The sequence below is a fragment of the Triturus cristatus genome, chromosome 8, assembly GCF_964204655.1.
Source record: "Triturus cristatus chromosome 8, aTriCri1.1, whole genome shotgun sequence".
NCBI classification, from domain to species: Eukaryota; Metazoa; Chordata; class Amphibia; order Caudata; family Salamandridae; genus Triturus; species Triturus cristatus.
This window is the reverse complement of record NC_140591.1, coordinates 1,107,653,935-1,107,726,023: the sequence shown is the minus strand read 5'-3', so window position 1 is coordinate 1,107,726,023 and position 72,089 is coordinate 1,107,653,935.

Sequence of the window (72,089 nt, the reverse complement as noted above, 5' to 3'; positions counted from 1 at the left end):
GGCTCGCGATGTAGAATGACATGTTCGAGATCTCAATCTTCTCATACTCGCGCGGTGCATGATCGCGAGAAGAAATACCTGATCGCGCGACAAATGACGTGATCGCGTGAAAAATGACTTGAATGCGGCCGCGAACTCTCGCGAGACAGCGCAAAATGGCTACCAAAATCCAACATCTCGTGGAGAACGCGACCGGGTCAAGAAAACTTGTCGGAGAACGCAGGGATTCAGGTAAGGCGATCGCGCGCGCGCGAGAATGTATTGTTTTACAGCGCGAGCAAGAAAAAAATTATCGCTAAGCTGCGGAATGCGGAAATTTTGACATTTTCGCGCTTTCCGCGGAACGCGAGAATGCCAAAATATCGCAACTTCCGCGAACGGAACGGAATTTTGGCCCAGGCCTAATCACGACCCCCTACACTAAACAAACACCAATGCACTACCCTAAACCCTAAGTCTACCCCCAGCACAACCCCCTACACTACCAAAAAACCACTGCACTACCCTAAACCCTAAAACACTACCCCCACCTGACCACCTACACTACCTAAAGCCCACTGCACTATCCTAAACCCTAAAACATGACCCCCTACACTACACAAACACCGCTGAACAACCCTAAACCCTAAAATACTAACCCCAGTATGACCCCCTACACTACCCAAACACCACTGCACTACCCTAAACCCTAAAACTCTACCCCCAGCACGACCCACTACACTACCCTAACACCAATGCACTACCCTAAACCCTAAAACACTACCCACAGCACGACCCGTACACTACCAAAACACCGCTGCACTACCCTAAACCCTAAAACACTACCCCCAGCACGACCCCCTACAATACCCAAACAAAACTGCTCTACCCTAAACCCTAAAACACAACCCCCAGCATTACCCTCTTCACTACACAAACACCACTGCACTGCCCTAAACCCTAAAACACTTCCTTAGCACGTCCCCCTACACTCAATAAACACCACTGCACTGCCCTAAACCATAAAACACTACCATCAGCACGACGCCCTACAATACCCAAACACCACTGCACTACCCTAAACCCTAAAACACTACCCCCAGCACGACCCCCTACACTACCCAAACACCATTGCACTATCCTAAACCCTAATACACTACCCCAGAACGACCCCCTAAACTAACCAAAGACCATTGTACTGAAACTAAACCCTTAAAACACTACCCTCCACACGACCACCTACACTACCCAAAGACCACTGCACTACCCAAAACCCTAAATCGTGAACCCCAACACTTCATATACACTGCAGCACTACCCTAAACCCTAAAATACTCCCCCAGCACTTCCCCCTACACTACACAAACAACACTGCACTACCCTAAACCCTAAACTCTAAAGCACTACGCCCAGTATGAACCCTACACTTCCCAAACACCACAGCACTATCCAAAACCCTAAAACACTACCCCCAGCAGTACCCTCTACACTACCCAAACACCACTGCACTACCCTAACCCCTAAAACACTACCCCCAGCACGATCCCGTAACCTACCCAAACACCACTGCACTACCCTAAACCCTAAAACACTACCCCCAGCACAACCCCTATACAACTTAAAGACCACTGCACTACCCTAAACAATAAAACACTACCCCCAGCACTACCCCTATACTACCCAAAGAACAGTGCCCTACCCTAAACCATAAAACACTACCCCGACACGACCCCCTACACTACACACATACCACTGCACTACCCTAAACTCTAAAACACTACCCCCTGCACGACCCCCTACACTACCCAAACACCACTGCTCTACCCTAAACCCTAAATCACTACTCCCAGCATGACCCCCTACACTACACAAACACCAATGCACTGCCCAAACCCTAAAACACTTCCCCAGCATGTCCCCTACACTAAATAAACACCACTGCACTACCCTAAACCCTAAAACACTACCCCCAGCAAGAACCCCTACACTACCCAAACACCACTGCACAACCCTAAACCCTAAAACACTCCCCCAGCACCACTCCCAACATTACCCAAACACCACTGCACTACCCTAAACCCTAAATCTACCCCCGCATGACCCCCTACACTACCCAAACACCACTGCACTACCCTAAAACACTACCCCATCACGACCCCCTACACTACCCAAACACCAATGCACTACGCTAAACCCTAAAACACTAACCCCAGCACGACCCCCTACACGACCCTAACACCACTGTACTACTGTAAAACCAAAAACACTACCCACAGCACGACCCCCTATACTACCAGAACACCACTGCACTACCCAAAACCCTAAAACACCACTCCCAGCATGACCCCCTACTCTACACAAACACCACTACACTGCCCTAAACCCTAAAACACGACCCCCTACACTACACAAACACCAGTGCACTACCCTAAACCCTAAAACACTACCCCCAGCACGACCCCATATGCTACCCATACATCACTGCACTACACTAAACCCTAGATCTACCCCCAGCACGAACCCCTATACTACCCAAACACCACTGCACTACCCTAAACCCTAAAACACTACCCCCAGCACGACCCCCTCCACTACCCTAACACCACTCTACCACCGTGAACCCTACAACAATACTCACAGCACGACCCCCTATACTACCAAAACACCACTACACTACCCGGCACCCTAAAACACTACCCCAAGCACAACCCCCCTACACTACCCAAAGACCACTGCACTATCCTAACCCCTAAAACACGACCCCCTACACTACACAAACACCAGTGCACTAACCTAAAACCCTAAAACACTATCCTCTACACTATACAAACAAAACTGCACTACCCTAAACCCTAAAACACTACTCCCAGCAAGACCCCCTACACTACCCAAACACCACTGCACTACCCTAAACCATAAAACACTCCCCCAGCACCACTCCCAACATTACCCAAACACCACTGCACTATCCTAAACCCTAAATCTGTCCCCAGCATGACCCCTACACTACCCAAGCACCTCTGTACTACCCTAAAACACTACCCCCAGCATGACCCCTACACTAGCCAAACACCACTGCACTACCGTAACCGTAAAACACTATCCTCTACACTACACAAACACCACTGCACTACCCTAAACCCTAAAACACTACCCCCAGCACGACTCCCTATACTACCCAAATACCACTGCACTACCCTAAACCCTAAAACACTCCCCCCTGCACCACTCCCAACATCACCCAAACACCACTGCACTACCCCAAACGCTAAATCTACCCCCGCATGACCCTCTACACTACCAAAACACCACTGCACTACCCTTAACCCAAAAAGACTGCCCCCAGCACAACCCCCATAACTTCCCAAACACCACTGCTCTACCCTAAACCCTAAAACACTACTCCCAGCATGACCCCCTACACTACACAAACACCACTGCACTGCCCTAAACCCTAAAACACTTCGCCAGCACGTCCCCTATACTAAATAAACACCACTGTACTGCCCTAAACAATAAACACTACCACCAGCACGACCCACTACACTACCCAAACACCACTGCACTACCCTAAACCCTAAAACACTACCCCCAGCACGACCCCCTATGCTACGCAAACACCACTGCACTACACTAAACCCTAGATCTACCCCCAGCACGAACCCCTATACTACCCAAACACCACTGCACTACCCTAAACCCTAAAACACTACCCCCAGCACAACCCCCTACACTACCCTAACACCACTCTACTACCGTGAACCCTAAAACAATACTCACAGCATGAACCCCTATACTACCAAAACACCACTGCACTACCCGAAACCGTAAAACACTATCCTCTACACTACCCAAACACCACTGCACTACCCTAAACCCTAAAACACTCCCCCAGCACCACTCCCAACATTACCCAAACACCACTGCACTATCCTAAACCCTAAATCTGTCCCCAGCATGACCCCTACACTACCCAAGCACCTCTGTACTACCCTAAAACACTACCCCCAGCATGACCCCTACACTACACAAACACCAGTGCACTAACCTAAACCCTAAAACACTATCCTCTACACTACACAAACAAAACTGCACTACCCTAAACCCTAAAACACTACCCCCAGCAAGACCCCCTATACTACCCAAACACTACTGCACTACCCTAAACCCTAAAACACTCCCCCAGCACCACTCCCAACATTACCCAAACACCACTGCACTATCCTAAACCCTAAACCTGTCCCCAGCATGACCCCCAACACTACTCAAAGACCACTACACTATGCTAACCCCTAAAACACGACCCCCTACACTACACAAACACCAGTGCACTAACCTAAACCCTAAAACACTATCCTCTACACTACACAAACACCGCTGCACAATCCTAAACCCTAAAACACTACCCCCAGCACGACCCACTACACTACCCAAAGACCACTGCACTACCCTAAACCCTAAATTGCGACCCACTACACAAACACTGCTGCACTACCCTAAACCCTAATACTCTCCTCCAGCACGAACCCTACACTACACAAACACCACTGCACTACCCTAAACCCTAAAACACTACGCCCAGTATGACCCCCTACACTATCCAAATACCACAGTGCTACCCGTTACCCTAAGACACTACCCCCAGCAGTACCCTCTACACTACCCAAACACCACTGCACTACCCTAAACCCTTTAACACTACCCCAAGCACGACCCCGTAACCTACTCAAACACCACTGCACTACCCTAAACCCTAAAACACTACCCCCACACGACCCACTACACTACCCAAAGACCACTGCACTACCCTAAACCCTAAATTGCGACCCCCTACACTACACAAACACTGCTGCACTACCCTAAACCCTAAAACACTCCCCCAGCACAACCCCCTACACTACCCAAACACCACTGCACTACCCTAAACCCTAAATCTACCCCCAGCACAACCCCCTACACTACCCAAACCCCAATGCACTACCCTAAACCCTAAAGCACTATCCTCTATACTACACAGACACCACTGCACTACCCTAAACCCTAAAACACTATCCCCAGCACCACTCCCGACATTACCCAAACAACACTGCAATACCCTAAACCTGAAATCTAACCCCAGCATGACCACCTACACTACCAAAACACCACTGCACTACTCTTAACCGTAAAACACTGCCCCCAGCATGACCCCCTACATTACCCAAACACTACTGCTCTAACCTAAACCCTAAAACACTACCGCCAGCATGACCCCTACACTACACAAACACCACTGCACTGCCCTAAATCCTAAAACACTTCCCCAGCACGTCCCCTACGCTAAATAAACACCACTGTACTGCCCTAAACCATGAAACACTACCACCAGCTTGACCCCCTACAATACCCAAACACCACTGCACTACCCTAAACCCTAAAACACTATCCCCATCACGACCTACTACTCTACCCAAACACCACTGCAGTACCCTAAACACTAAATCTACCTCCAGTATGATCCCCTACACTACCCAAACACAACTGCGCTACCCTAAACCCTAAAACACTACCCCCAGCAGTACCCTCTACACTACCCAAACACCACTGCACTACACTAAACCCTAAAACACTACCCCCAGCACTACCCCTACACTACCTAAAGACCACTGCACTACTCTAAACCATAAAACACTACCCCCAGCACTAACCCTACACTACCCAAAGACCACTGCACTAGCCTAAACCAAAAAACTCTACCCTCCACACGACCCCCTATACTACACAAACACCAATGCACTACCCTAAACCCTAAACAATTACCCCCAGCACGACCCCTACACTACCCAAACACCACTGCACTACCGTAAACCCTAAAACACTACCCCCAGCACAACACCCTACACTACCCAAAGACAACTGCACTACCCTAAACCCTAAAACACTACCCCCACACAACCCACTACACTACCCAAAGACCACTGCACTACCCTAAACACTAAATCTATCCCAGCACAACCCGATACACTACCAAAACACCACTGCACTACCCTAAACATTAAAATACTACCCCCAGCACGACACCCTACACTACCCTAACACCACTCTAGTACTGTAAAACCTAAAACACTACCCACAGCACGACCCCTATACTACCAAAACACCACTGCACTACCCTAAACTCTAAAACACTACCACCAGCACTACCCCGTGCACTACCCAACGACCACTGCACTACCCAAAACCCTAAAACACTACCCCCCACATGACAACCTACACTACCCAAAGACCACTGCACTATCCGAAACCCTAAAACATGACCCCCTGCACTTCACAAACACCGCTGCTCAACCCTAAACCCTAAAACACTACCCCCAGCATGACCCCGTACACTACTCAAACACAACTGCACTACCCTAAACCCTAAAATACTCCCCCCAGCAAGACCCCCTACACTACCCAAACACCACTGCACTACCCTAAACCCTAAAACACTCCCCCCAGCACCACTCCCAACATTACCCAAACACCACTGCACTACCCTGAACCCTAAATCTACCCCCAGCATGACACCCTACACTAACCAAGCACCTCTGTACTACCCTAAACCCTAAAACACTACCCCCAGCACGGCCCCCTACACTACCCAAACACCACTGCACTACCCTAAACCCTAAATCTAGCCCCTCCACGAACCCCTACACTACCCAAACACCAATGCACTACCCTAAATCCTAAAAGACTATCCTCTATACTACACAGACACCACTGCACTACCCTAAACCCTAACAAACTACCCCAGCACGACCCCCTACATTACCCAAATAACACTGCACTACCCTAAACCCTAAATCTAACCCCAGCATGACCCCTACACTATCAAAAACACCACTGCACTACCCTTAACCCTAAAACACTGCCCCCAGCACGACCCCCCTACACTACCCAAACACCACTGCTCTACCCTAAACCCTAAAACACTACCCCCAGCATGACCCCCTACACTACACAAACACCACTGCACTGCCCTTAACCCTAAAACACTTCAGCAGCACGTCCCCCTACACTAAATAAACATGAATGCACTGCCCTAAACCATAAAACACTACCACCAGCACGACCCCCTACACTACCCAAATACCACTGCACTACCCTAAACCCTAGAACACTACCCCATCACGACCCCCTACACTACACAAACACCAATGCAGTACCCTAAACCCTAAATCTACCCCCAGCACAACCCCCTACACTACCAAAAAAACACTGCACTACCCTAAACCCTAAAACACTATCCCCAGCACGACACCCTACACTACCCTAACACCACTCTACTACTGTAAACCCTAAAACACTACCCACAGCACGACCCCCTATATTACCAAAACACCACTGCACTACCCTAAACCCTAAAACAATACCCCCAGCATGACCCCCTGCACTACCCAACGACCACTGCACTACCCAAAACCCTAAAACACTACCCCCCACCTGACCACCTACACTACCCAATGACCACTGCACTATCCTAAACCCTAAAACATGACCCCCTACACTACACAAACAAAGCTGCACAACCCAAAACCCTAAAATACTCCCCCCAGAAAGACCCCCTACACTACCCAAACACCACTGCACTACCCTAAAGCCTAAAGTACTCCCCCCAGCAAGACCCCCTACACTACCCAAACACCACTGCTCTACCCTAAACCCTTAAACACTCCCCCCAGCACCACTCCCAACATTACCCAAACACCACTGCACTACCCTGAACCCTAAATCTATCCCCAGCATGACCCCCTACACTAACCAAGCACCTCTGTACTACCCCAAACCCTAAAACACTACCCCCAGCACGACCCCCTATACCACCCAAAAACCACTGCACTACCCTAAACCCTAAATCTAGCCCCAGCACGAACCCCTATACTACCCAAACACCACTGCACTACCCTAAACCCTAAAAGACTATCCTCTATACTACACAGACACCACTGCACTGCCCTAAACCCTAAAACACTCCCCCCAGCACCACTCCCAACATTACCCAAATAACACTGCACTACACTAAACCCTAAATCTAACCCCAGCATGACCCCCTACACTACCCAAACACCACTGCACTACCCTAAACCCTAAAACACTACCCCCAGCACGACCCCATATGCTACCCATACATCACTGCACTAAACTAAACCCTAGATCTACCCCCAGCACGAACCCCTATACTACCCAAACACCACTGCACTACCCTAAACCCTAAAACACTACCCCCAGCACGACCCCCTCCACTACCCTAACACCACTCTACTACCGTGAACCCTACAACAATTCTCACAGCACGACCCCCTATACTACCAAAACACCACTACACTACCCGGAACCCTAAAACACTACCCCAAGCACAACCCCCCTACACTACCCAAAGACCACTGCACTATCCTAACCCCTAAAACACGACCCCCTACACTACACAAACACCAGTGCACTAACCTAAAACCCTAAAACACTATCCTCTACACTATACAAACAAAACTGCACTACCCTAAACCCTAAAACACTACTCCCAGCAAGACCCCCTACACTACCCAAACACCACTGCACTACCCTAAACCATAAAACACTCCCCCAGCACCACTCCCAACATTACCCAAACACCACTGCACTATCCTAAACCCTAAATCTGTCCCCAGCATGACCCCTACACTACCCAAGCACCTCTGTACTACCCTAAAACACTACCCCCAGCATGACCCCTACACTAGCCAAACACCACTGCACTACCGTAACCGTAAAACACTATCCTCTACACTACACAAACACCACTGCACTACCCTAAACCCTAAAACACTACCCCCAGCACGACTCCCTATACTACCCAAATACCACTGCACTACCCTAAACCCTAAAACACTCCCCCCTGCACCACTCCCAACATCACCCAAACACCACTGCACTACCCCAAATGCTAAATCTACCCCGCATGACCCTCTACACTACCAAAACACCACTGCACTACCCTTAACCCAAAAAGACTGCCCCCAGCACAACCCCCATAACTACCCAAACACCACTGCTCTACCCTAAACCCTAAAACACTACTCCCAGCATGACCCCCTACACTACACAAACACCACTGCACTGCCCTAAACCCTAAAACACTTCGCCAGCACGTCCCCTATACTAAATAAACACCACTGTACTGCCCTAAACAATAAACACTACCACCAGCACGACCCACTACACTACCCAAACAACACTGCACTACCCTAAACCCTAAAACACTACCCCCAGCACGACCCCCTATGCTACGCAAACACCACTGCACTACACTAAACCCTAGATCTACCCCCAGCACGAACCCCTATACTACCCAAACACCACTGCACTACCCTAAACCCTAAAACACTACCCCCAGCACGACCCCCTACACTACCCTAACACCACTCTACTACCGTGAACCCTAAAACAATACTCACAGCATGAACCCCTATACTACCAAAACACCACTGCACTACCCGAAACCGTAAAACACTATCCTCTACACTACCCAAACACCACTGCACTACCCTAAACCCTAAAACACTCCCCCAGCACCACTCCCAACATTACCCAAACACCACTGCACTATCCTAAACCCTAAATCTGTCCCCAGCATGACCCCTACACTACCCAAGCACCTCTGTACTACCCTAAAACACTACCCCCAGCATGACCCCTACACTACACAAACACCAGTGCACTAACCTAAACCCTAAAACACTATCCTCTACACTACACAAACAAAACTGCACTACCCTAAACCCTAAAACACTACCCCCAGCAAGACCCCCTATACTACCCAAACACTACTGCACTACCCTAAACCCTAAAACACTCCCCCAGCACCACTCCCAACATTACCCAAACACCACTGCACTATCCTAAACCCTAAACCTGTCCCCAGCATGACCCCCAACGCTACTCAAAGACCACTACACTATGCTAACCCCTAAAACACGACCCCCTACACTACACAAACACCAGTGCACTAACCTAAACCCTAAAACACTATCCTCTACACTACACAAACACCGCTGCACAATCCTAAACCCTAAAACACTACCCCCAGCACGACCCACTACACTACCCAAAGACCACTGCACTACCCTAAACCCTAAATTGCGACCCACTACACAAACACTGCTGCACTACCCTAAACCCTAATACTCTCCTCCAGCACGAACCCCTACACTACACAAACACCACTGCACTACCCTAAACCCTAAAACACTACGCCCAGTATGACCCCCTACACTATCCAAATACCACAGTGCTACCCGTTACCCTAAGACACTACCCCCAGCAGTACCCTCTACACTACCCAAACACCACTGCACTACCCTAAACCCTTTAACACTACCCCAAGCACGAGCCCGTAACCTACTCACACACCACTGCACTACCCTAAACCCTAAAACACTACCCCCACACGACCCACTACACTACCCAAAGACCACTGCACTACCCTAAACCCTAAATTGCGACCCCCTACACTACACAAACACTGCTGCACTACCCTAAACCCTAAAACACTCCCCCCAGCACAACCCCCTACACTACCCAAACACCACTGCACTACCCTAAACCCTAAATCTACCCCCAGCACGACCCCCTACACTACCCAAACCCCAATGCACTACCCTAAACCCTAAAGCACTATCCTCTATACTACACAGACACCACTGCACTACCCTAACCCCTAAAACACTATCCCCAGCACCACTCCCGACATTACCCAAACAACACTGCAATACCCTAAACCTGAAATCTAACCCCAGCATGACCACCTACACTACCAAAACACCACTGCACTACTCTTAACCGTAAAACACTGCCCCCAGCATGACCCCCTACATTACCCAAACACTACTGCTCTAACCTAAACCCTAAAACACTACCGCCAGCATGACCCCCTACATTACACAAACACCACTACACCGCCCTAAATCCTAAAACACTTCCCCAGCACGTCCCCTACGCTAAATAAACACCACTGTACTGCCCTAAACCATGAAACACTACCACCAGCTTGACCCCCTACAATACCCAAACACCACTGCACTACCCTAAACCCTAAAACACTATCCCCATCACGACCTCCTACTCTACCCAAACACCACTACAGTACCCTAAACACTAAATCTACCTCCAGTATGATCCCCTACACTACCCAAACACAACTGCGCTACCCTAAACCCTAAAACACTACCCCCAGCAGTACCCTCTACACTACCCAAACACCACTGCACTACACTAAACCCTAAAACACTACCCCCAGCACTACCCCTACACTACCTAAAGACCACTGCACTACTCTAAACCATAAAACACTACCCCCAGCACTAACCCTACACTACCCAAAGACCACTGCACTAGCCTAAACCAAAAAACTCTACCCTCCACACGACCCCCTATACTACACAAACACCAATGCACTACCCTAAACCCTAAACAATTACCCCCAGCACGACCCCTACACTACCCAAACACCACTGCACTACCGTAAACCCTAAAACACTACCCCCAGCACAACACCCTACACTACCCAAAGACAACTGCACTACCCTAAACCCTAAAACACTACCCCCACACAACCCACTACACTACCCAAAGACCACTGCACTACCCTAAACACTAAATCTATCCCAGCACAACCGATACACTACCAAAACACCACTGCACTACCCTAAACCTTAAAATACTACCCCCAGCACGACACCCTACACTACCCTAACACCACTCTAGTACTGTAAAACCTAAAACACTACCCACAGCACGACCCCTATACTACCAAAACACCACTGCACTACCCTAAACTCTAAAACACTACCACCGGCACTACCCCGTGCACTACCCAACGACCACTGCACTACCCAAAACCCTAAAACACTACCCCCCACATGACAACCTACACTACCCAAAGACCACTGCACTATCCGAAACCCTAAAACATGACCCCCTGCACTTCACAAACACCGCTGCTCAACCCTAAACCCTAAAACACTACCCCCAGCATGACCCCGTACACTACTCAAACACAACTGCACTACCCTAAACCCTAAAATACTCCCCCCAGCAAGACCCCCTACACTACCCAAACACCACTGCACTACCCTAAACTAGGCCTGGGCAAAAATTTCGTTCCGTTCGCGGAAATTGCGATAATTTGACATTTTTGCGTTCCGCGGAGAGCGCGAAAATGTCAAAAATTCCGGTTTCCGCAGCTTGGCGATAATTTGTTTCTTGCTCGCGCTGTAAAATGATACATTCTCGCGCGCGCGCGATCGCCTTACCTGAATCCCTGCGTTCGCCGACAAGTTTTCTTGATCCGGTCGCGTTCTCCATGAGATGTTGTATTGTTTTTAGCCATTTGCGCTGTCTCGCGACAGTTCGCGCCCGCAGTGACGTCATGCGTCGCGCGATCACGTCTTTCTTCTCGCGATCATGCACCGCGAGAACAACTCAAAACAAGATGGCCGCGCCCGCAAGCAGCCACATGGGTAAGTTGGCGACCCGCAACCATGCAGAAAATCGCGCGAACATGCCGGAAAAAAACTTCCGCATCTTCGCGATATTTCTGCTTGTTTGCGATAATTTTAAACATTCTCGCGATAATTTGCGAAGGTTAATTCCGCAAATTCCGCCCACCCCTACCCTAAACCCTAAAACACTCCCCCCAGCACCACTCCCAACATTACCCAAACACCACTGCACTACCCTGAACCCTAAATCTACCCCCAGCATGACACCCTACACTAACCAAGCACCTCTGTACTACCCTAAACCCTAAAACACTACCCCCAGCACGGCCCTCTACACTACCCAAACACCACTGCACTACCCTAAACCCTAAATCTAGCCCCTCCACGAACCCCTACACTACCCAAACACCAATGCACTACCCTAAATCCTAAAAGACTATCCTCTATACTACACAGACACCACTGCACTACCCTAAACCCTAACAAACTACCCCAGCACGACCCCCTACATTACCCAAATAACACTGCACTACCCTAAACCCTAAATCTAACCCCAGCATGACCCCTACACTATCAAAAACACCACTGCACTACCCTTAACCCTAAAACACTGCCCCAGCACGACCCCCCTACACTACCCAAACACCACTGCTCAACAATAAACCCTAAAACACTACCCCCAGCATGACCCCCTACACTACACAAACACCACTGCACTGCCCTTAACCCTAAAACACTTCAGCAGCACGTCCCCCTACACTAAATAAACATGAATGCACTGCCCTAAACCATAAAACACTACCACCAGCACGACCCCCTACACTACCCAAATACCACTGCACTACCCTAAACCCTAGAACACTACCCCTCAAGACCCCCTACACTACACAAACACCAATGCAGTACCCTAAACCCTAAATCTACCCCCAGCACAACCCCCTACACTACCAAAAAAACACTGCACTACCCTAAACCCTAAAACACTATCCCCAGCACGACACCCTACACTACCCTAACACCACTCTACTACTGTAAACCCTAAAACACTACCCACAGCACGACCCCCTATATTACCAAAACACCACTGCACTACCCTAAACCCTAAAACAATACCCCCAGCACTAACCCTACACTACCCAAAAACCACTGCACTAGCCTAAACCAAAAAACTCTACCCTCCACACGACCCCCTATACTACACAAACACCAATGCACTACCCTAAACCCTAAACAATTACCCCCAGCACGACCCCTACACTTCCCAAACACCACTGCACTACCGTAAACCCTAAAACACTACCCCCAGCACAACACCCTACACTACCCAAAGACAACTGCACTACACTAAACCCTAAAACACTACCCCCACACAACCCACTACACTACCCAAAGACCACTGCACTACCCTAAACACTAAATCTATCCCAGCACAACCGATACACTACCAAAACACCACTGCACTACCCTAAACCTTAAAATACTACCCCCAGCACGACACCCTACACTACCCTAACACCACTCTAGTACTGTAAAACCTAAAACACTACCCACAGCACGACCCCTATACTACCAAAACACCACTGCACTACCCTAAACTCTAAAACACTACCACCGGCACTACCCCGTGCACTACCCAACGACCACTGCACTACCCAAAACCCTAAAACACTACCCCCCACATGACAACCTACACTACCCAAAGACCACTGCACTATCCGAAACCCTAAAACATGACCCCCTGCACTTCACAAACACCGCTGCTCAACCCTAAACCCTAAAACACTACCCCCAGCATGACCCCGTACACTACTCAAACACAACTGCACTACCCTAAACCCTAAAATACTCCCCCCAGCAAGACCCCCTACACTACCCAAACACCACTGCACTACCCTAAACCCTAAAACACTCCCCCCAGCACCACTCCCAACATTACCCAAACACCACTGCACTACCCTGAACCCTAAATCTACCCCCAGCATGACACCCTACACTAACCAAGCACCTCTGTACTACCCTAAACCCTAAAACACTACCCCCAGCACGGCCCTCTACACTACCCAAACACCACTGCACTACCCTAAACTCTAAATCTAGCCCCTCCACGAACCCCTACACTACCCAAACACCAATGCACTACCCTAAATCCTAAAAGACTATCCTCTATACTACACAGACACCACTGCACTACCCTAAACCCTAACAAACTACCCCAGCACGACCCCCTACATTACCCAAATAACACTGCACTACCCTAAACCCTAAATCTAACCCCAGCATGACCCCTACACTATCAAAAACACCACTGCACTACCCTTAACCCTAAAACACTGCCCCAGCACGACCCCCCTACACTACCCAAACACCACTGCTCAACCCTAAACCCTAAAACACTACCCCCAGCATGACCCCCTACACTACACAAACACCACTGCACTGCCCTTAACCCTAAAACACTTCAGCAGCACGTCCCCCTACACTAAATAAACATGAATGCACTGCCCTAAACCATAAAACACTACCACCAGCACGACCCCCTACACTACCCAAATACCACTGCACTACCCTAAACCCTAGAACACTACCCCATCAAGACCCCCTACACTACACAAACACCAATGCAGTACCCTAAACCCTAAATCTACCCCCAGCACAACCCCCTACACTACCAAAAAAACACTGCACTACCCTAAACCCTAAAACACTATCCCCAGCACGACACCCTACACTACCCTAACACCACTCTACTACTGTAAACCCTAAAACACTACCCACAGCACGACCCCCTATATTACCAAAACACCACTGCACTCCCCTAAACCCTAAAACAATACCCCCAGCATGACCCCCTGCACTACCCAACGACCACTGCACTACCCAAAACCCTAAAACACTACCCCCCACCTGACCACCTACACTACCCAATGACCACTGCACTATCCTAAACCCTAAAACATGACCCCCTACACTACACAAACAAAGCTGCACAACCCAAAACCCTAAAATACTCCCCCCAGAAAGACCCCCTACACTACCCAAACACCACTGCACTACCCTAAACCCTAAAGTACTCCCCCCAGCAAGACCCCCTACACTACCCAAACACCACTGCTCTACCCTAAACCCTTAAACACTCCCCCCAGCACCACTCCCAACATTACCCAAACACCACTGCACTACCCTGAACCCTAAATCTATCCCCAGCATGACCCCCTACACTAACCAAGCACCTCTGTACTACCGCAAACCCTAAAACACTACCCCCAGCACGACCCCCTACACCACCCAAAAACCACTGCACTACCCTAAACCCTAAATCTAGCCCCAGCACGAACCCCTATACTACCCAAACACCACTGCACTACCCTAAACCCTAAAAGACTATCCTCTATACTACACCGACACCACTGCACTGCCCTAAACCCTAAAACACTCCCCCCAGCACCACTCCCAACATTACCTAAATAACACTGCACTACCCTAAACCCTAAATCTAACCCCAGCATGACCCCCTACACTACCAAAAAAACACCACTGCACTTCCCTTAACCCTAAAACACTGCCCCCAGCACGACCCCCTACACTACCCAAACACCACTGCTCTACCCTAAACCCTAAAACACTACCACCAGCATGACGCTCTACACTACACAAACACCACTGCACTGCTCTTAACTCTAAAACACTTCCGCAGAACGTCCCCTACACTAAATAAACACAAATGCACTGCCCTAAACCATAAAACACTACCACCAGCACGACCCCCTATACTACCCAAACACCACTGCACTATTCTAAACCCTAAAACACTACGCCATCACGACCCCCTACACTAAACAAACACCAATGCACTACCCTAAACCCTAAATCTACCCCCAGCACAACCCCCTACACTACCAAAAAACCACTGCACTACCCTAAACCCTAAAACACTCCCCCCAGCACGACACCCTACACTACCCTAACACCACTCTATTACTGTAAACCCTAAAACACTACCCACAGCACGACCCCCTATACTACCAAAACACCACTGCGCTACCCTAAACCCTAAAAAACTACCCTCAGCATGACCCCCTGCACTACACAACGACCACTGCACTACCCAAAACCCTAAAACACTACCCCCACCTGACCACCTACCCTACCCAAAGACCACTGCACTATCCTAAACCCTAAAACATGACCCCCTACACTACACAAACACCGCTGAACAACCCTAAACCCTAAAATACTAACCCCAGTATGACCCCCTACACTACCCAAACACCACTGCACTATCCTAAACCCTAAAAGTCTACCCCCAGCACGACCCACTACACTGCCCTAACACCAATGCACTACCCTAAACCCTAAAACACTACCCACAGCACGACCCGTACACTACCAAAACACCACTGCACTACCCTAAACCCTAAAACACTACCCCCAGCACGACGCCCTACAATACCCAAACACCACTGCACTACCCTAAACCCTAAAACACTACCCCCAGCACGACCCCCTACACTACCCAAACACCATTGCACTATCCTAAACCCTAATACACTACCCCAGAACGACCCCCTAAACTAACCAAAGACCACTGTACTGAAACTAAACCCTTAAAACACTACCCTCCACACGACCACCTACACTACCCAAAGACCACTGCACGACCCAAAACCCTAAATCGTGACCCCCAACACTTCACAAACACTGCAGCACTGCCCTAAACCCTAAAACACTCCCCCAGCACTTCCCAGACACTAGACAAACAAAACTGCACTACCCTAAACCCTAAACTCTAAAGCACTACGCCCAGTACGACCCTTACACTTCCCAAACACCACAGCACTATCCAAAACCCTAAAACACTACCCCCAGCAGTACCCTCTATACTACCCAAACACCACTGCACTACCCTAACCCCTAAAACACTACCCCCAGCACGACCCCGTAACCTACCCAAAAACCACTGCACTACCCTAAACCCTAAAACACTACCCCCAGCACAACCCCTATACAACTTAAAGACCACTGCACTACCCTAAACAATAAAACACTACCCCCAGCACTACCCCTATACTACCCAAAGACCACTGCACTACCCTAAACCATAAAACACTACCCCCGACATGACCCCCTACACTACACACTCACCACTGCACTACCCTAAACTCTAAAACACTACCCCCTGCATGACCCCCTACACTACCCAAACACCACTGCACTACCCTAAACCCTAAAACACTACCTCCAGCACGACACCCTACACTACCCAAACACCACTGCTCTACCCTAAACCCTAAATCACTACTCCCAGCATGACCCCCTACACTACACAAACACCACTGCACTGCCCAAACCCTAAAACACTTCCCCAGCACGTCCCCTACACTAAATAAACACCACTGTACTGCCCTAAACCATAAAACACTACCACCAGCACGACCCCCTACACTACCCAAACACCACTGCACTACCCTAAACCCTAAAACACTACCCCCAGCATGACCCCCTATGCTAGCCAAACACCACTGCACTACCCTAAACCCTAAAACACTACCTCAGCACGGCCCCCTACACTACCCTAACATCACTCTACTACCATGAACCCTAAAACAATACTCACAGCACGACCCCCTATACTACCAAAACACCACTGCACTACCCGAAACCCTAAAACACTACCCCCAGCATGACACCCCTACACTACCCAAAGTCCACTGCACTATCCTAACCCCTAAAACACGACCCCCTACACTACACAAACACCAGTGCACTAACCTAAACCCTAAAACACTATCCTCTACACTACACAAACAAAACTGCACTACCCTAAACCCTAAAACACTACCCCCAGCAAGACCCGCTACACTACCCAAACACCACTGCACAACCCTAAACCCTAAAACACTCCCCCAACACCACTCCCAACATTACCCAAACACCACTGCACTATACTAAACCCTAAATCTGTCCCCAGCATGACCCCCTACACTACCCAAACACCTCTGTACTACCCTAAAACACTACCCCGAGCATGACCCCTACACTATCCAAACACCACTGCAGTACCGTAACCCTAAAACACTACCCCAGCACGACCCCCTACACTACCCAAACACCACTGTACTACCCTAAACCCTAAATCTACCCCCCGAACAACCCCCTACACTACCCAAACACCATTGCACTACCCTAAACCCTAAAACACTATCCTCTATACTACACAGACACCACTGCACTACCCTAAACACTAAGACACTACCCCCAGCACCACCCCCGACATTACCCAAACAACACTGCACTACCCCAAACCCTAAATCTAACCCCAGCATAATCCCCTACACTACTAAAACACCACTGCACTACTCTTAACCGTAAAACACTGCCCCCAGCACGACCCCCTACATTACCCAAACAACACTGCTCTAACCTAAACCCTAAAACACTAACCCCAGCATGACCCCCTACACTGCCCAAACACCACTGCACTACCGTAAACCCTAAAACACTACCCCCAGCATGACCCCCTACACTACCCAAACACCACTGCAGTACCCTAAACCCTAAATTTATCCCCAGCACGACCCCCTACACTACCCAAACACCACTGCACTACCCTAAACACTAAAACACTACCCCAGCATGACCCACTACACTACCCTAACACCACTGCACTACCCTAAACCCTAAAACACTACCCCCAGCACGACCCCCTACAATACCCAAACAAAACTGCTCTACCCTAAACCCTAAAAAACTACCCCCAGCATGACCCCCTACACTACACAAACACCACTGCACTGCCCTAAACCCTAAAACACTTCACTACCACATCCACGTACACTAAATAAACACCACTGCACTGCCCTAAACCATAAAACACTACCACCAGCACAACCCCTATACTACCCAAACACCACTGCACTACCCGAAACCCTAAAACACTACCCCCAGCACGACCTCATACACTACCCAAACACCATTTCACTACCCTAAACCCTAATACACTACCCCAGAACGACCCCCTACACTACCCAAAGACCACTGTACTAAAACTAAACCCTAAAACACTACCCTCCACACGACCACCTACACTGCCCAAGGACCACTGCACTACCCAAAACCCTAAATCGTGACCCCCTACACTACACAAACACTGCTGCACTACCCTAAACCCTAAAACACTCCCCCAGCACGACCGCCTACTCTACACAAACACCACTTCACTACCCTAAACCCTAAACTCTAAAACACTACGCCCAGTATGAGCCCTACACTACCCAAACACCACAGCGCTACCCAAAATCCTAAAACACTACCCCCAGCACGACCCCGTAACCTACCCAAACACCACTACACTACCCTAAACACTAAAACACTACACCCAGCACTACCCCTACACTACCTAAAGACCGCTGCACTACCCTAAACAATAAAACACCTCCCCCAGCACTACCCCTATACTACCCAAAGACCACTGCACTACCCTAAACCATAAAACACTACCCCACATGACCCCCTACACTACAGAAACAGCACTGCACTACCCTAAACCCTAAAACACTACCCCCTGCATGACCCAATACACTACCCAAACACCACTGCACTACCCTAAACCCTAAAACACTACCTCCAACACGACCCCCTACACTACCCAAAGACCACTGCACCACCCTAAACCATAAAACACGACCCCCAGCACCACTCACAACTTTACCCAAAGACCCCTGCACTACCCTAAACCCTAAATCTACCCCTGCATGACCCCCTACACTACCAAAACACCACTGCACTAACCTTAACCCAAAAAGACTACCCCCAGCACGACCCCCTTCACTACCCAAACACCACTGCTCTACACTAAACCCTAAAACACTACTCCCAGCATGACCCCCTACACTACAAAACACCACTGCACTGCCATAAACCCTAAAACACTTCGCCAGCACGTCCCCTATACTAAATAAACACCACTGAACTGCCCTAAACCATAAAAACTACCACCAGCACGACCCCCTACACTACCCAAACACCACTGCACTACCCTAAACCCTAAAACACTACCCCCAGCACGACCCCCTACGCTACCCAAACACCACTGCACTACACTAAACCCTAGATCTACCCCAAGCACGAACCCCTATACTACCCAAACACCACTGCACTACCCTAAACCCTAAAACAATACCCCCAGCACGACCCCCTACACTACCCTAAAACCACTCTACTACCGTGAACCCTAAAACAATACTCACAGCACGACCCCCTATACTACCAAAACACCACTGCACTACCCGAAACCCTAAAACACTACCCCCAGCACAACCCCCCTACACTACCCAAAGACCACTGCACTATCCTAACCCCTAAAACTCGACCCCCTACACTACACAAACACCAGTGCACTAACCTAAACCCTAAAACACTATCCTCTACACTACACAAACAAAACTGCACTACCCTAAACCCTAAAACACTACCCCCAGCAAGACCCCCTACACTACCCAAACACCACTGCACTACCCTAAACCCTAAAACACTCCCCCAGCACCACTCCCAACATTACCCAAACACCACTGCACTATCCTAAACCATAAATCTGTCCCCAGCATGACCCCCTACACTACCCAAGCACCTCTGTACTACCCTAAAACACTACCCCCAGCATGACCCCTACACTATCCAAACACCACTACACTACCGTAACCCTAAAACACTATCCTCTACACTTCACAAACACCACTGCACTACCCTAAACCCTAAATCACTACCCCCAGCACGACTCCCTATACTACCCAAATACCACTGGACTACCCTAAACCCTAAAACACTCCCCCAGCACCACTCCCAACATTACCCAAACACCACTGCACTACCCTAAACCCTAAATCTACCCCTGCATGACCCCCTACACTACCAAAACACCACTGCACTACCCTTAACCCAAAAAGACTGCCCCCTGCACAACCCCCTTCACTACCCAAACACCACTGCTCTACCCTAAACCCTAAAACACTACTCCCAGCATGACCCCCTACACTACACAAACACCACTGCACTGCCCTAAACCCTAAAACACTTCACCAGCACGTCCCCTATACTAAATAAACACCACTGTACTGCCCTAAACCATAAACACTACCACCAGCACGACCCCCTACACTACCCAAACACCACTGCATTACCCTAAACCCTAAAACACTACCCCCAGCACGACCCCCCTACGCTACCCAAACACCACTGCACTACACTAAACCCTAGATCTACCCCAGCACGAACCCCTATACTACCCAAACACCACTGCACTACCCTAAACCCTAAAACACTACCCCCAGCATGACCCCCTACACTACCCTCACACCACTCTACTACCGTGAACCCTAAAACAATACTCACAGCACGAACCCATATACTACCAAAACACCACTGCACTACCCGAAACCCTAAAACACTACCCCCAGCACAACCCCCATACACTACCCAAAGACCACTGCACTATCCTAACCCCTAAAACACGACCCCCTACACCACACAAACACCAGTGAACTAACCTAAACCCTAAAACACTATCCTCTACACTACACAAACAAAACTGCACTACCCTAAACCCTAAAACACTACCCCCAGCAAGACCCCCTATACTACCAAAACACCACTGCACTACCCTAAACCCTAAAACACTCCCCCAGCACCACTCCCAACATTACCCAAACACCACTGCACTATCCTAAACCCTAAATCTGTCCCCAGCATGACCCCCTACACTACCCAAGCACCTCTGTACTACCCTAAATCACTACCCCCAGCATGACCCCTACACTAGCCAAACACCACTGCACTACCGTAACCCTAAAACGCTACCCCCAGCACGATACCCTACACTACCCAAAGACAACTGCACTACCCTAAACCCTAAAACACTACCCCCCACACAACCCACTACACTACCCAAAGACCACTGCACTACCCTAAACACTAAATCTACCCCCAGCACAACCCCCTACACTACCAAAACACCACTGCACTACCCTAAACCCTAAAATACTACCCCCAGCACGACACCGTACACTATCCTAACACCACTCTAGTACTGTAAAACCTAAAACACTACCCACAGCCCAAGCCCCTATACTACCAAAACACAACTGCACTACCCTAAACTCTAAAACACTACCACCAGCACTACCCCGTGCACTACCCAATGACCACTGCACTACCCAAAACCCTAAAACACTACCCCCCACATGACAACCTACACTACCCAAAGACCACTGCACTATCCTAAACCCTAAATCACTACCCCAGTACGACCCCCTACACTACTCAAACACAACTGCACTACCCTAAACCCTAAAATACTCCCCCAGCAAGACCCCCTACACTACCCAAACACCACTGCACTAACCTAAACCCTAAAACACTCCCCCCAGCACCACTCCTAACATTACCCAAACACCACTGCACTACCCTGAACCCTAAATCTACCCCCAGCATGACCCCCTACACTAACCAAGCACCTCTGTACTACCCTAAACCCTAAAACACTACCCCCAGCACGACCCCCTACACTACCCAATCACCACTGCACTACCCTAAACCCTAAATCTAGCCCCAGCACGAACCCCTATACTACCCAAACACCACTGCACTACCCTAAATCCTAAAAGACTATACTCTATACTACACAGACACCACTGCACTACCCTAAACCCTAACAAACTACCCCAGCACGACCCCCTACATTACACAAATAACACTGCACTACCCTAAACCCTAAATCTAACCCCAGCTTGACCCCCTACACTACCAAAAAACACCACGGCACTACCCTTAACCCTAAAACACTGCCCCCAGCACGACCCCCTACACTACCCAAACACCACTGCTCTACCCTAAACCCTAAAACACTACACACAGCATGACCCCCTACACTACACAAACACTACTGCACTGCCCTTAACCCTAAAACTCTTCCTCAGCACATCCCCCTACACTAAATAAACACAAATGCGCTGCCCTAAACCAAAAAACACTACCACCAGCACGTCCCCTACACTACCCAAATACCACTGCACTACCCTAAACCCTAGAACACTACCCCATCAAGACCCCTACACTACACAAACACCAATGCACTACCCTAAACCCTAAATCTACCCCCAGAACAACACCCTACACTACCAAAAAACCACTGCACTACCATAAACCCTAAAACACTACCCCCAGCACGACACCCTACACTACCCTAACACCACTCTATTACTGTAAACCCTAAAACACTACCCACAGCACGACCCCCTATACTACCAAAACACCACTGCACTACCCTAAACCCTAAAACACTACCCCCAGCATGACCCCCTGCACTACCCAACGACCACTGCACTACAAAAAACCCTAAAACACTACCCCCACCTGACCACCTACACTACGGGAAGACCACTGCACTATCCTAAACCCTAAAACATGACCCCCTACACTTCACAAACACCGCTGCATAACCCAAAACCCTAAAATACTCCCCCCAGCAAGACCCCCTACACTACCCAAACACACCTACACTACCCTAAACCCTAAAATACTCCCCCCAGCAAGACCCCCTACACTACCCATACACCACTGCACTACCCTAAACCCTAAAACACTCCCCCAGCACCACTTGCAACATTACCCAAACACCACTGCACTACCCTGAACCCTAAATCTACCCCCAGCATGACCCCCTACACTAACCAAGCACCTCTGTACTACCCTAAACCCTAAAACACTACCCCCAGCACGACCCCCTACCCCACCCAAAAACCACTACACTACCCTAAACCCTAAATCTAGCCCCAGCACGAACCCCTATACTACCCAAACACCACTGCACTACCCTAAACCCTAAAAGACTATCCTCTATACTACACAGACACCACTGCACTACCCTAAACCCTAAAACACTCCCCCCAGCACCACTCCCAACATTACCCAAATAACACTGCACTACCCTAAACCCTAAATCTAACCCCAGCATGACCCCCTACACTACCAAAAAACACCACTGCACTTCCCTTAACCCATAAACACTGCCCCCAGCACAACCCCCTACCCTACCCAAACACCACTGCTCTACCCAAAACCCTAAAACACTACCCCCAGCATGACCCCCTACAATACACAAACACCACTGCACTGCCCTTAACCCTAAAACACTTCCGCAGGATGTCCCCCTACACTAAACAAACACAAATGCACTGCCCTAAACCATAAAACACTACCACCAGCACGACCCCCTACACTACCAAAACACCACTGCAATACCCTAAACCCCAAAACACTACGCAATCACGACCCCCTACACTAAACAAACACCAATGCACTACCCTAAACCCTAAATCTACCCCAGAACAACCCCCTACACTATTAAAAAACCACTGCACTAACCTAAACCCTAAAACACTACCCCCAGCACGACACCCTACACTACCCTAACACCACTCTACTACTGTAAACCCTAAAACACTACCCACAGCACGACCCCCTATACTACCAAAACATCACTGCACTACCCTAAACCCTAAAACACTACCCCCAGCATGACCCCCTGCACTACCCAACGACCACTGCACTACCCAAAACCCTAAAACACTACCCCCACCTGATCACCTACACTACCCAAAGACCACTGCACTATCCTAAACCCTAAACTATGACCCCCTACACTACACAAACACCGCTGCACAACCCTAAACCCTAAAATACTAACCCCAGCATGAACCCCTTCACTACCCAAACACCACTGCACTACCCTAAACCCTAAAACACTCCCCCCAGCACCACTCCCTACATTTCCCAAACACCACTGCACTACCCTAAAGACCAACCCTACCCCCAGTATGACGCCCTACACTACCCAAACACCACTGCACTACCCTAAACCCTAAAACTCTACCCCCAGCACGACCCACTACACTACCCTAACACCAATGCACTACCCTACACCCTAAAACACTACCCACAGCACGACCCTGTACACTACCAAAACACCACTGCACTACCCTAAACCCTAAAACACTACCCCGAGCACGACCCCCTACAATACCCAAACAAAACTGCTCTACCCTAAACCCTAAAACACAACCCCCAGAATAACCCTCTTCACTACACAAACACCACTGCACTGCCCTAAACCCTAAAACACTTCCCTAGCACATCCCCCTACACTCAATAAACACCACTGCACTGCCCTAAACCATAAAACACTACCATCAGCACGACGCCCTACAATACCCAAACACCACTGCACTACCCTAAAACACTACCCCCAGCACGACCCCCTACACTACCCAAACACCATTGCACTATCCTAAACCCAAATACACTACCCCAGAACGACCCCCTAAACTAACCAAAAACCACTGTACTGAAACTAAACCCTTAAAACACTACCCTCCACATGACCACCTACACTACCCAAAGACCACTGCACTACCCAAAACCCTAAATCGTGACCCCCAACACTTCACAAACACTGCTGCACTACCCTAAACCCTAAAACACTCCCTCGGCACTTCCCCCTACACTACACAAACACCACTGCACTACCCAAAACCCTAAACTCTAAAGCACTACGCCCAGTACGACCCCTACACTTCCCAAACACCCCAGCGCTATCCAAAACCCTAATACACTACCCCAGCAGTACCCTCTACACTACCCAAACACCACTGCAATACCCTAACCCCTAAAACACTACCCCCAGCACGACCCCGTAACCTACGCAAACACCACTGCACTATCCTAAACCCTAAAACACTACCCCCAGCACAACACCTACATAACTTAAAGACGACTGCACTACCCTAAACAATAAAACACTACCCCCAGCACTACCCCTATACTACCCAAAGACCACTGCACTACCCTAAACCATAAAACACTACCCCCGACACGACCCCCTACACTACACAAACACCACTGCACTACCCTAAAGTCTAAAACACTACCCCCTGCATGACCCCCTACACTACAAAAACACCACTGCACTACCCTAAACCCTAAAAAACTACCTCCAGCACGACCCCCTACACTACCCAAACACCACTGCTCTACCCTAAACCCTAAATCACTACTCCCAGCATGACCCCCTACACTACACAAACACCACTGCATTGCCCTAGACCCTAAAACACTTCCCCAGCACGTCCCCTACACTAAATAAACACCACTGTACTGCCCTAAACCATAAAACACTACCACCAGCACGACCCCCTACACTACCCAAACACCACTGCACTACGCTAAACCCTAAAACACTACCCCCAGCAGGACCCCCTACGCTACCCAAACACCACTGCACTACACTAAACCCTAAATCTACCCCAGCACGAAACCCTATACTACCCAAACACCACTGCACTACCCTAAACCCTAAAACACTACCCCCAGCACGACCCCCTACACTACCCTAACACCACTCTACTACCGTGAACCCTAAAACAATACTCACAGCACGACCCCCTATACTACCAAAACACCACTGCACTACCCGAAACCCTAAAACACTGTCCCCAGCATGACCCCCCTACACTACCCAAAGACCACTACACTATGCTAACCCCTAAAACACGACTCCCTACACTACACAAACACCAGTGCACTAACCTAAACCCTAAAACACTATCCTCTACACTACACAAACAAAACTGCACTACCGTAAACCCTAAAACACTACCCCCAGCAAGACCCCCTACTCTACCCAAACACCATTGCACAACCCTAAACTCTAAAACACTCCCCCTGCACCACTCCCAACATTACCCAAACACCACTGCACTATTCTAAACCCTAAATCTGTCCCCAGCACGACCCCCTACACTACCCAAACACCTCTGTGCTACCCGAAAACACTACCCCGAGCATGACCCCTACACTATCCAAACCCCACTGCAGTACAGTAACCCTAAAACACTACCCCCAGCACGACCCCCTACACTACCCAAACTCCACTGTACTACCCTAAACCCTAAATCTAACCCCCGCACGACCCCCTACACTACCCAAACACGTTGCACTACCCTAAACCCTAAAACACTATCCTCTATACTACACAAACACCACTGCACTGCCCTAAACCCTAAAACACTTCCCCAGCACTCCCCCTACACTAAATAAACACCACTGCACTGCCCTAAACCATAAAACACTACCACCAGCACGACCCCCTACAATACCCAAACACCACTGCACTCCCCTAAACACTAAAACACTAACCCCATCACGACCTCCTACTCTACCCAAACACCACCGCAGTACCCTAAACTCTAAATCTACCTCCAGTACACTACCCAAACACCACTGCACTTCCCTAACCCCTAAAACACTACCCCCAGCACTACCCCTACACTACCTAAAGACCACTGCACTACTCTAAACCGTAAAACACTACCCCCAGCACTAACCCTATACTACCCAAAGACCACTGCACTACCCTAAACCAAAAAACTCTACCCCCCACACGACCCCCTATACTACACAAACACCAATGCACTACCCTAAACCCTAAAACACTACCCCCAGCACGACCCCTACACTACCCAAAGACAACTGCACTACCCTAAACCCTAAAACACTACCCCCCACACGACCCACTACACTACCCAAAGACCACTGCACAACCCTATTCCCTAAACCACGACCCCCTACACTACACAAACACCGCTGCACAACCCTAAACCCTAAAACACTACCCCCAGCATGACCCCCTACACTACCGAAACACCACTGCACTACCCCAAACCCTAAAATACTACCCCCTGCACGACACCCTACACTACCCTAACACTACTCTAGTACTTTAAAACCTAAAACACTACCCACAGCACGACCCCCTATACTACCTAAACACCACTGCACTACCCTAAACTCTGAAACACTACCACCAGCACTACCCCGTGCACTACCCAATGCCCCCTGCACTACCCAAAACCCTGAAAACACTACCCCCCCACATGACCCCCTACACTTCACAAACACCGCTGCACAACCCTAAACCCTAAAACACCACCCCCAGCACGACCCCCTACACTACTCAAACACAACTGCACTACCCTAAACCCTAAAATACTCTCCCCAGCAAGACACCCTACACTACCCAAACACCACTGCACTACCCTAAAACACTCCCCCCAGCACCACTCCCAACATTACCCAAACACCACTGCACTATCCTGAACCCTAAATCTACCCCCAGCATGACCCCCTACACTAACCAAGCACCTCTGTACTACCCTAAACTCTAAAACACTACCCCCAGAATGACCCCCTACACTACCCAAACACCACTGCGCTACCATAAACCCTAAAACATGACCCCAAGCACGATCCCCTACACTACCCAAACACCACTGCACTACCCTAAACCCTAAATCTAGCCCCAGCACGAACCTCTATACTACCCAAACACCACTGCACTACCCTAAACCTTAGAAGACTATCCTCTATACTACACAGACACCACTGCACTACCCTAAACCCTAACACACTACCCCAGCACGCCCCCCTACACTACCCAAACACCACTGCACTACCCTCAACCCTAAAAAACTCCCCCAGCACCACTCCCAACTTTACCCAAATAACACTGCACTACCCTAAACCCTAAATCTAACCCCAGCATGACCCCCTACACTACCAAAAAACACCACTGCACTACCCTTAACCCTAAAACACTGCCCCCAGCATGACCCCCTACACTACCGAAACACCACTGCTCTACCCTAAAACACTACCCCCAGCATGACCCCCTACACTACACAAACACCATTGCACTGCCCTTAACCCTAAAACACTTCCGCAGCATGTCCCCCTACACTAAATAAACACGAATGCACTGCCCTAAACCATAAAACACTACCACCAGCACGACCCCATACACTACCCAAACACCACTGCACTACCCTAAACCCTAAAACACTACCCCATCACGACCCCCTACACTACACAAACACCAATGCACTACCCTAAACCCTAAATCTACCCCCAGCACAACCCCCTACACTACCAAAAACCACTGCACTACCCTAAACCCTAAAACACTATCCCCAGCACAACACCCTACACTACCCTAACACCACTCTACTACTGTAAACCCTAAAACACTACCCACAGCACGACCCCCTATACTATCAAAACACCACTGCTCTACCCTAAACCCTAAATCACTACCCCCAGCATGACCCCCTGCACTACCCAACGACCACTGCACTACCCAAAACCCTAAAACACTACCCCACCTGACCACCTACACTACCCAAAGACCACTGCACTTCCTAAACCCTAATACATGACCCCCTACACTACACAAACACCGCTGCACAACCCTAAACCCTAAAATACTAACCCCAGCATGACCCCCTTCACTACCCAAACACCACTGCACTACCCTAAACCCTAAAACACTCCCCCAGCACCACTCCCTACATATCCCAAACACCACTGCTCTACCCTAAAGACCAAACCTACACCCAGTATGACCCCCTACACTACCCAAACACTAATGCACTACCCTAAACCCTAAAACACTACCCAGAGCACAACCCTGTACACTACCAAAACACCACTGCACTACCCTAAACCCCACAACACTACCCCAGGACGACCCCCTTGTTGGACCCGGCCTCGTAGAATGGCCCTCCGTGCCCCCGCACCACCGAAACCTGGTACCTACAGCCCAAGCCCCCGGCCCGGCCGAACCTCCCCACCAGGACACACGCACCGACCCGGACATCTCCGTCCCTGGCCTCTCCCCTTTCGGCCACCCCGGGCCCGCGTGCCCACTTCATGCACCAAGATGGCCGCCCGGCCCCAGCGCGACCCGGGCATAGAGGCGCCACTCCGGCTGGAGGATATCACGCTTCCAGGGGATGAGAGAGGGAGGAGCAGTTTCTATCGCACCTCTGAACTCCCCCGGGACGATGGGTTTCGATCGGCCCTCCGGCCTCCCTGAGGGCTGGCTCCACGCCTGCTGGGTGTCTGGGACTCCTCCCGACCCGGCCCTGAAAGGATCAAAAGACTATAGCAGGAAATCCCGACAAGCGACTCCCAGGTGACAAGACCCCTGCCTGCACAGACTCCGGACATCAAAGAGGGGTCGAACTATAACAAGGGGTGCTCTGGGGCTGTCCGGCAGATTCGACGCTGGAACAACGAGAGCCTGCTGACGTGGTCGCGGCTCCTGGAACTGGAACTCACCTGAGCCCTGCTGAGTGACTCGCGGCTCCCTGAAGATCGTAAGACCTCCGAACTTGTACCTGAGCCCTGCTGAGTGACTCGCGGCTCCCTGAAGATCGTAAGACCTCCGAACTTGTACCTGAGCCCTGCTGAGTGACTCGCGGCTCCCCGAAGATCGTAAGACCTCCGAACTTGTACCTGAGCCCTGCTGAGTGACTCGCGGCTCCCCCAGACTCTCACGGTCCCGCCGGACCCCACCTCCGACCACGTATCCCCCAGCTCGAGGATTGTGAGCTGTGCGCCGGGTACGTCCCTGCTTGAACCGTTACCAAAGACAGTCCCGCTACCCCCTACCTTTCCGAGACTCTTGAGCCCGTGCTCACCTTGTACATATTTGCAGTGATACCTGTTTGATAAAGCTTGTTCTGAGAATACCCAGTGTGGTCCCTCTGTGTCGTGTGGTGCCAGAAGTACGATCCTAGTTGCGAGAATCCTCCCCCTGGGGAATCTCCCGCCAGTGCCCGGCTACGATACTTTGAGGGTGGGTCTCAGGGTAGTCAGGACCCCCTTTCCGGGCTCCTCTGAGGTCGCCGTCTAACATTGGTGGCAGCGACGGGATTCGGGCCCATCACCTAGAGATCGTACAGTAAACGACGGACGCACGACCAACAAAGATGGCAGAAGGAAGCGCCACGAGCTCCGCAGAAACCAACGCCAACAGAGTGTTCCAGGTGGAGCATCTGGAAGAATACACACACAAAGAGCTAAAACAATTTTGCAAAGAACTTAAAATCGCTACCACTGGCCTCAACACTAAAGAAGACTTGCAGAAAGCACTGAAAACTTGGGTGGAGACCGGGGCCTCCCGCCCGGAAGGCACGGGGGAGCGCCCCGACGAAGCCGAACCCCCCCAAAATGAAAGCAGTAGCAATCAGGTGCGAGGCATCGTACCAGACGGGGGCCTATCCCCGGAAGAGCTCGCGGACAGAGAGAGAAGCCGCAGTCATGAACTCGAGTTAGCCAAACTCAAAATCGAGGGCGAATTGAAGTTAGCGGAGAAGAAGCTAGCAGTAGAGCAAATGCGTGTACAAGGCGAACTGGAAGAAAAGAAGCTCCAACGGGAGCACGAAGGAAGAAAGCTCCAACTGGAGCACGAACGGAGCTTAAAGGAACTCGAGCTCAAGGCCCGAAATGAGGACGGGAGGCCCTCGGGGAACCGAGAGACGGCCCCCCCGGCGGAACAGAAGGTCCACATCCCCAAGGATGTGGTCAAAGAATATTATAAAAACGATGACATTCAGCAATGGTTTCGGGCCTACGAGGTCGCCATGACCTCCCATCGGATTCCACAGAAGGACTGGGGGGCGGGGTTGTGGGGACGGTTTCTGAGCGAAGGAAGGGACACCCTGCTCGACCTACCCCTATCCCTGCAGACCTCCTACAGCCACATGAAAGAGGCTCTCCTCACAAGATACGGCCTCACCCCAGAAATGTACCGCCAACGGTTCCGGGACTGCAGGAAGATCCCGGGCACCACCTGGGTGGAGTATGTAAACTTTTTTAGTCGGGCCTTCGATGGGTGGGTCAAGGGCAGCAAAGTCACCACCCTTGCCGAACTCACTGACCTCATGTTATGGGAACATCTGGCTGCGAACTGCTTCGTAGAGCTACGTCAACATCTGCTGGATAGCAAGCTCACAGATCCCCGGAAGCTGGCCGTGGAGGCCGACCGCTGGACCAACACCCGGGTCTCCCGGGGCATGGTAGGAGAGTACCCCCGAACCAGTCAGGGACCACCCCGCCAGAGAGGGGGAGGGAACCAGGGAGGGCCGAGGGAGTCCCAGCCTAGCCCCCCGAAGACACCACCTCCACCTTTCCCGGCGCCCCCCCCACCAGTAACAGGGCCCCCCGGAGACGGGGACACCGGGTGACCGTCACATGTTTCCGCTGCCAGAAACCCGGGCACTACGCCAATGACCCAGAGTGCCCCATGGCCACCCAAGTCACCCCTGCGAGACAGATAGCCAACGTAGCCCTAGGGGAGGAGGTTGAGGAAGCCGAGGAGTGGGAACCAGCCGCGATGGCCCTAGTATCCCTGGGAGATAGGGAAATGATCCCTGGTAGCCTCCTACCGTCCAACACACAGAAATATGGGCAGCTCGTCAAGATCAATGGCCACCAGGTAGAGGCCCTGCGGGACACCGGGGCCAGTATCACCGGTGTCCTCAGGCACCTAGTTCCCGAGGAGCAGATCCTCCCCAATGTCTTTTGCCCCGTAATATCTGCAGACAATAGGGAAAGTATGTGTCAGGTGGCCCTGGTGCCATTTGAGTGGGGAGGGGTGATAGGCAAACTCAAGGTGGCCGTAAGAACCTCCCAGCCGGTCGACTGCCTCTTAGGGAACGACCTGGAGAGTTCCCCCTGGAAACACGTAGAGCGCAAGGCCCACCTAGGAATGATGGGACTTCCCGAGTGGGTGTGTGCCACCACCCGATCTATGACAGCCCGACTCACTCCCCGGAGAGAAATCGAGAGCACCCCGGTCAAAGTAGCCAGCACCGTCCCCGCCGAGGGTCCTCCCGGTCCCCCATCGGAAGGGTCCGTCGTCAGCGACGAACCCGCACCATCTGACCCCGCCCCGGTCCCCGAGTTGGGGGATCTACCCGAGTTGGCCCATTGGCGCCACGAGGGCGGCCCCACCCGAGAAGAATTTTGCCGGGAGCAAGCCACCTGTCCTTCCCTGGTCGGGCTGCGGCGCCAGGCCGAGGGCCAAGCCGCAGGTGACCAGACCGGAACGCACCGAATCTATTGGGAGAATAACGTCCTGTATAGTGAGCAGAAATCAGTGGAGCTGGGATCCGGACGGGTACTGGTGGTACCTCTCCGCTTCCGGGATTTCCTCCTGGGCTTAGCCCACGATGTCCCCCTCGCCGGTCACCTGGGTCAGGACAAGACCTACAGCCGTCTCGTGACCCATTTTTATTGGCCTAAGATGAAAGCAGCGGTAGAAGCCCACTGCAAGTCCTGCCCCACGTGCCAAGCCAGTGGGAAGAGTGGGGGGAAGCGCAAGGCTCCCCCCCAACCCTTCCCGGTCGTCAGTACCCCCTTCGAACGAGTCGGGATCGACATCGTGGGGCCACTGGACCCCCCCACATCCCAAGGTCACCGTTTCATCTTGGTCCTAGTGGACCACGCCACCCGCTACCCAGAGGCTATTCCCCTACGCACCATTACGGCCCCCGTGGTGGGCCGGGCCCTGATGGGGATCTTCTCCAGGGTGGGTTTCCCCCGCGAGGTCGTGAGCGATCGCGGCACTAATTTTATATCCAGGTATATGACGTCCCTGTGGCAACAATGTGGGGTGTCCTATAAGTTCACCACCCCGTACCATCCCCAAGGGAACGGCCTAGTAGAGAGGTTTAATAGGACTTTGAAAGGGATGATCGCTGGCCTAGAAGAGCCCCTCCGGCGTAAGTGGGACGTCCTGCTCCCCTGCCTCTTGTTCGCTTACCGGGAGGTCCCCCAGAAGTCCTTAGGGTTCAGCCCGTTTGAATTACTCTATGGGCACCCCGTCCGAGGTCCCCTCAGTTTAGTTAAGGAAGGGTGGGAGGCAGCACCCCAGGCCACCCCCCGAGATGTGTTCCAATATGTCCTGGCCCTCCGGAACCAGACCAGGAGGTTCCGAGAACTGGCCGAGGCCAACCTGGAGGCGAGTCAAGAAGAAATGAAGCGCTGGTACGACCAGAATGCTACTCTGGTCGAGTTCCAGCCGGGCCAGCAGGTGTGGGTCATGGCCCCAGTGAAGCCTGGCGCTCTCCAGGACCGATGGACTGGGCCCTACAAAGTGGTCGAGAAGAAGAGCCAAGTCACCTACTTGGTGGACGTCCAGTCGCCTCGGGATCCCCTCCGGGTCCTGCACGTGAACCGCCTCAAGCCTCACTTCCAGCGGACAGAACTGAGCCTCCTGCTGGCCACCGATGACGGGGCCGAAGATGAGTCGGATCCCCTCCCGGACCTCCTGTGTATCAAGGAGCAGGATGGCTCCGTGGAAGGAGTGAACCTCTCCCCAGCCCTCACTGCCCAGCAACAAGCGGACTGCCGCCAGCTCCTAAGACAATTTTCTGACCTCTTCTCCCTGACCCCCCGGGTCACCAACTGGTGTGTTCATGATGTGGACACCGGGGACAGCCCGCCGGTGAGACACCGAGCCTACCGGGTTCCTGACCGGGTCCGGTCCTGCATTCAAGCGGAAGTCTCGAAGATGTTGACCCTGGGGGTGATCGAGCCCTCTGACAGTCCCTGGGCCAGCCCCGTGGTCCTGGTCCTGAAGGCAGCGGCCCCCGGTGTCGCCCCCGAGCTCCGATTCTGCGTGGACTACCGGGGGCTCAATGACGTTACCCGAGCCGATGCCCACCCCATTCCACGAGCCGACGAACTCATTGACCGACTAGGGGCAGCCCGGTTCCTCAGCACATTCGACCTCACCTGCGGATACTGGCAGATTGCGCTCACCGAAGGGGCCAAAGAGCGGTCCGCTTTCTCCACCCCCGATGGGCACTACCGCTTCCGCGTAATGCCCTTCGGGATGAAAAATGCCCCGGCCACTTTCCAGCGACTGGTGAATAGAGTCCTGGCCGGGCTAGAACAGTTCAGCGCGGCATACCTGGACGACATCGCTGTCTTCAGTTCAGAGTGGAGTGAGCACCTCCAGCACCTCCGAAGGGTGCTAATCGCCCTGCGCCAGGCAGGCCTCACAGTAAAAGCCAGCAAGTGCCAGATCGGGCAAGGATCCGTGTTCTACTTGGGGCACCAGGTCGGGAGTGGCCAGGACGCCCCGCTACAGCCAAAGATCGACGCCATCCTGGCCTGGGAACCACCCATCACCCAGACGGAGGTCCGAGCCTTTCTGGGACTCACGGGCTACTACCGAAGATTCATTCGGGGGTATGGCAGCCTTGTCGGCCCTCTCACAGAACTCACGTCTAAAAAACAGCCAAAGAAAGTGCAGTGGACGGCTGCCTGCCAGGAAGCTTTCGATGCCCTAAAAAGGGCCATGTGTACTGCCCCCGTCCTCCAGGCTCCCGACTACGCCAAGGAGTTCATAGTCCAAACCGATGCCTCCGAGCATGGCATTGGGGCCGTCCTGTCCCAAGTAAATGACCAAGGCCTAGACCAGCCCGTCGCCTTCCTCAGTCGGCGGCTGTTGCCCCGAGAACAAAGATGGAGCACCATAGAGCGCGAAGCCTTTGCCGTGGTCTGGGCACTCAAAAAGCTACGACCCTACCTGTTTGGCACCCATTTCAGAGTCCAAACTGACCATCGGCCCTTACGTTGGCTCATGCAGATGCGAGGAGAAAACCCCAAGCTACTGCGGTGGTCAATCTCCCTCCAGGGGATGGATTTCACCGTGGAACACCGCCCTGGTACGGACCACGCCAATGCTGACGGCCGCTCCCGGTTCTTCCGCCTCAGCGAAGAGAACCCCCCAAGCTGATGGGCAGTTCTCTCCGGCTTTCAGCTGGGGGGGACGCGTGTTGGACCCGGCCTCGTAGAATGGCCCTCCGTGCCCCCGCACCACCGAAACCTGGTACCTACAGCCCAAGCCCCCGGCCCGGCCGAACCTCCCCACCAGGACACACGCACCGACCCGGACATCTCCGTCCCTGGCCTCTCCCCTTTCGGCCACCCCGGGCCCGCGTGCCCACTTCATGCACCAAGATGGCCGCCCGGCCCCAGCGCGACCCGGGCATAGAGGCGCCACTCCGGCTGGAGGATATCACGCTTCCAGGGGATGAGAGAGGGAGGAGCAGTTTCTATCGCACCTCTGAACTCCCCCGGGACGATGGGTTTCGATCGGCCCTCCGGCCTCCCTGAGGGCTGGCTCCACGCCTGCTGGGTGTCTGGGACTCCTCCCGACCCGGCCCTGAAAGGATCAAAAGACTATAGCAGGAAATCCCGACAAGCGACCCCCAGGTGACAAGACCCCTGCCTGCACAGACTCCGGACATCAAAGAGGGGTCGAACTATAACAAGGGGTGCTCTGGGGCTGTCCGGCAGATTCGACGCTGGAACAACGAGAGCCTGCTGACGTGGTCGCGGCTCCTGGAACTGGAACTCACCTGAGCCCTGCTGAGTGACTCGCGGCTCCCTGAAGATCGTAAGACCTCCGAACTTGTACCTGAGCCCTGCTGAGTGACTCGCGGCTCCCTGAAGATCGTAAGACCTCCGAACTTGTACCTGAGCCCTGCTGAGTGACTCGCGGCTCCCCGAAGATCGTAAGACCTCCGAACTTGTACCTGAGCCCTGCTGAGTGACTCGCGGCTCCCCCAGACTCTCACGGTCCCGCCGGACCCCACCTCCGACCACGTATCCCCCAGCTCGAGGATTGTGAGCTGTGCGCCTGGTACGTCCCTGCTTGAACCGTTACCAAAGACAGTCCCGCTACCCCCTACCTTTCCGAGACTCTTGAGCCCGTGCTCACCTTCTACATATTTGCAGTGATACCTGTTTGATAAAGCTTGTTCTGAGAATACCCAGTGTGGTCCCTCTGTGTCGTGTGGTGCCAGAAGTACGATCCTAGTTGCGAGAATCCTCCCCCTGGGGAATCTCCCGCCAGTGCCCGGCTACGATACTTTGAGGGTGGGTCTCAGGGTAGTCAGGACCCCCTTTCCGGGCTCCTCTGAGGTCGCCGTCTAACACCCCTACAATACCCAAACAAAACTGCTCTACCCTAAACCCTAAAACACTACCCCCAGCATGACCCCTACACTACACAAACACCACTGCACTGCCCTAAACCCTAAAACACTTCCCTAGCACGTCCCCCTACACTCAATAAACACCACTGCACTGCCCTAAACCATAAAACACTACCCTCAGCACAACCCCCTACAATACCCAAACACCACTGCACTACCCTAAACCCTAAAACACTACCACCAGCACGAACCCCTACACTACCCAAACACCATTGCACTACCCTAAACCCTAATACACTACCTCAGAACGACCCCCTACACTACCCAAAGACCACTGTACTAAAACTAAACCCTAAAACACTACCCTCCACAAGACTACCTACACTACCCAAAGACCACTGCACTACCCTAAACCCTAAATCGTGACCCCCTACACTACACAAACACTGCTGCACTACCCAAACCCTAAAACACTCCCTCAGCACGACCCCCTACACTACACAAACACCACTGCACTACCCTAAACCCTAAGCTTTAAAACACTACGCCCAGTATGACCTCTATACTACCCAAACACCACAGCGCTACCCAAAACCCTAAAATACTACCCCCAGCAGTACCCTCTACACTATCCAAACACCACTGCACTACCCTAAACCCTAAACCACTACCCCCAGCACGACCCTGTAACCTACCCAAACACCACTGCACTATCCTAAACCCTATAACACTACAACCAGCACTACCCCTACACTACCTAAAGACCACTGCACTACCCTAAACAATAAAACACTACCCCAAGCACTACCCCTATACTACCTAAAGACCACTGCACTACCCTAAACCATAAAACACTACCCCCCACACGACCCCCTACACTACCCAAAGACCACTGCCCTACCCTAAACCCTAAAACACTACCCCCTGCATGACCCCCTACAATACCCAAACACCACTGCACTACCCTAAACCCTAAAACACTACCTCCAGCACGACCCCCTACACTACCCAAAGACCACTGTACTACCCTAAACCCTAAAACACGAACCCCCCAAACGACCCACTACACTACCAAAGACCACTGCACTACCCTAAACCCTAAAACATGACCCCCTACACTACACAAACTCCAGTGCACTAACCTAAGCCCTAAAACACTATCCTCTACACTACACAAACACCACTGCACTACCCTAAACCCTAAAACACCACCCCCAGCATGACTCCCTATACTACCCAAATACCACTGCACTACCCTAAACCCTAAAATACTCCCCGCAGCACCACTCCCAACATTACCCAAACACCAATGCACTACCCTAAACCCTAAATCTAGCCCTGCATGACCCCCTACACTTCCAAAACACCACTGCACTACTCTTAACCCAAAAAGACTGCCCCCAGCACGACCCCCTTCACTACCCAAACACCACTGCTCTACCCTAAACCATAAAACACTACTTCCAGCATGAACCCCTACACCACACAAACACCACTGCACTGCTCTAAACCCTAAAACACTTCCCCAGCACGTCCCCTACACTAAATAAACACCACTGTACTGCCCTAAACCATAAAACACTACCACCAGCACGACCCCCTACACTACCCAAACACCACTGCACTACCCTAAACCCTAAAACACTACCCCCAGCACGACCCCCTACGCTACCCAAACACTACTGCACTACACTAAACCCTAAATCTACCCCCAGCACGAACCCCTATACTACCCAAACACCACTGCACTACCCTAAACCCTAAAACACTACCCCCAGCATGACCCCCTACACTACCCTAACACCACTCTACTACCGTGAACCCTACGACAATACTCACAGCACGACCCCCTATACTACCAAAACACCACTGCACTACCCGAAACCCTAAAACACTACCCCCAGCACGACCCCCCTACACTACCCAAAGACCACTGCACTATCCTAACCCCTAAAACACGACCCCCTACACTACACAAACACCAGTGCACTAACCTAAACCCTAAAACACTATCCTATACACTACACAAACAAAACTGCACTACCCTAAACCCTAAAACACTATCCCCAGCAAGACCCCCTACACTACCCAAACACCACTGCACTACCCTAAACCCTAAAACACTCCCCCAGCACCACTCCCAACATTACCCAAACACCACTGCACTATCCTAAACCCTACATCTGTCCCCAGCATGACCCCCTACACTACCCAAGCACCTCTGTACTACCCTAAAACACTACCCCCAGCATGACCCCTACACTATCCAAACACCACTGCACTACCATAACCCTAAAACACTACCCCCAGCATGACCCCTACACTACCCAAACACTACTGCACTACCCTAAACCCTAAATCTACCCCCCACACGACCCCCTACACTACCCAAACACCTATGCACTACCCTAAACCCTAAAACACTATCCTCTATACTACATAGACACCACTGCAATACCCTAAACCCTAGAACACTACCCCCAGCACCACTCCCGACGATACCCAAACAACACTGCACTACCCTGAACCCTAAATCTAACCCCAGCATGACCCCCTACACTACCAAAACACCACTGCACTACTCTGAGTCTTAACCGTAAAACACTGCCCCCAGCACGATTCCCAAAATTACCCAAACACCCCTGCTCTAACCTAAACCCTAAAACACTACCCCCAGCATGACCCCCTACACTACACAAACACCACTGCACTGCCCTAAACCGTAAAACGCTTCCCCAGAACATCCCCCTACACTAAATAAACACCACTGCACTGCCCTAAACCATAAAACGCTACCACCAGCACGACCCCCTACAATACCCAAACACCACTGCACTACCCTAAACCCTAAAACTCTACCCCCATCACGACCTCCTACACTATCCAAACACCACTGCAGTACCCTAAACAGTAAATCTACCTCCAGTACACTACCCAAACACAACTGCGCTACCCTAAACCCTAAAACACTACCCCCAGCAGTACCCTCTATACTACCCAAACACCACTGCACTACCCTAAACCCTAAAACTCTCCCCCAGCACCACCCCTACACTATCTAAAGACCACTGCACTACTCTAAACCATAAAACACTACCCCCAGCACTAACCCTACACTACCCAAAGACCACTGCAGTACCGTAACCCTAAAACACTACCCCCAGCACGACCCCCTACACTACCCAAACTCCACTGTACTACCCTAAACCCTAAATCTAACCCCCGCACGACCCCCTACACTACCCAAACACCGTTGCACTACCCTAAACCCTAAAACACTATCCTCTATACTACACAAACACCACTGCACTGCCCTAAACCCTAAAACACTTCCCCAGCACTCCCCCTACACTAAATAAACACCACTGCACTGCCCTAAACCATAAAACACTACCACCAGTACGACCCCTACACTTCCCAAACACCCCAGCGCTATCCAAAACCCTAATACACTACCCCAGCAGTACCCTCTACACTACCCAAACACCACTGCAATGCCCTAACCCCTAAAACACTACCCCCAGCACGACACCCTACATTACCCTAAGACAACTGCACTACCCTAAACCGTAAAACACTACCCCCCTAACGACCCACTACACTACCCAAAGACCACTGCACTACCCTATACCCTAAAACACAACCCCCTACACTACACAAACACCGCTGCACAACCCTAAACCTTAAAACACTACCCCCAGCATGACCCCCTACACTACCGAAACACCACTGCTCTACCCTAAATCCTAAAACACTACCTCCAGCACGACCCCTACACTACCCAAAGACCACTTTACTACCCTAAACCACTACCCCCCACATGCCCCACTACACTACCCAAAGACCACTGCACTACCCTAAACCCTAAATCTAGCCCCAGCACGAACCCCTATACTACCCAAACACCACTGCACTACCCTAAATGCTAAAAGACTATACTCTATACTACACAGACACCACTGCACTACCCTAAACCCTAACAAACTACCCCAGCACGACCCCCTACATTACCCAAATAACACTGCACTACCCTAAACCCTAAATCTAACCCCAGCATGACCCCCTACACTACCAAAAAACACCACTGCACTACCCTTAACCCTAAAACACTACACCCAGCATGACCCTCTACACTACAAAAACACCACTGCACTGCCCTTAACCCTAAAACACTTCCGCAGCACATCCCCTACACTAAATAAACACAAATGCGCTGCCCTAAACCATAAAACACTACCATCAGCACGACGCCCTACAATACCCAAACACCACTGCACTACCCTAAAACACTACCCCCAGCACGACCCCCTACACTACCCAAACACCATTGCATTATCCTAAACCCAAATACACTACCCCAGAACGACCCCCTAAACTAACCAAAGACCACTGTACTGAAACTAAACCCTTAAAACACTACCCTCCACATGACCACCTACACTACCCAAAGACCACTGCACTATCCAAAACCCTAAATTGTGACCCCCAACACTTCACAAACACTGCTGCACTACCCTAAACCCTAAAACACTCCCTCAGCACTTCCCCCTACACTACACAAACACCACTGCACTACCCTAAACCCTAAACTCTAAAGCACTACGCCCAGTACGACCCCTACACTTCCCAAACACCCCAGCGCTATCCAAAACCCTAATACACTACCCCAGCAGTACCCTCTACACTACCCAAACACCACTGCAATACCCTAACCCCTAAAACACTACCCCCAGCACGACCCCGTAACCTACCCAAACACCACTGCACTATCCTAAACCCTAAAACACTACCCCCAGCACAACACCTACACAACTTAAAGATGACTGCACTACCCTAAACAATAAAACACTACCCCCAGCACTACCCCTATACTACCCAAAGACCACTGCACTACCCCAAACTATAAAACACTACCCCCGACACGACCCCCTACACTACACAAACACCACTGCACTACTCTAAAGTCTAAAACACTACCCCCTGCATGACCCCCTACACTACAAAAACACCACTGCACTACCCTAAACCCTAAAACACTACCTCCAGCACGACCCCCTACACTACCCAAACACCACTGCTCTACCCTAAACCCTAAATCACTACTCCCAGCATGACCCCCTACACTACACAAACACCACTGCATTGCCCTAAACCCTAAAACACTTCCCCAGCACGTCCCCTACACTAAATAAACACCACTGTACTGCCCTAAACCATAAAACACTACCACCAGCACGACCCCCTACACTACCCAAACACCACTGCACTACGCTAAACCCTAAAACACTACCCCCAGCAGGACCCCCTACGCTACCCAAACACCACTGCACTACACTAAACCCTAAATATACCCCAGCACGAAACCCTATACTACCCAAACACCACTGCACTACCCTAAACCCTAAAACACTACCCCCAGCGCGACCCCCTACACTACCCTAACACCACTCTACTACCGTGAACCCTAAAACAATACTCACAGCACGACCCCCTATACTACCAAAACACCACTGCACTACCCGAAACCCTAAAACACTGTCCCCAGCATGACCCCCCTACACTACCCAAAGACCACTACACTATGCTAACCCCTAAAACACGACTCCCTACACTACACAAACACCAGTGCACTAACCTAAACCCTAAAACACTATCCTCTACACTACACAAACAAAACTGCACTACCCTAAACCCTAAAACACTACCCCCAGCAAGACCCCCTACTCTACCCAAACACCACTGCACAACCCTAAACTCTAAAACACTCCCCCTGCACCACTCCCAACATTACCCAAACACCACTGCACTATCCTAAACCCTAAATCTGTCCCATGCACGACCCCCTACACTACCCAAACACCTCTGTGCTACCCGAAAACACTACCCCGAGCATGACCCCTACACTATCCAAACCCCACTGCAGTACCGTAACCCTAAAACACTACCCCCAGCACGACCCCCTACACTACCCAAACTCCACTGTACTACCCTAAACCCTAAATCTAACCCCCGCACGACCCCCTACACTACCCAAACACCGTTGCACTACCCTAATCCCTAAAACACTATCCTCTATACTACACAAACACCACTGCACTGCCCTAAACCCTAAAACACTTCCCCAGCACTTCCCCTACACTAAATAAACACCACTGCACTGCCCTAAACCATAAAACACTACCACCAGCATGACCCCCTACAATACCCAAACACCACTGCACTCCCCTAAACACTAAAACACTAACCCCATCACGACCTCCTACTCTACCCAAACACCACTGCAGTACCCTAAACTCTAAATCTACCTCCAGTACACTACCCAAACACCACTGCACTTCCCTAACCCCTAAAACACTACCCCCAGCACTACCCCTACACTACCTAAAGACCACTGCACTACTCTAAACCGTAAAACACTACCCCCAGCACTAACCCTATACTACCCAAAGACCACTGCACTACCCTAAACCAAAAAACTCTACCCCCCACACGACCCCCTATACTACACAAACACCAATGCACTACCCTAAACCCTAAAACACTACCCCCAGCACGACCCCAACACTACCCAAACACCACTGCACTACCCTAAACCCTAAAACACTACCCCCAGCACGACACCCTACACTACCCAAAGACAACTGCACTACCCTAAACCCTAAAACACTACCCCCCACACGACCCACTACACTACCCAAAGACCACTGCACAACCCTATTCCCTAAACCACGACCCCCTACACTACACAAACACTGCTGCACAACCCTAAACCCTAAAACACTACCCCCAGCATGACCCCCTACACTACCGAAACACCACTGCACTATCCCAAACCCTAAAATACTACCCCCTGCACGACACCCTACACTACCCTAACACTACTCTAGTACTTTAAAACCTAAAACACTACCCACAGCACGACCCCCTATACTACCTAAACACCACTGCACTACCCTAAACTCTGAAACACTACCACCAGCACTACCCCGTGCACTACCCAATGCCCCCTGCACTACCCAAAACCCTGAAAACACTACCCCCCCACATGACCCCCTACACTTCACAAACACCGCTGCACAACCCTAAACCCTAAAACACCACCCCCAGCACGACCCCCTACACTACTCAAACACAACTGCACTACCCTAAACCCTAAAATACTCCCCCCAGCAAGACACCCTACACTACCCAAACACCACTGCACTACCCTAAAACACTCCCCCCAGCACCACTCCCAACATTACCCAAACACCACTGCACTATCCTGAACCCTAAATCTACCCCCAGCATGACCCCCTACACTAACCAAGCACCTCTGTACTACCCTAAACTCTAAAACACTACCCCAGAATGACCCCCTACACTACCCAAACACCACTGTGCTACCATAATCCCTAAAACACGACCCCAAGCACGATCCCCTACACTACCCAAACACCACTGCACTACCCTAAACCCTAAATCTAGCCCCAGCACGAACCTCTATACTACCCAAACACCACTGCACTACCCTAAACCTTAGAAGACTATCCTCTATACTACACAGACACCACTGCACTACCCTAAACCCTAACACACTACCCCAGCACGCCCCCCTACACTACCCAAACACCACTGCACTACCCTAAACCCTAAAAAACTCCCCCAGCACCACTCCCAACTTTACCCAAATAACACTGCACTACCCTAAACCCTAAATCTAACCCCAGCATGACCCCCTACACTACCAAAAAAAACCACTGCACTACCCTTAACCCTAAAACACTGCCCCCAGCATGACCCCCTACACTACCGAAACACCACTGCTCTACCCTAAAACACTACCCCCAGCATGACCCCCTACACTACACAAACACCATTGTACTGCCCTTAACCGTAAAACACTTCCGCAGCACGTCCCCCTACACTAAATAAACACGAATGCACTGCCCTAAACCATAAAACACTACCACCAGCACGACCCCATATACTACCCAAACACCACTGCACTACCCTAAACCCTAAAACACTACCCCATCACGACCCCCTACACTACACAAACACCAATGCACTACCCTAAACCCTAAATCTACCCCCAGCACAACCCCCTACACTACCAAAAACCACTGCACTACCCTAAACCCTAAAACACTACCCCCAGCACAACACCCTACACTACCCTAACACCACTCTACTACTGTAATCCCTAAAACACTACCCACAGCACGACCCCCTATACTATCAAAACACCACTGCTCTACCCTAAACCCTAAAACACTACCCCCAGCATGACCCCCTGCACTACCCAACGACCACTGCACTACCCAAAACCCTAAAACACTACCCCACCTGACCACCTACACTACCCAAAGACCACTGCACTTCCTAAACCCTAATACATGACCCCCTACACTACACAAACACCGCTGCACAACCCTAAACCCTAAAATACTAACCCCAGCATGACCCCCTTCACTACCCAAACACCACTGCACTACCCTAAACCCTAAAACACTCCCCCAGCACCACTCCCTACATATCCCAAACACCACTGCTCTACCCTAAAGACCAAACCTACACCCAGTATGACCCCCTACACTACCCAAACACCAATGCACTACCCTAAACCCTAAAACACTACCCAGAGCACAACCCTGTACACTACCAAAACACCACTGCACTACCCTAAAACCTACAACACTACCCCAGGACGACCCCCTACAATACCCAAACAAAACTGCTCTACCCTAAACCCTAAAACACTACCCCCAGCATGACCCCTACACTACACAAACACCACTGCACTGCCCTAAACCCTAAAACACTTCCCTAGCACGTCCCCCTACACTCAATAAACACCACTGCACTGCCCTAAACCATAAAACACTACCCTCAGCACAACCCCCTACAATACCCAAACACCACTGCACTACCCTAAACCCTAAAACACTACCCCCAGCACGACCCCCTACACTACCCAAACACCATTGCACTACCCTAAACCCTAATACACTACCTCAGAACGACCCCCTACACTACCCAAAGACCACTGTACTAAAACTAAACCCTAAAACACTACCCTCCACAAGACCACCTACACTACCCAAAGACCACTGCACTACACTAAACCCTAAATCGTGACCCCCTACACTACACAAACACTGCTGCACTACCCACACCCTAAAACACTCCCCCAGCACGACCCCCTACACTACACAAACACCACTGCACTACCCTAAACCCTAAGCTTTAAAACGCTACGCCCAGTATGACCTCTATACTACCCAAACACCACAGCGCTACCCAAAACCCTAAAATACTACCCCCAGCAGTACCCTCTACACTATCCAAACACCACTGCACTACCCTAAACCCTAAAACACTACCCCCAGCACGACCCTGTAACCTACCCAAACACCACTGCACTATCCTAAACCCTATAACACTACCCCCAGCACTACCCCTACACTACCTAAAGACCACTGCACTACCCTAAACAATAAAACACTACCCCAAGCACTACCCCTATACTACCTAAAGACCACTGCACTACCCTAAACCATAAAACACTACCCCCCACACGACCCCCTACACTACCCAAAGACCACTGCCCTACCCTAAACCCTAAAACACTACCCCCTGCATGACCCCCTACACTACCCAAACACCACTGCACTACCCTAAACCCTAAAACACGAACCCCCCAAACGACCCACTGCACTACCCAATGACCACTGCACTACCCTAAACCCTAAAACATGACCCCCTACACTACACAAACTCCAGTGCACTAACCTAAGCCCTAAAACACTATCCTCTACACTACACAAACACCACTGCACTACCCTAAACCCTAAAACACCACCCCCAGCATGACTCCCTATACTACCCAAATACCACTGCACTACCCTAAACCCTAAAACACTTCCCCCAGCACCACTCCCAACATTACCCAAACACCAATGCACTACCCTAAACCCTAAATCTACCCCTGCATGACCCCCTACACTTCCAAAACACCACTGCACTACTCTTAACCCAAAAAGACTGCCCCCAGCACGACCCCCTTCACTACCCAAACACCACTGCACTGCTCTAAACCCTAAAACACTTCCCCAGCACGTCCCCTACACTAAATAAACACCACTGTACTGCCCTAAACCATAAAACACTACCACCAGCACGACCCCCTACACTACCCAAACACCACTGCACTACCCTAAACCCTAAAACACTACCCCCAGCACGACCCCCTACGCTACCCAAACACTACTGCACTACACTAAACCCTAAATCTACCCCCAGCACGAACCCCTATACTACCCAAACACCACTGCACTACCCTAAACCCTAAAACACTACCCCCAGCACGACCCCCTACGCTACCCAAACACTACTGCACTACACTAAACCCTAAATCTACCCCCAGCACGAACCCCTATACTACCCAAACACCACTGCACTACCCTAAACCCTAAAACACTACCCCCAGCATGACCCCCTACACTACCCTAACACCACTCTACTACCGTGAACCCTACGACCATACTCACAGCACGACCCCCTATACTACCAAAACACCACTGCACTACCCGAAACCCTAAAACACTACCCCCAGCACGACCCCCCTACTCTACCCAAAGACCACTGCACTATCCTAACCCCTAAAACACGACCCCCTACACTACACAAACACCAGTGCACTAACCTAAACCCTAAAACACTATCCTATACACTACACAAACAAAACTGCACTACCGTAAACCCTAAAACACTATCCCCAGCAAGACCCCCGACACTACCCAAACACCACTGCACTACCCTAAACCCTAAAACACTCCCCCAGCACCACTCCCAACATTACCCAAACACCACTGCACTATCCTAAACCCTACATCTGTCCCCAGCATGACCCCCTACACTACCCAAGCACCTCTGTACTACCCTAAAACACTACCCCCAGCATGACCCCTACACTATCCAAACACCACTGCACTACCATAACCCTAAAACACTACCCCCAGCATGACCCCTACACTACCCTAAACCCTACTGCACTACCCTAAACCCTAAATCTACCCCCCACATGACCCCCTACACTACCCAAACACCTATGCACTACCCTAAACCCTAAAACACTATCCTCTATACTACATAGACACCACTGCAATACCCTAAACCCTAGAACACTACCCCCAGCACCACTCCCGACGATACCCAAACAACACTGCACTACCCTGAACCCTAAATCTAACCCCAGCATGACCCCCTACACTACCAAAACACCACTGCACTACTCTGAGTCTTAACCGTAAAACACTGCCCCCAGCACGATTCCCAAAATTACCCAAACACCACTGCTCTAACCTAAACCCTAAAACACTACCCCCAGCATGACCCCCTACACTACACAAACACCACTGCACTGCCCTAAACCGTAAAACGCTTCCCCAGCACATCCCCCTACACTAAATAAACACCACTGCACTGCCCTAAACCATAAAACGCTACCACCAGCACGACCCCCTACAATACCCAAACACCACAACACTACCCTAAACCCTAAAACTCTACCCCCATCACGACCTCCTACACTATCCAAACACCACTGCAGTACCCTAAACAGTAAATCTACCTCCAGTACACTACCCAAACACAACTGCGCTACCCTAAACCCTAAAACACTACCCCCAGCAGTACCCTCTATACTACCCAAACACCACTGCACTACCCTAAACCCTAAAACTCTCCCCAGCACCACCCCTACACTATCTAAAGACCACTGCACTACTCTAAACCATAAAACACTACCCCCAGCACTAACCCTACACTACCCAAAGACCACTGCACTACCCTAAACCAAAAAACTCTATCCCCCACACCACCCCCTATACTACACAAACACCAATGCACTACCCTAAACCCTAAAACACTACCCCCAGCACGACCCCCTACGCTACCCAAACACTACTGCACTACACTAAACCCTAAATCTACCCCCAGCACGAACCCCTATACTACCCAAACACCACTGCACTACCCTAAACCCTAAAACACTACCCCCAGCATGACCCCCTACACTACCCTAACACCACTCTACTACCGTGAACCCTACGACAATACTCACAGCACGACCCCCTATACTACCAAAACACCACTGCACTACCCGAAACCCTAAAACACTACCCCCAGCACGACCCCCCTACACTACCCAAAGACCACTGCACTATCCTAACCCCTAAAACACGACCCCCTACACTACACAAACACCAGTGCACTAACCTAAACCCTAAAACACTATCCTATACACTACACAAACAAAACTGCACTACCGTAAACCCTAAAACACTATCCCCAGCAAGACCCCCGACACTACCCAAACACCACTGCACTACCCTAAACCCTAAAACACTCCCCCAGCACCACTCCCAACATTACCCAAACACCACTGCACTATCCTAAACCCTACATCTGTCCCCAGCATGACCCCCTACACTACCCAAGCACCTCTGTACTACCCTAAAACACTACCCCCAGCATGACCCCTACACTATCCAAACACCACTGCACTACCATAACCCTAAAACACTACCCCCAGCATGACCCCTACACTACCCAAACACCTATGCACTACCCTAAACCCTAAAACACTATCCTCTATACTACATAGACACCACTGCAATACCCTAAACCCTAGAACACTACCCCCAGCACCACTCCCGACGATACCCAAACAACACTGCACTACCCTGAACCCTAAATCTAACCCCAGCATGACCCCCTACACTACCAAAACACCACTGCACTACTCTGAGTCTTAACCGTAAAACACTGCCCCCAGCACGATTCCCAAAATTACCCAAACACCACTGCTCTAACCTAAACCCTAAAACACTACCCCCAGCATGACCCCCTACACTACACAAACACCACTGCACTGCCCTAAACCGTAAAACGCTTCCCCAGCACATCCCCCTACACTAAATAAACACCACTGCACTGCCCTAAACCATAAAACGCTACCACCAGCACGACCCCCTACAATACCCAAACACCACAACACTACCCTAAACCCTAAAACTCTACCCCCATCACGACCTCCTACACTATCCAAACACCACTGCAGTACCCTAAACAGTAAATCTACCTCCAGTACACTACCCAAACACAACTGCGCTACCCTAAACCCTAAAACACTACCCCCAGCAGTACCCTCTATACTACCCAAACACCACTGCACTACCCTAAACCCTAAAACTCTCCCCCAGCACCACCCCTACACTATCTAAAGACCACTGCACTACTCTAAACCATAAAACACTACCCCCAGCACTAACCCTACACTACCCAAAGACCACTGCACTACCCTAAATTATTATTATATTTGGGTTTGTAAAGCGCACAGATACCCGGGGGTTTCCCGGCGCTAACAGAGGAAAAAGAAGCAGGGAGACAAGAAGGAAGTGGACATTAAGCAGAGAAAATCCAGGTTTTTAGGCCCTTCCTGAATTTCAGGTAGCAAGTTTCAAAGCGCAGAGAAATGGGGAGTGTGTTCCAGAGTGATGGCGCCAGATAGGAAAAGGAACGACCACCAACTCTGGTGCGTTTGAAACGTGGCACGGAGAAGGTGCCAAGAGAAGAGGATCTGAGGGTACGCACAGGACAGTATGGTTGAACCAGAGTGGAAAGGTAGGGGGGGGAGTTGCCTGTTTTAATCCTGTGCATGTAACAGAGAGCTTTGAACTTTGCTCTAGATTCGATGCGCAGCCAGTGAAGGCTGCGCAGGGAAACAGCAGCAGAGGCAGTTCTGGGCAAATTGCAAAGCAGACGAGCTGCCATGTTTTGCACCACCTGCAATTTGCGTGTTACTTCCTTGTTAACCCCAAGGAGGAGCACGTTACCGTAGTCTAACCTGGAGGTTACTAAAGCCTGGACCACAGTTCTTAGGGTATCTGGCGGCAGCATCCATGCTATTTTTCTCAGCCATCGCATGATATTAGTACAGATGGCTGAGACTTTCACAGCATGCTGCTTCATGGACAATTGGTTGTCAAATGTAACTCCCAGGTTACGAGCCTTGGTGGATGGAACCGGCAGGGGACCCATTTGCAGAGGCCAATGCTTAGGGCCCCAGAGAGAGGTGTCAGGACCGAATAGAAGAAGTTCGGTTTTATCGCCGTTTAATTTTAGTTTATTGGTCAGCATCCAGTTGGCAATATTAATAAGCCCAGATCGAAGAGATGAAGTAGAGGCGTGTTTATTAGAAGAAAGAGAGAAAATAATTTGGGTGTCGTCCGCATATGAAAATATGGAGAGACCAGATTGTTCTGCCAGAGAGGCGAGAGGACTGACATAAATATTGAAAAAGAGAGGGCTCAGGATAGAGCCCTGGGGTACACCGTGAGGGGACGGGAGAACAGAGGAAACAGAAGTAGGGGAAAAAACCTGGAAAGTGCGTGCGGACAGAAAACTGGCAATCCAGGCTAAAGCCATGCCATGGATACCAGCGGCCTTTAGGGTGGAGAGGAGGATGTCATGAGAGACGGTGTCAAATGCCGCGCTTAAATCCAACAGGATAAGCGCCACCGTCTCTCCTCTGTCCACCTGTTGTCTAATTGCCTCTGTGACACCTAAGAGGGTGGATTCAGTGGAGAATCCAGCCCTAAAACCAGACTGGGATGGGTGTAAGAATTTGGTGGCCTCAATGTGAGAGGAGAGGCAGAGGTTAATGTGTTTTTCTAGAACCTTGGACAGACAAGGGAGTAGAGATATGGGTCGGAAATTGGAAGGATTATTGGGATCGGCGTTGGTTTTTTTGAGAAGGGGAACCACCATAGCGTGTTTCCAAACTGCAGGGACGGTGGCTTCCAACAAAGATGCGTTCAGGAGGGCTAAGATGGGTAAAAGAGCGGGAGTATCAAGAGTGCTTAAAATTTGAGGAGGCATGGCATCAAGTGGGGAGCCAGATTTGATTTTAGCCATGAGTTTGAAGAAGAGTTCCAGAGAGATCGAATCCCATTTGTCAATAGAAGTGTGCGGAACAAGGGTAGTGATATCCTGAAAGATGGTGTTATCAGGATCAGTACTGGGCGGGATGTCTAATGCTCGTGGGGAGGCATCTCCGGTCTATTTTTTCCGTAAAAAATTCGGCAAGAGTATTACATTGGACTGTGTCCAAACAGGGGGCTTTTGGCGAGTTTGATTGTCCAGAGAGTTCTTGGACAGCTTTAAAAAGAGCTTTTGGGCGGTTTTGGGCTGATAGAATAAAGGTGTTAACATAGTTTGCCCTGGCAGATTTGCACAGGGAGTGGTAGTTTCGAAGTTCCATTTTATAAATTTCTTTATCGTTAGGGGAATACGCAGATCTCCATATGCGTTCTAGTTTCTTACACTTGGATTTGGCGCATTTGAGTTGGTCATTAAACCAGGGGGCAGGGGGGTGAGTGAAATTTTGTTTTCCATTACGGGCCGGAAGACAGATATCAACGGCTGAAGAAAGCCATGTGTTAATTAAACTTTCATCTTTGGTAGTAATATTGTTGGGTAGAGAGGGTAGGGTTAAGGCAAGCTGGTGATTCAGTTGTGACAATTTGAGTTTTTTCCAATTTCTATTCGGTCTGAGAGTCTGAGTATGCACTGATGGACCGGCAATAACACTCGTCAGGATGTTAAACTCGATAATGTAGTGGTCGGACCAGGTAATAGGTTTGGAAGGGAGGCAGGTAATGTCGTCAAGGTTCGAAAAGATGGGGTCAAGTAGATTACCTGCCTTGTGTGTAGGGCCTGTGTTATGAAGATGTAGATTAAGAGCGGCCAAATCTTGAAGAAGGTGTGTACGGATAGGACAGAGTGAGTTGTTAAAGTGGATATTAAAATCGCCAAGGAGAAGAAAGTTTGAGGTTTGAAGCAATAGAGGAGCTAAATTTTCCGATAAAGAAGAAGCCCATGCGTCAACAGCGCCCGGTGGACGATAGAGTAATACGCCCGACAAGGTGTAGTTAGGGTTCAATAATAGTTTGAAGTAGCCAGCTTCGCAATTGGGTATGGCTAAATCTTCCCACTTACATGAGTAGGTCCGTTTATATATGATGGCGATGCCACCTCCCTCCTTGCCCTGTCTATTGCGGCACACATAGGTGTAGTTGTTAGGGAGAGCTGTAGCAACGTCAGGTCCCGTGCAGTCGTTCAGCCAGGTTTCTGTTAAGAACAGGGCCGATGGACTGTCAGAAACCAAAAGATCAAAAATGTCCCTCTTGTGCTTAGGCAGAGACCTGCAATTCAAGCTCAGGAAAGTAAAATCCGTAGAATGATGAGTGGGGAAGGGAATGATTTGACATGAAGAGGGTTTCCAAAACGTAGAACTGGGAATATGGGTAAGTGAGGGTGCCGAAGTTAGAGTCAGGGAGCAAATCTGACAAGATGTAGGGGCATCCGAGGCCCGTAAGCAGGGGCAAGTATTATTCATAGGGGAACGAAGAGATCGTAAGGCATGGCTAGAATAGTAAAGCCTGGGGTTTGTGGAGCACGGTGCAGGGGGGTGGTCCCTGGTCCCGTCTGGTCGCGGACGGGCGCAGACTGGCTTAACTTAGGCGCAACTTCGGCGCGAAGTCGGCGCCCCCGCTGCGCCCGTCCGCTGCGCCTCCGCCACTCCCCCATATTAAATAGTCCGCTGTAGAAGGCGGCTAGTCCAATCCCCTTCCCCGAATCGCTGAGGGCGGAAGTGCCGCTTCCAGGGACTCGCCGCTCTAGCGGCACCAGCCGAGGCGGATCGAGTCCGAGCGGGAAAGGATAACACAGAAGGTAACCACTCAATTCAATAAAACATAAAATGTAATTTTAAAAACAACTTTCACGGAGCAAAATAGCGTGGCAGCCTGCGCTGCTTCTTAGTCTCAGAAAAACCAAAAAACTCTATCCCCCACACCACCCCCTATACTACACAAACACCAATGCACTACCCTAAACCCTAAAACACTACCCCCAGCACGACACCCTACACTACCCTAAGACAACTGCACTACCCTAAACCGTAAAACACTACCCCCTAACGACCCACTACACTACCCAAAGACCACTGCACTACCCTATACCCTAAAACACAACCCCCTACACTACACAAACACTGCTGCACAACCCTAAACCCTAAAACACTACCCCCAGCATGACCCCCTACACTATTGAAACACCACTGCACTACCCTAAATCCTAAAACACTACCTCCAGCACGACCCCGACACTACCCAAAGACCACTTTACTACCCTAAACCACTACCCCCCACATGCCCCACTACACTACCCAAAGACCACTGCACTACCCTAAACCCTAAATCTAGCCCCAGCACGAACCCCTATACTACCCAAACACCACTGCACTACCCTAAATGCTAAAAGACTATACTCTATACTACACAGACACCACTGCACTACCCTAAACCCTAACAAACTACCCCAGCACGACCCCCTACATTACCCAAATAACACTGCACTACCCTAAACCCTAAATCTAACCCCAGCATGACCCCCTACACTACCAAAAAACACCACTGCACTACCCTTAACCCTAAAACACTGCCCCCAGCACGACCCCCTACACTACCCAAACACCACTGCTCTACCCTAAACCCTAAAACACTACACCCAGCATGACCCCCTACACTACACAAACACCACTGCACTGCCCTTAACCCTAAAACACTTCCGCAGCACATCCCCCTACACTAAATAAACACAAATGCGCTGCCCTAAACCATAAAACACTACCACCAGCACGACCCCCTACACTACCCAAATACCACTGCACTACCCTAAACCCTAGAACACTACCCCATCAAGACCCCTACACTACACAAACACCAATGCACTCCCTAAACCCTAAATCTACCCCCAGCACAACCCCCTACACTACCAAAAAACCACTGCACTACCCTAAAACACTACCCCCAGCACGACACCCTACACTACCCTAACACCACTCTACTACTGTAAACCCTAAAACACTACCCACAGCACGACCCCCTATACCACCAAAACACCACTGCACTACCCTAAACCCTAAAACACTACCCCCCACCTGACCACCTACACTACCCAAAGACCACTGCACTATCCTAAACCCTAAAACATGACCCCCTACACTTCACAAACACCGCTGCACAACCCAAAACCCTAAAATACTCCCCCCAACAAGACCCCCTACACTACCCAAACACAACTACACTACCCTAAACCCTAAAATACTCCCCCCAGCATGACCCCCTACACTAACCAAGCACCTTTGTACTACCCTATACCCTAAAACACTACCCCCAGCACGACCCGCTATACCACCCAAAAACCACTACACTACCCTAAACCCTAAATCTAGCCCCAGCACGAACCCCTATACTACCCAAACACCACTGCACTACCCTAAACCCTAAAAGACTATCCTCTATACTACACAGACACCACTGCACTACCCTAAACCCTAAAATACTCCCCCAGCACCACTCCCTACATTTCCCAAATAACACTGCACTACCCTAAAGACCAAACTCTACCCCCAGCACGACCCACTACACTACCCTAACACCAATGCACTACCCTAAACCCTAAAACACTACCCACAGCACGACCCCGTACACTAAAAAAACACCACTGCACTACCCTAAACCCTAAAACACTACCCCGAGCACGACCCCCTACAATACCCAAACAAAACTGCTCTACCCTAAACCCTAAAACACAACCCCCAGCATAACCCTCTTCACTACACAAACACCACTGCACTGCCCTAAACCCTAAAACACTTCCCTAGCACGTCCCCCTACACTCAATAAACACCACTGCACTGCCCTAAACCATAAAACACTACCATCAGCAGGACGCCCTACAATACCCAAACACCACTGCACTACCCTAAAACACTACCCCCAGCACGACCCCCTACACTACCCAAACATCATTGGACTATCCTAAACCCTAATATACTACCCCAGAACGACCCCCTAAACTAACCAAAGACCACTGTACTGAAACTAAACCCTTAAAACACTACCCTCCACACGACCACCTACACTACCCAAAGACCACTGCACTACCCAAAACCCTAAATCGTGACCCCTAACACTTCACAAACACTGCTGCACTACCCTAAACCCTAAAACACTCCCACGGCACTTCCCCCTACACTACACAAACACCACTGCACTACCCTAAACCCTAAACTCTAAAGCACTACGCCCAGTACGACCCCTACACTTCCCAAACACCACAGCGCTATCCAAAACACTAAAACACTACCCCAGCAGTACCCTCTACACTACCCAAACACCACTGCACTACCCTAACCCCTAAAACACTTCCTCCAGCATGACCCCGTAACCGACCCAAACACCACTGCACTACCCTAAACCCTAAAACACTACCCCAGCACAACACCTACACAACTTAAAGACCACTGCACTACCCTAAACAATAAAACACTACCCCCAGCACTACCCCATACTACCCAAAGACCACTGCACTACCCTAAACCTTAAAACACTACCCCGACACGACCCCCTACACTACACAAACACCACTGCACTACCCTCAACTCTAAAACACTACCCCCTGCATGACCCCCTACACTACCCAAACACCACTGCACTACCCTAAACCCTAAAACACTACCTCCAGCACGTCCCCCTACACTACCCAAACACCACTGCTCTACCCTAAACCCTAAATCACTACTCCCAGCATGACCCCCTACACTACACAAACACCACTGCACTGCCCTAAACCCTAAAACACTCCCCCAGCACGTCCCCTACACTAAATAAACACCTCTGTACTGCCCTAAACCATAAAACACTACCACCAGCACGACCCCCTACACTACCCAAACACCATTGCACTACTCTAAACCCTAAAATACTACCCCCAGCAGGACCCCCTACGCTACCCAAACACCACTTCACTACACTAAACCCTAAATCTACCCCAGCACGAAACCCTATACTACCCAAACACCACTGCACTACCCTAAACCCTAAAACACTTCCCCCAGCACGACCCCCTACACTACCCTAACACCACTCTACTACCGTGAACCCTAAAACAATACTAACAGCACGACCCCCTATAATACCAAAACACCACTGCACTACCCGAAACCCTAAAACACTATCCCCAGCATGACCCCCTACACTACCCAAAGACCACTGCACTATGCTAACCCCTAAAACACGACCCCCTACACTACACAAACACCAGTGCACTAACCTAAACCCTAAAACACTATCCTCTACACTACACAAACAAAACTGCACTACCCTAAACCCTAAAACACTACCCCCAGCAAGACCCCCTACTCTACCCAAACACCACTGCACAACCCTAAACCCTAAAACACTCCCCCAGCACCACTCCCAACATTACCCAAACACCACTGCACTATCCTAAACCCTAAATCTGTCCCCAGCATGACCCCCTACATTACCCAAACACCTCTGTACTACCCGAAAACACTACACCGTGCATGACCATTACACTATCCAAACACCACTGCAGTACCGTAATCCTAAAACACTACCCCCAGCACGACCCCCTACACTACCAAAACACCACTGTACTACCCTAAACCCTAAATCTAACCCCCGCACGACCCCCTACACTACCCAAACACCATTGCACTACCCTAAACCCCCAAAACACTATCCTCTATACTACACAGACTCCACTGCACTACCCTAAACCCTAAAACACTACCCCCAGCACCACTCCCGACATTACCCAAACAACACTGCACTACCCTAAACCCTAAATCTAACCCCAGCATGATCCCCTACACTACCAAAACACCACTGCACTACTCTTAACCGTAAAACACTGCCCCCAGCACGACCCCCTACATTACCCAAACAACACTGCTCTAACCTAAACCCTAAAACACTACCCCCAGCATGACCCCTGCACTACACAAACACCACTGCACTGCCCCAAACCCTAAAACACTTCCCCAGCATGCCCCCTACACTAAATAAACACCCCTGCACTGCCCTAAACCATAAAACACTACCACCAGCACGACCCCCTACAATACCCAAACACCACTGCACTCCCCTAAACCCTAAAACACTAACCCCATCACGACCTCTTACTCTACCCAAACACCACTGCAGTACCCTAAACACTAAATCTACCTCCAGTACACTACCCAAACACCACTGCACTTCCCTAAACCCTAAATCTACCCCCCGTACGACCCCCTACACTACCAAAACACCAATGCACTACCCTAGACCCTAAAACACTATCCTCTATACTACACAGACACCACTGCACTACCCTAAACCCTAAAACACTATCCCCAGCACCACTCCCGACATTACCCAAACAACACTGCAATACCCTAAACCCGAAATCTAACCCCAGCATGACCCCTACACTACCAAAACACCACAGCACTACTCTTCACCGTAAAACACTGCCCCCAGCATGACCCCCTACATTACCCAAACGCCACTGCTCTAACCTAAACCCTAAAACACTACCGCCAGCATGACCCCCTACACTACACAAACACCACTGCACTGCCTTAAACCCTAAAACACTTCCCCAGCACGTCCCCTACACTAAATAAACACCACTGTACTGCCCTAAACCATGAAACACTACCACCAGCATGACCCCCTACAATACCCAAACACCACTGCACTACCCTAAACCTTAAAACACTACCCCCATCACGACCTCCTACACTACCCAAACACCACTGCAGTACCCTAAACACTAAATCTACCTCCAGTATGACCCCCTAAACTACCCAAACACAACTGCGCTACCCTAAACCCTAAAACACTACCCCCAGCAGTACCCTCTACACTACCCAAACACCACTGCACTACCCTAAACCATAAAACACTACCCCCAGCACTACCCCTACACTACCTAATGACCACTGGACTACTCTAAACCATAAAACACTACCCCCAGCACTAACCCTACACTACCCAAAGACCACTGCACTACCCTAAACCAAAAAACTCTACCCTCCACACGCCCCCTATACTACACAAACACCAATGCACTACCCTAAATCCTAAACAATTACCCCCAGCACAACCCCTACACTACCCAAACACCACTGCACTACCCTAAACCCTAAAACACTACCCCCAGCACGACACCCTACACTACCCAAAGACAACTGCACTACCCTAAACCCTAAAACACTACCCCCCACACAACCCACTACACTACCCAAAGACCACTGCACTACCCTAAACCCTAAAACACTACCCCCAGCACGACACCCTACACTACCCTAACACCACTCTAGTACTGTAAAACCTAAAACACTACCCACAGCACGACCCCCTATACTACCAAAACACCACTGCACTACCCTAAACTCTAAAACACTACCACCAGCACTACCCCGTGCACTACCCAACAACCACTGCACTACCAAAAACCCTAAAACACTACCCCCCACATGACAACCTACACTACCCAAAGACCACTGCACTATCCGAAACCCTAAAACATGACCCCCTGCACTTCACAAACACCGCTGCACAACCCTAAACCCTAAAACACTACCCCCAGCATGCCCCCGTACACTACTCAAACACAACTGCACTACCCTAAACCCTAAAATACCCCCCCCAGCAAGACCCCCTACACTACCCAAACACCACTGCACTACCCTCAACCCTAAAACACTCCCCCAGCACCACTCCCAACATTACCCAAACACCACTGCACTACCCTGAACCCTAAATCTACCCCCAGCATGACACCCTACACTAACCAAGCACCTCTGTACTACCCTAAACCCTAAAACACTACCCCCAGCACGACCCCTTACACTACCCAAACACCACTGCACTACCCTAAACCCTAAATCTAGCCCCTCCACGAACCCCTATACTACCCAAACACCACTGCACTACCCTAAATCCTAAAAGACTATCCTCTGTACTACACAGACACCACTGCACTACCCTAAACCCTAACAAACTACCCCAGCACGACCCCCTACATTACCCAAATAACACTGCACTACCCTAAACCCTAAATCTAACCCCAGCATGACCCCCTACACTACCAAAAAACACCACTGCACTACCCTTAACCCTAAAACACTGCCCCCAGCATGACCCCCCTACACTACCCAAACACCACTGCTCTACCCTAAACCCTAAAACACTACCCCCAGCATGACCCCCTACACTACACAATCACCACTGCACTGCCCTTAACGCTAAAACACTTCAGCAGCACGTCCCCCTACACTAAATAAACACGAATGCACTGCCCTAAACCATAAAACACTACCACCAGCACGACCCCCTACACTACCCAAATACCACTGCACTACCCTAAACCCTAGAACACTACCCCATCAAGACCCCCTACACTACACAAACACCAATGCACTACCCTAAACCCTAAATCTACCCCCAGCACAACCCCCTACACTACCAAAAAAACACTGCACTACCCTAAACCCTAAAACACTATCCCCAGCACGACACTCTACACTACCCTAACACCACTCTACTACTGTAAACCCTAAAACACTACCCACAGCACGACCCCCTATACTACCAAAACACCACTGCACTACCCTAAACCCTAAAACACTATCCCAGCATGACCCCCTGCACTACCCAACGACCACTGCACTACCCAAAACCCTAAAACACTACCCCCCACCTGACCACTTACACTACCCAATGACCACTGCACTATCCTAAACCCTAAAACATGACCCCCTACACTACACAAACACCGCTGCACAACCCAAAACCCTAAAATACTCTCCCCAGAAAGACCCCCTACACTACCCAAACACCACTGCACTACCCTAAACCCTTAAACACTCCCCCCAGCACCACTCCCAACATTACCCAAACACCACTGCACTACCCTGAACCCTAAATCTACCCCCAGCACGACCCCTACACTAACCAAGCACCTCTGCACTACCCTAAACCCTAAAACACTACCCCCAGCACAACCCCCTACACCACCCAAAAACCACTGCACTACCCTAAATCCTAAATCTAGCCCCAGCACGAACCCCTATACTACCCAAACACCACTGCACTACCCTAAACCCGAAAAGACTATCCTCTATACTACACAGACACCACTGCACTACCCTAAACCCTAAAACACTCCCCCCAGCACCACTCCCAACATTACCCAAATAACACTGTACTACCCTAAACCCTAAATCTAACCCCAGCATGACCCCCTACACTACCAAAAAACACCACTGCACTTCCCTTAACCCTAAAACACTGCCCCCAGCATGACCCCCTACACTACCCAAACACCACTGCTCTACCCTAAACCCTAAAACACTACCCCCTGCATGACCCCCTACACTACACAAACACCACTGCACTGCCCTTAACACTAAAACACTTCCGCAGAACGTCCCCCTACACTAAATAAACACAAATGCACTGCCCTAAACCATAAAACACTACCACCAGCACGACCCCCTACACTACCCAAACACCACTGCACTACTCTAAACCCTAAAACACTACGCCATCACGACCCCTACACTAAACAAACACCAATGCACTACCCTAAACCCTAAATCTACCCCCAGCACAACCCCCTACACTACCAAAAAAACACTGCACTACCCTAAACCCTAAAACACTACCCCCAGCACGACACCCTACACTACCCTAACACCACTCTACTACTGTAAACCCTAAAACACTACCCACAGCACGACCCCCTATACTACCAAAACACCACTAAACTACCCTAAACCCTAAAACACTACCCCCAGCATGACCCCCTGCACTACACAACGACCACTGCACTACCTAAAACCCTAAAACACTACCCCACCTGACCAACGACACTACCCAAAGACCACTGCACTATCCTAAACCCTAAAACATGACCCTCTACACTACACAAACACCGCTGAACAACCCTAAACCCTAAAATACTAACCCCAGTATGACCCCCTACACTACCCAAACACCACTGCACTACCCTAAACCCTAAAACTCTACCCCCAGCACGACCCACTACACTGCCCTAACACCAATGCACTACCCTAAACCCTAAAACACTACCCACAGCACGACCCCTTACAATACCCAAACAAAACTGCTCTACCCTAAACCCTAAAACACAACCCCCAGCATAACCATCTTCACTACACAAACACCACTGCACTGCCCTAAACCCTAAAACACTTCCCTAGCATGTCCCCCTACACTCAATAAACACCACTGCACTGCCCTAAACCATAAAACACTACCACCAGCATGAAGCCCTACAATACCCAAACACCACTGCACTACCCTAAACCCTAAAACACTACCCCCAGCACGACCCCCTACACTACCCAAACACCATTGCACTATCCTAAACCCTAATACACTACCCCAGAACGACCCCCTAAACTAACCAAAGACCACTGTACTGAAATTAAACCCTTAAAACACTACCCTCCACACGACCACCTACACTACCCAAAGACCACTGCACTACCCAGAACCCTAAATCGTGACCCCCAACACTTCACAAACACTGCTGCACTACCCTAAACCCTAAAACACTCCCCCAGCACTTCCCCCTACACTACACAAACAACACTGCACTACCCTTAACCCTAAACTCTAAAGCACTACGCCCAGTACGACCCCTACACTTCCCAAACACCACAGCACTATCCAAAACCCTAAAACACTACCCCCAGCAGTACCCTCTACACTACCCAAACACCACTGCACTACCCTAACCCCTAAAACACTACCCCCAGCACGACCCCGTAACCTGCCCAAACACCACTGCACTACCCTAAACCCTAAAACACTACCCCCAGCACAACCCCTATACAACTTAAAGACCACTGCACTACCCTAAGCAATAAAACACTACCCCCAGCACTACCCCTATACTACCCAAAGACCACTGCACTACCCTAAACCATAAAACACTACCCCCGACATGACCCCCTACACTACACACTCACCACTGCACTACCCTAATCTCTAAAACACTACCCCCTGCATGACCCCCTACACTACCCAAACACCACTGCTCTACCCTAAACCATAAATCACTACTCCCAGCATGACCCCTACACTACACAAACACCACTGCACTGCCCAAACCCTAAAACACTTCCCCAGCACGTCCCCTACACTAAATAAACACCACTGTACTGCCCTAAACCATAAAACACTACCACCAGCACGAACCCCTACACTACCCAAACACCACTGCACTACCCTAAACCCTAAAACACTACCCCCAGCACGACCCCCTACGCTAGCCAAACACCACTGCACTACACTAAACCCTAAATCTACCCCAGCACGAACCCCAATACTACCCAAACACTACTGCACTACCCTAAACCCTAAAACACTACCCCAGCACGACCCCCTACACTACCCTAACACCACTCTACTACCATGAACCCTAAAACAATACTCACAGCACGACCCCCTATACTACCAAAACACCACTGCACTACCCGAAACCCTAAAACACTACCCCCAGCATGACCCCCCTACACTACCCAAAGACCACTGCACTATCCTAACCCCTAAAACACGACCCCCTACACTGCACAAACACCAGTGCACTAACCTAAACCCTAAAACACTATCCTCTACACTACACAAACAAAACTGCACTACCCTAAACCCTAAAACACTACCCCCAGCAAGACCCCCTACACTACCCAAACACCACTGCACAACCCTAAACCCTAAAACACTCCCCCAACACCACTCCCAACATTACCCAAACAACACTGCACTATCCTAAACCCTAAATCTGTCCCCAGCATGACCCCCTACACTACCCAAACACCTCTGTACTACCCTAAAACACTACCCCGAGCATGACCCCTACACTATCCAAACACCACTGCAGTACCGTAACCCTAAAACACTACCCCAGCATGACCCCCTACACTACCCAAACACCACTGTACTACCCTAAACCCTAAATCTACCCCCCGCACGACCCCCTACACTACCCAAACACCATTGCACTACCCTAAACCCTAAAACACTATCCTCTATACTACACAGACACCACTGCACTACCCTAAACCCTAAGAGACTATCCCCAGCACCACTCCCGACATTACCCAAACAACACTGCACTACCCTAAACCCTAAATCTAACCCCAGCATGATCCCCTACACTACTAAAACACCACTGCACTACTCTTAACCGTAAAACACTGCCCCCAGTACGACCCCCTTCATTACCCAAACAACACTGCTCTAACCTAAACCCTAAAATACTACCCCCAGCATGACCCCCTGCACTACACAAACACCACTGCACTGCCCTAAACCCTAAAACACTTCCCTAGCACGCCCCCTACACTAAATAAACACCACAACACTGCTCTAAACCATAAAACACTACCACCAGCACGACCCCCTATACTACCCAAACACCACTGCACTACCCTAAACCCTAAAACGCTACCCCCAGCACCACTCCCAACATTACCCAAACAACACTGCACTACCCTAAACCCTAAATCTAACCCCAGCATGACCCCCTACACTACCAAAATACCACTGCACTACGTTTAACTCCAAAATACTTCCCCAGCACGACTCCCTACATTATCCAAACACCACTGCTCTACCCTAAACCCTAGAACACTACCGCCAGCATGAACTTCTATACTACACAAACACCACTGCACTGCCCTAAAGACCAAACCTACCCCCAGTATGACCCCCTACACTACCCAAACACCACTGCTCTACCCTAAACCCTAAAACACTACCCCCAGCATGACCCCTACACTACCCAAACACCACTGCACTACTCTAAACCCTAAAACACGACCCCCTACACTACACAAACAGCACTGCACTACCCTAGTCCCTAAAACACTACCCCCAGCATGACCCCTACACTACCCAAACACCACTGCACTACCCTAAACCCGAAAACACTACCCCCAGCACAAACCCGTAACCTACCCAAACACCACTGCACTACCCTAAACCCTAAATCTCCCCCCGCACAACCGCCTACACTACCCAAACACCACTACACTACTCTAAACCCTAAAACACTACCCCCAGCATGAACCCCTACACTACCCAAACACCACTGCACTACCCTAAACCCTAAAACACTAACCCCAGCACGACCCCCTACACTACCCTAACACCACTGTACTACCGTAAACCCTAAAACACTACCCATAGCACAACCTCCTATACAACCAAAACACCACTGCACTACCCTAACCCCTAAAACACTACCCCTAGCACGACCCCCTACACTAGCCGCCAACCACTGCACTACGCTAAACCCTAAAACACTACCCCCCACATGACCCTCTACACTACCCAAAGACCACTGCACTATCCTAAACCCTAAAACACGACCCTCTACACTACACAAACACCGCTGCACAACCCTAAACCCTAAAACACTACCCCAGCATGACACCCTACAGTACCCAAACACCACTGAACTACCCAAAACCCTAAAACACTCCCCCCAGCACCACTCCCTACATTACCCATACACAACTGCACTACCTAAAGCCTAAACCTACCTCCAGTATGACCCCCCTACACTACCCAAACACCACTGGACTACCCTAAACCCTAAAACACTACCCCCAGCATGACCCGCGACACTACCCAAAGACCACTGCACTATCCGAAAACACGACCCCCTACACTACACAAATAGCACTGCACTACCCTAATCCCTAAAGCACCACCCCCAGCATGACCCCCTACAGTACACAAACACCACTGCACAACCCTAAACCCAAACATATTACCCCAGCACCACTCCCTATATTACCCAAACACCACTGCACTACCCTAATCCCTAAATCTAACCCCAGCACTACCCCTACACTACCCAAACACCACTGCACTACCCTAAACGCTAAAACACTACCCCCAGCACGACCCCGTAACCTACCCAAACACCACTGCACTACCCTAAACCCTAAAACACTACCCCCAGCATGACTCCCTACACTATCCAAATACCACTGCACTACCCTAAACCCTAAATCTACCTCCGCATGACTCCCTACACTACCCAAACACCACTGCACTACCCTAAAACACTACCCCAGCACGACCCCCTACACTACCCAAACACCAATGCACTACCCTAAACCCTAAAACACTAACCCCAGCACGACCCCCTACACGACCCTAACACCACTGTACTACTGTAAAACTAAAAACACTACCCACAGCACGACCCCCTACACTACCAGAACACCACTGCACTACCCAAAACCCTAAAACACTCCCCCAGTACCACTCCCTACATTACCCATACACAACTGCACTACCTAAACCCTAAACCTACCTCCAGTATGACCCCCCTATACTACCCACACACCACTGGACTACCCTAAACCCTAAAACACTACCCCCAGCATGACCCGCTACACTACCCAAAGACCACTGCACTACCCTAAAACACGACCCCCTACACTACACAAATAGCACTGCACTACCCTAATCCCTAAAACACTACCCCCAGCATAACCCCCTACAGTACACAAACACCACTGCACAACCCTAAACCCAAAAATATTACCCCAGCACCACTCTCTATATTACCCAAACACCACTGCACTACCCTAATCCCTAACTCTAACCCCAGCACTACCACTACACTACCCAAACACCACTGCACTACCCTAAACGCTAAAACACTACCCCCAGCACGACCCTGTAACCTACCCAAACACCACTGCACTACCCTAAACCCTAAAACACTACCCCCAGCATGACTCCCTACACTATCCAAATACCACGGCACTATCCTAAACCCTAAATCTACCCCCGCATGACCCCCTACACTACCCAAACACCACTGCACTACCCTAAAACACTTCCCCAGCACGACCCCCTACACTACCCAAACACCAATGCACTACCCTAAACCCTAAAACACTAACCCCAGCACGACCCCCTACACGACCCTAACACCACTGTACTACTGTAAAACCAAAAACACTACCCACAGCACGACCCCTATACTACCAGAACACCACTGCACTACCCTAAACCCCAAAACACTACCCCCAGCACGACCCCCTACACTACCAAACGACCACTGCACTACCCTAAACGCTAAACCCTAAAACACTATACCACAGACGACCCCCTACACTACCCAAAGACCACTGCACTATCGTAAACCCTACAACACGACCCCCTACACTACACAAACACCACTGCACAACCCTAAACCCTAAAACACTACTCCCAGCACGACCCCCTATGCTACCCAAACACCACTGGACTACCCTAAACCCTAAAACACTCCCCAGCACCACTCCCTACATTACCCAAACACTACTGCACTACCTAAACTCTAAACCTACCCCCAGTATGACCCCCTACACTACCCAAGCACCACTGCACTACCCTAAACCCTAAAACACTAACCCCAGCATGACCCCCTACACTGCCCAAACACCACTGCACTACCGTAAACCCTAAAACACTACCCCCAGCATGACCCCCTACACTACCCAAACACCACTGCAGTACCCTAACCCCTAAATTTATCCCCAGCACAACCCCCTACACTACCCAAACACCACTGCACTACCCTAAACACTAAAACACTACCCCAGCACAACCCACTACACTACCCTAACACGACTGCACTACCCTAAACCCTAAAACACTACCCCCAGCACGACCCCCTACAATACCCAAACAAAACTGCTCTACCCTAAACCCTAAAAAACTACCCTCAGCATGACCCCCTACACTACACGAACACCACTGCACTGCCCTAAACCCTAAAACACTTCCCTAGCACGTCCCCCTACACTAAATAAACACCACTGCACTGCCCTAAACCATAAAACACTACCACCAGTACGACCCCTACACTACCCAAACACCACTGCACTACCCTAAACACTAAAACACTACCCCCAGCATGACCTCCTACACTACCCAAACACCATTGCACTATCCTAAACCCTAATACACTACCCTCCACACGACCACGTACACTACCCAAAGACCACTGCACTACCCCAAACCCTAAATCGTGACCCCCTACACTACACAAACACTGCTGCACTACCCTAAACCCTAAAACACTCCCCCAGCACGACCCCCTACTCTACACAAACACCATTGCACTAATCTAAACCCTAAACTCTAAAACACTACGCCCAGTATGAGCCCTACACTACCCAAACACCACAGCGCTACCCAAAACCCTAAAACACTACCCCCAGCACGACCCCGTAACCTACCCAAACACCACTGCACTGCCCTAAACACTAAAACACTACACCCAGCACTACCCCTACACTACCTAAAGACCGCTGCACTACCCTAAACAATAAAACACCTCCCCCAGCACTACCCCTATACTACCCAAAGACCACTGCACTACCCTAAACCATAAAACACTACCCCCACATGACCCCCTACAATACACAAACACCACTGCACTACCCTAAACCCTAAAACACTACCCCCTGCATGACCCAATACACTACCCAAACACCACTGCACTACCCTAAACCCTAAAACACTACCTCCAACACGACCCCCTACATTACCCAAAGACCACTGCACCACCCTAAACCATAAAACACGACCCCCTATTCTACACAAACTCCAGTGCACTAACCTAAGCCCTAAAACACTATCCTCTACACTACACAAACACCACTGCACTACCCTAAACCCTAAAACACTACCCCCAGCACGACTCCCTATACTACCCAAATACCACTGCACTACCCTAAACCCTAAAACACTCCCCCCAGCACCACTCACAACTTTACCCAAACACCACTGCACTACCCTAAACCCTAAATCTACCCCTGCATGACCCCCTACACTACCAAAACACCACTGCACTACCTTTAACCCAAAAAGACTGCCCCCAGCATGACCCCCTTCACTACCCAAACACCACTGCTCTACCCTAAACCCTAAAACACTACTCCCACCATACCCCCTACACTACACAAAAACCACTGCACTGCCCTAAACCCTAAAACACTTCGCCAGCATGTCCCCTATACTAAATAAACACCACTGAACTGCCCTAAACCATAAAAACTACCACCAGCACGACCACCTACACTACCCAAACACCACTGCACTACCCTAAACCATAAAACACTACCCCCAGCACGACCCCCTACGCTACCCAAACACCACTGCACTACACTAAACCCTAGATCTACCCCCAGCACGAACCCCTATACTACCCAAACACCACTGCACTACCCTAAACCCTAAAACACTACCCCCAGCACGACACCCCACACTACCCTAACACCACTCTACTACCGTGAACCCTAAAACAATACTCACAGCATGACCCCCTATACTACCAAAACACCACTGCACTACCCGAAACCCTAAAACACTACCCCCAGCACAACCCCCCTACACTACCCAAAGACCACTGCACTATCCTAACCCCTAAAACACGACCCCCTACACTACACAAACACCAGTGCACTAACTTAAACCCTAAAACACTATCCTCTACACTACACAAACTAAACTGCATTACCCTAAACCCTAAAACACTACCCCCAGCAAGACCCCCTACACTACCCAAACACGACTGCACTACCCTAAACCCTAAAACACTCCCCCAGCACCACTCCCAAATTTACCCAAACACCACTGCACTATCCTAAACCATAAATCTGTCCCCAGCATGACCCCCTACACTACCCAAGCACCTCTGTACTACCCTAAAACACTACCCCCAGCATGACCCCTACATTATCCAAATACCACTGCACTAACGTAACCCTAAAACACTATCCTCTACACTACACAAACACCACTGCACTACCCTAAACCCTAAAACACTACCCCCAGCATGACTCCCTATACTACCCAAATACCACTGCACTACCCTAAACCCTAAAACACTCCCCCCAGCACCACTCCCAACATTACCCAAACACCACTGCACTACCCTAAACCCTAAATCTACCCCTGCATGACCCCCTACACTACCAAAACACCACTGCACTACCCTTAACCCAAAAAGACTGCCCCAGCACAACCCCCTTCAGTACCCAAAAACCACTGCTCTACCCTAAACCCTAAAACACTACTCCCAGCATGACCCCCTACACTACACAAACACCACTGCACTGCCCTAAACTCTAAAACACTTCGCCAGCACGTCCCCTATATTAAATAAACACCACTGTACTGCCCTAAACCATAAACACTACCACCAGCACAACCCCCTACACTACCCAAACACCACTGCACTACCCTAAACCCTAAAACACTACCCCCAGCACGACCCCCCTACGCTACCCAAACACCACTGCACTACACTAAACCCTAGATCTACCCCCAGCACGAACCCCTATACTACCCAAACACCACTGCACTACCCTAAACCCTAAAACACTACGCCCAGCACGACCCCCTACACTAACCTAACACCACTCTACTACCGTGAACCCTAAAACAATACTCACAGCACGAACCCATATACTACCAAAACACCACTGCACTATCCGAAACCCTAAAACACTACCCCCAGCACAACCCCCATACACTACCCAAAGACCACTGCACTATCCTAACCCCTAAAACACGACCCCCTACACTACACAAACACCAGTGAACTAACCTAAACCCTAAAACACTATCCTCTACACTACACAAACAAAACTGCACTACCCTAAACCCTAAAACACTACCCCCAGCAAGACCCCCTACTCTACCCAAACACCACTGCACAACCCTAAACCCTAAAACACTCCCCCAGCACCACTCCCAACATTACCCAAACACCACTGCACTATCCTAAACCCTAAATCTGTCCCCAGCATGACCCCCTACACTACCCAAACACCTCTGTACTACCCGAAAACACTACCCCGAGCATGACCCCTACACTATCCAAACACCACTGCAGTACCGTAACCCTAAAACACTACCCCCAGCACAACCCCCTACACTACCCAAACACCACTGTACTACCCTAAACCCTAAATCTAACCCCCGCACGACCCCCTACACTACCCAAACACCATCCTCTATACTACACAAACACCACTGCACTGCCCTAAACCCTAAAACACTACCACCAGCATGACCCCCTACAATACCCAAACACCACTGCACTCCCCTAAACACTGAAACACTAACCCCATCACGACCTCCTACTCTACCCAAACACCACTGCAGTACCCTAAACACTAAATCTACCTCCAGTACACTACCCAAACACCACTGCACTTCCTTAACTCCTAAAACACTACCCCCAGCACTACCCCTACACTACCTAAAGACCACTGCACTACTCTAAACCATAAAACACTACCCCCAGCACTAACCCTATACTACCCAAAGACCACTGCACTACCCTAAACCAAAAAACTCTACCCCCCACACGACCCCCTATACTACACAAACACCAATGCACTACCCTAAACCCTAAAACACTACCCCCAGCACGACCCCTACACTACCCAAACACCACTGCACTACCCTAAACCCTAAAACACTACCCCCAGCACGACACCCTACACTACCCAAAGACAACTGCACTACCCTAAACCCTAAAACACTACCCCCACACGACCCACTACAATACCCAAAGACCACTGCACAACCCTATACCCTAAAACACGACCCCCTACACTACCGAAACACCACTGCACTACCCCAAACCCTAAAATACTACCCCCTGCACAACACCCTACACTACCCTA